Raw genomic sequence first — 71,486 nt, 5'->3', positions numbered from 1 at the left:
TGCCTTCCCCAGAAACCATAATTTCTGCCCATGAAATCTGTTCTCTTTATATTAATAAAAAATATAAACATTTAAGAGAGTGCATAAAGGGAGTTAGACATAACCATGACTAGCTACAAGACCAAGCAGAAGCTGGTAAATGTCTTATTTAAGCATACTGTAAATCTCTGTACTTTACAAATTTAGTACAATGAACATATATCAATTTTATGTTTTAGAAGGCCCGGGTTTCAAACAGTTAAAATATCTTTGTTTTTCAGACCACCAATTCTTTTTTTATTATTATTAATTACGTTGCATTATGTGACACAGTTTCATAGGCTCTGGGATTCCCCCATCTCCTCCCCGTGCCCTCCCCCCATGGTGGATTCCTCCACCTAGTTGCAGTATTCCAGTTCAAATTCAGTCAAGATTCTTTCGTTGCAAGCATATACCAAGCCTAGAGCCCAGCATCTTATTGTCCAGATAATTTCAACAGTTTCTTGGGGAGACCTTCTCTGGTCTGAAGGTAGAGCTGGCAGAATATCATCCCATTCAACTGGAAGCCCCAGCACAACATCAACAACAATTTACAACACTATGGAATTAATTGACATGGTATTGAGTAATCAATACGTTATAACAGTGCAAGTTCTTAACCACATCTTGTGACTACTTCATCGACCCTTCAATTTTTGTTTGTACACAGAACTGGATGCTATACACCTTAAAGTGGCTATAGGGTACTATTCAGCTGTCTCGTGTCTATTTTCATTTTAGTATTTAGCAGTTTATTGTGTTGATGCATAATTTTGCTGTACTTGGTAGATTTTAGGATAGTCTAAACTGGCTTATAAATCTAACAAGGCCTTTGTCAACAGTTCAGGTGCAGAACAGTTTTAGGAGCAGTGTGCAGAGAAATCTTCCATACCCTAGTGAGGATTAACTAATCTTTGTGTCCTATCTAGTAAGGTATATGTGGATCCACTCTAATCGTTTCCTGTTTGGTTCTAAGCTTTCCTTGAATTTCTTTGACTATCTATTCTATTTTTGGGGGGGGGGGTGCTCTGCAGCGATCCTGATGGTCATTGCAAGAGAGGGTGGGGATCCAAAGCTGGAGCTATGCAAGGACCAGAAGAAGCTCCTTTCCCTAGTCCCGAAGGCAGACCACCAATTCTTAATGCAAGAGTAATAGCACCATAGTAGGTATAGTGGTGCTTTCTTTTTTGAAGGGCAGCACCATTTCTTCAAGGATAATGTCACAGCTGCTCTTACTGGCCTTCAACCAGATGAAAGCTTTAAAACTGTTCAGCCATGCTGACAGATTTCTCATCATATTCATAGCTCCTCACGTGCCCTGTGTGACCAGAGCCCAAGTCTGCATGTCTCCTGGGCAGGATTCCTTGCCATGGATTGAAATCAGTTGCCTGTGCCAAAAGATGAAAGTCTGTTAGTGGAGGAATGACGTACCCATTGCTCCCTAGGGATCCTTCCCACTGGTTGAACACTATTAAAATAAAACTTTAGCCTGGGTTGAAAACCAGGCTCGTGGTGAAGGTAATTTGAAGCTCCAGGGCTGGAAGACAACTGGGCTGGCTTGCCAGTCGCGGGCAGAAATTATGGTTTCTGAGGAAGGCACTGCTCTGCTCGTGTCTGCAGTTGTTCAGCCTCCAGGGCTGTGGTGAGGTTTTTGATCTCTGGGTACAGCCAATCACACCAACTGCTCTGATGATTGAAGTGGAAGTTCAACAGCCAATCAGCATATGTTAGAGCCGTTTGGGGAATGGACATAGCCATGAGCAGGCTACACAAAACCTACTGCCTTGAGGTGTCTTGCAACAGTTATGCTTCCCTAATAGAACAAGTTTTTCTCATTGCATGGATCTGAGAGCATCTCCTGGGTTCACTCTTTTGCAATACTGAGTGTCAACAGGGAAGTTGAGCAGGGAGGGCACACTGGGCTACACCTCACTCCAGGGAAAAGCATCTAAGATGGAGTAATACAGAGAGCCTGCGTATCTGTCGGCCCCAGGTAAGAGATGCTCCTCAGATTCCTGGATAAATGTGCTTCCACAGTGAGCCAGTCACACATCTGCATGTTACCACAACATGTACTTGTGACATAGTTTCCCAAGAACGGTGCAAGTTGAACTTCTATGCCCTTCCTGATACAGAAAATAATGACTGAGTTACTCCTTCATGCTTCAAGATATCTCAGATGCCTGCATATATACATGATTCACAAATATTCTTTTCTAATAACATACTCCATTATTATCATCTTTTATATAATACAGTATTAGAACAGAAATCCCAAAATGTTGATGACATCACAAGAGAAGTTTGTGTGACGCATCAGAACCCAGGGCAGGCACGGAATCTCCTAGAAGACTTTTTAATGTGACTCAAGTGTCAGGGGCTCCTTTCATCTTAAAGTGCCTGCATCTTCAACAATTTGGCCTCAACAGTTGCCACCGTGAGAACGAGAGTACATAGTGATAAGACCACACCAGAGGATGTGTGGCTACATCTATAAGCCACAACTTCTGCCACATCCTATTATCCAGAACCCAATCACATGGTCCCATCTTAACTGCAAGGGAGCAAGGGAATCAATGGCTTTATTAATATTTCTGTTTGTTTCCATCTTATTTAAAAAGCAAGAGAGAGACAGATAGAGACTGAAAAAGTTTCCCATCCTCTGGTTCACTCCCCAAATGCCCACAACAACCATGGCTGGGTTCACCTGAACCTGAGAACCTTGAACTAGGGGCCAGCCAGCGCAGTGGCTTATCAAGCTATTCCTCCACCCTGTGGCACTGGCATCCCATATAAGTCCCAGTTTGTGTGTCAACTGTTCCACTTCCCATCCAGCTCTCCGCTGATGGCCTGAGAAAGCAGTGGAAAATGACCCAAGACCTTGGGATTATGCATCCATGTAGAAGACGCAGAGGAGGCTTCTGGCTCTCAATTTTGGATCTGACTGTGGTGACCATTTGAGGAATGACCCAGCAGATGAAAGCTTTCTCTGTATCTCTCTCTGCTTTTTCTCTAAAATCTGCCTTTCAAATGACAATAAATACTTAAAATAAATAAATGCATCTTTTAAAAAGTAAAAAGCATCCTTTGCTGCTTTCCCAAGCACATCAGCAGGGAGCTGGATCAGAAGGGATGCAGCTGAAACATGAACTGGCACCCATGTGGAATGCTAGCGCCAAAGTTAGAGGTTTAACCAACTATACCATGATGCCAGCTCCTACCTCATTTTCTGAACTTGTGTTCTGCATTTGATACCAAGCAGGCTGCCTTGCCATCTCATCCTGTATTATGTGACATCCACCAAAATCATTCCATTGCTCACAACACAGCTATGAGTTGTCCCAGACAGGTTTGATTACCCTTGTAGTATAGGCCATGTCCTTGAGACTCAGGATAATCACATGACTTGTCCGAAGTCACACACCAGCAAGTGACAGCACCTCTGTTGCTCTCAGAGCTACCATCCCTCCACCACATCACACTTCCCAGACGTTCATACAGAATACACAGATCTCCATGTACAAACAGATCTTTACCTCTCTCTAAATCAACCTGATTGACATTTCAAGCCCCCATTCTCTGTTAGAAGATGCCAACAATGACCCACCACATTCTTTAAGGATGTGTCAAAGCTTGGAGTGGGATGAGTAGAGTACCTGTGAAGGGAGTTAGGTAGTGCCTATGTATTGGAATATCCAGCTGTGCCTTCAATCAGCTCTTTGAGGGAGTCCCAACCAACATGGCCACCACAGCGCCTTCCCATCTTCCTTTCCTGGCCCTGATGCATTGGTTGGGTCTTGTTCCTGTTCCAAGCCCATTGCATCCAGCAGCTTCCTGATCTGGTAGGATCATTTCAGAGTCTGGAGGATTCTATAGGCCTCCAACACATAGAATTTTCCTCCCTAGGCTTGCTACCTCCCTGAAAAATGTAGTGTGGTTTGTCCTCTCATCTTTCACCAATCTCTCTACACCACCTCAGCAAAGGGAAGTTTCTAAACTTGCCCTCTCTCCTCACAGCTTTTTCTTCAAATTTCTTACCTATATTGGAAATCCTCTCTGGTCTTCTGAAAGTTTGTGTAACTGTGAACATGGCTCACAGAAGTTGCGTTGTTCTTGTTTTGCTTTTCACCCTGTCATGTAATTTTCTCCCCTTAAGGTAGTACGGTATGATGAGGGTCTGTGACTGGGGATGGAAACATGGACACGAGTTAGGGGATGCCATGGGGGAACAAAAGTGTTCCTTAACCACATGTGGGTCATATCTAACTTCACCAGGTCTTTGGGAAGTGAGCATCTGTGCCATTTTTCTGAAACTAACAGTGAAGGGAAGAGGCATGGAGAGGGGTTCTTAGGCTTGGGAACCAACCTAAGACTCCTGTTTCACGAGTATGTACTAGTCCCCTACCTCATCCACCTAATTCCCTTCCAATGTACCTTTGACGACTTGACCCCACAAACTTGGTGCCCAGACTTTCAATTAAGAGGGGAAATGGTGGAGTGGCATTTGGCTTGGAGATGATGATATTAGTTAGAATTCTGGCATCTATATGTGATTGTGTGAATTCAAGTCCCAGCTCTCCTCCCAGTTTGAGGTTCCTGCTAATGGAGTCCCTGGGAGGCATCAGGTGTTAATGGTTCAAGCTGCTAAATTCCTGCTACATAGGAAGCCTACATTGTGCTTCCAGCTCCTAGCTGCAATCTCCATCCCTGGCCGTTACAGGCTTTTGGGGAACGAGTCAGTGGATTCTCTCACTCTTGCTCTCCCTCTTTCCCTCCCTTTCTCTTTCTCCCTCAAAAAGAGAAAAATATATATTAAAAAACAAAGTTGGTAATCTAGTCTTCTCAGACGTCTGGGTATGAAGCCTTGACCATAGTTGATGTATTGACCTTCTCAGTAAAGGAAAGATGATTTTTTTGTTTTGTTTTGTTTTGCTATTTACAGTGTTGACCACTCCCTGCCTCAGTTACAAGAACACACACTACAGTAAATCTGTATACATGTGAACTGATGAAGGGAAAAAGAGACAGGAAGACGGCCAAGGCACAAAGGGCACATGCTGCTGGCCGCCTAACAGTAAAGGATCTGGGGTTGGTGTTATGGTGTACCAGGGAAAGCAGAAAGCAGCTGCCAGCTATGCCAGCGTCTGTATGAACTCCATTTCTGATCCAGCTGCCTGCTGATGTGTCGGGGGAAAGCAGTGCAATATGTCCCAAGTGCTTGGACCCCTGCCACCCAAATGAGAGACCTGGATGAAGCGCCTAGCTTCAGCCTGGCCTAGCCCTGTCCGTTATGACCCTGTGGGCAATGAATCAGCAGGTGAAAAATATCTCTCTCCTCTGCTTTCTCTCTCTGTAACTCTGACTTTCAAATAAATAAATAAGTCTTTTTTAAAAATTTTAAAAGAATGGAGTTCAGACCAAACAACATCTAAGAGACTGAGTTAAACTCAAAAAAAAAATCTGACTTTACAAAACACACTGATTTGTACCTTATGAAGTTGGTTTTTAAGTCATTTGCAGAGCACCCTAGCCTTTCAAAAGATGTTTGTTTTAAAGAGTACAGTTGGCCTTTGGTGAAAAACTGAAGTTTCGGTAATGCATAGTAACCATTGTAGCATAATTAGTGGTCACGAAATACCAGGTGCTCAACCGAGCCTTTTCTACCCATTTAAGACAGAGCCAAGCCAAGCAAAAAATGCCCTGCCTAGTCATACACTGGAGTTCAAAAGCCCAGCCTTTGTCACCAGGAAGTAATTAAATCAAAGAGCAAAAACCATTATTAGGCATAACCAAGCATTCCGTTGTAAACACCTTTTGTTAATACATGTTGAGAGTTAAACTGTCTCACATTTGAAAGAGCCCTTGAGAGAGTGTTCCAGCCAAGTCAGGACCAAGGTTGTTGTCTTTTTCACATTTCTGACATCATATCTGTGGGATCCTCACAGTGAAGGGCTAGCCTTGGAGTCAGATGGTTTCCCAGCTATCATTTGACTTAAAAATCACAGTACACCCAATTCTTTCACAAACAGATTGCTTTAGCCTCAAAGGAATGAACCTGAAAAGTCAAGTCCCTTAAGTGATTTCTTGGAATCCTTGAGCTATAAAAAGCCTAGGTAGGTCAATAAATTTTATGTAATTATGATGATAATACTGTTTTATATTTCCTCTCTCTCTCTCTCTTTTTTTTTTTTTTTCTGGTTTGTTTCCTGTTAGTTATTGAGAGAATTCCAATGTAACTTTTTGTACTCTGATCATAATGCTGTCTCAGTTGTTTCTCTAGGCATCACCATGCCTGTGTACATGTATGTGTATATGTAATTAAACTGAAATAGAAGGGTAAAGCTGGAGCCTGGTGTTCTTAGAGCAAAACCCTATTGGAAAAGTGATTTGCTGAGCTTTGGAACGGATTGTCTTCCCTGGGAGGGAAAACAAACTTTCCATTCTCAAAATGACCTAAAAAGAAATCTGTGGTAAGAGCCTATTTTTTCCCACCCTGAAGTTCCACACTTGAGCTAAGGGATATATATATAGGCAGGAAGCAGATAGGAATAGTTGAGCTGAAACCCTTTTCTCACAATTTCTGACCTCTGGCCTTGCATTATAACTTCTTCGCTTACATGTCAATTCAGCACACTCGCTTTGCCATGATGCACCTGATTCTCCTAAACCAGGAAGGAGAAAATGCCATGATGGTCACATGGAAAGTAAACGGTACACAGAGGTACCAGTGAAATTCCCAGAAAGCCTCACACACACACTAAACTCTGCCCAAATCTACCCTGTCTCTATATTCAATTAGGACACCCCCACACACAGTCCCCATAGAAAGGACTGTACCACATGGCAACGACCTCTTTGCCTTTTGGTTTCCTGCCTTTATAGGTTCTTCTTTGTCTATCTCCCATGCTCTCTCCTCCCATCAAAATACTAACCCTGCCCAGCCTTGCTCAGGCAACTGTGTGGCCCACTCACAGCAAGTGTCTCTCCATGTGGGGTCGCCCACACAGCAAATGTATATTCACTCTCTTACTCTAACATTGAATGGATTCTCCTCTCATCTACGCACCTTACTTGTAACTCTGCTTTGTATTTGGATATCTCTGGTGCTAAGAACTTGGAGTAAAATTTGAGATGGATTGCCTATAATTTTGAGTTGTTCCAATACCATGTCTCGGGAGGAATCTGGGCCCCCTCAGTTCAGCTGATGGATTCTAAGACACCCCCTCCCCCAGTGCTTCTTCAGTAGTAATAATAGTGGCAACAAAATTGCTGGTGTCCCTGAGTGCAACTCTGACCACCCTGCGATTTCTCTTAGTAAGAGCCTCCTTGTGCTTGGTGTATTGCACAAGTCTTGTATTGACAAGACTAAGGAAAAGGAAGTAGATAAGGTTGCACTATGTGAGAGAGAGTCTTTGCTAATCAGAAGAAGCCAACCATCAAGGTTAGCATTGTGGCACAGTGGGAGTGTCAGTTCAAGTCCCAGCTGTTCTGCTTCTGCTCCAGCTCCCTAGAAATGTGCCTGAAAAAGCAGTAGATGATAGAGCCAACCACGTGGGAGATCTAAATGCATTTCAAGGCTCCTGATTTCAGCCTGGCCCAGCCTCTGCCTTTATGGCTATTAGGGGAGTGAACCAGCAAGTGGAAGATCTTTTATATATATATATATATATATATATATATATATATATTTTTTTTTTTTTTTGAAAGGCAGAGTTACAGAGAAGGAAGTGCATAGTGACAGAGATTGTCCATCTGCTGGTTCATTTCCCAAATGACTGCAATGGGAATTGGACCAATCCAAAGCCAGGTGCCTAGAGCTTCTTCCGGTTCTCATGTGGGTGGGTGCAGAGGTTCAAAGACTGTTTTTCCAGAGCATTAGCATTAGCAGGGAGCTAGATTGGAAACGGAGCAACCAGGATTTGAACTGGCACCCATATGGGTATGCAGGTGCCTCAGGCAGAGGCTTAATCCACTATGCCATAGCGTCAACCCCAATATATGACTCTTACAATAAAAGGGTCAGATATCAACAGCAAATTTTCTCAAAAATCAGAGTTTGAAATCAGCTCCCCAGAATTTCTATAGTTTAGGTGGCATACTTGAACAACAAACGAATCCATTTGAAAAAAAAAAAAAAACAGTGCTATCAGCAGACTGTTTTGTTTCTTTGTGTATTTGGTTTCACCTGCTGCGCATATTCAGGTCATAGCGAACATTGGCTCAAGTCAGATGAGACTGCCCAGGCTGTAGCCACTTGCTGGTGTTCAACTGACATCGGCCCATTCCTCCACCTCTTGCAGGCTGATTGTCTTAAAATCTATCTGCCTAAAAGGATCTTCCTGTAAGAGTGGCACAGAGACATATAGCCCATCTCCCCAGCCGAATTTTTTAGCATTAGAGCCACTCAACCTTAGCTGTGTGCCTTTTTCCCAGAGCCATTGTGGAAAGTCATCTGTGAACTGTATAATCATCTTCCACTAACATGTTGATGATTAATGAATCAGATTATATGAACTTGGGTCTTGGATCAAGTGAATTTTGTCTGAGAGCTGGGCTGTGGAGGCGTAAGGTCAGGAGCATGAGGGTGAGTCACAGACTCTTAGATGTGGTGGTAACATTAGAAGTTGGATTGCCCTGGCCAAGCATTTTACAAAGTAGGAAACTGTTTTTCAAATGCCAGAACCTAGGTGTCATGAATTTAGGGTGATCAACCACTCCTCTGTGCCTGGGCCTGAGGGATTTCCTGGCAAACGGGACTTTTCAAAGCAAGAAAGTCCCAAACCATATGACTTGATGACTCTCCTAGATTGGAAGCCCAAATCTCTTTGCTTCTCCGGACAAGCCAGGCTTGAGTAACTCCTTGCAGTAAGGGCCCAAGACTGCTCGATAATGCTCAAACAGGAAAGGCAGAGGGCTGGCATCTGGTGCAATCCTTAAACAGGATGGCTCTGGAAGTCAAGTTGCCGTCTACTACGCTGGCATTCCATATGGGTACTGGTTCAAGTCTTGGCTGGGTAACTTCCAATCTAGTTCTCTGTTCACGGAGGATGGCCCAAGTACCTGGGTCCCTGCCACAACTGGGGAGACTCAGAATGAGTGTCTGTCTCCTGGGTCCTGGCCCCTGGCTTTGGCCTGGTCCAACCCAGTTGTTGTGACCAACTGGGGCAGATTCAGCAGATGGAAGATTTCTCTCTCTCCTTCTCTGTAACTCTGCATTTCAAATAAATCTGAAACAAACCAAATAGATGCCACATGGAACACCTGCATCCCATGTCAGAGTATCTGGCTTCTAGTTCCAACCCTGCTTCCAATTCAGCTTCCTGTGGATGTGCATCCTGGAAGGTAACTGACAATGGTTTAAGTTCTTGGATTCCTACCACCCATATGGGAGACTCAAATTGGGTTCTAGGACTCCCGGCTTCAGCTTGGATAAACCATAGTATTGGGGGCATGTGAGGAGTGTACCAGCAGATAGGAGCTCTCACTGTTGATCTCTGTCTTTTATCTCTTTACTTTTCAAATAAAAAATAAATAAGAAACAGATTTTTTTTAATGCCAGGTAAGGAAATAAACTCAAGCACAATTTGGACAGCCTCTAGGCATGTTCTTGGATGTCACGCAGGAGCAGCTGTATCCTGCGTCATCACTGACTAAACCCGCAGCTTCTTGGGCTACAGCGTTTGAGAAAGCTGGTCACACTGCATCAGTCTTAGAAAGTAAGGCTGCGATCTGCTGTGGTCTCCTCCCAGGGAGAGAGCTGCGTGGTGGCAGTCATCGTGTGGCTGACACAGCCTGTGACACGAGTGCCTTTGCTGCGGCTCCGGTGCGCGCAGCTGCGTTGAGGTCAGGAATGCAGAAGTACTTGACCACTGAGATGGATCAGCAGGAGACCAGTGTTGCCCTCACTTCCTTTTTCAGAAGTTTTATCCTTCAGAGGTTTTATCCTGCAATAAGTGGTTATCCTTGGCTAACTTTGGACTTTTTCCCCTTAAATGTCAAGTAGCTAATTTTAAACATTGTCTTGGGTTTACTTCTCCCCCTAGACGATTTCACTCCTGGGCTTTGGTTGGTTGATAGTTGTTCCACCAGCTTCCTACTCGCCTCTGTTGGGATCCAGTCTCGAATTCCCACAGGGGTTGGTAGGGACCCAAGTACTCTATCTGGGGGTGGGTGGGTTTTGAATAAAGGAGGAGGGAAAAGGAGAGGTAAGAATGAAATGATACAAATATCCCAGCCAGACAAAATGATCAGATTTTAAGTTCTCTTCAATATTCTTCTTAGCTAGCCAAGATGAGTCTGCCCAGAGGCATGGGAAAGCCAAACACTGAAGCCACCACCATTTACAGTTTATTGTGAGGCGGCCAAGAGATGAGGAGAAGTGCTCAAATCAGACTCCCCGACTGGAGAGCTGGGGAAAGTTGAATGGATTAGATCGAAGACAGCTGGTATGTGGAAATGCTGGCCAGGCAAGTTCTGATTAGAGTGGCTTAAAATCAGGCCAGCAGAGTATGACCTGCTCTCCCCACCCCGCCTCCAAAAAAAAAGCAGGAACTTAGAAAATTACATGACTTACACCCACAGTTAAGGCACAAGACAGGGGAAATTGAGGAAAAGAAAGAGCAAATAAGAAATTTGAGTTTCGAGCTTTGGGGGCAGGGCAACTCAGCAGCATTATCTTTCTGCATGGACTGCCTTCAGCTACCCCCGTTCCCCCCACACAAACATCTGCTAGAGTCTAAGTTTTTCATGATCCACCACCCTTGTTTCTCGATCCCCACTGAAACAGTCCCAGATTTATCAATCTGGTAAGCTAATCCCTGCCTGTGAGGGCTAAAGTCATGGGCAAAAGCCTCGGAAGAGAATCTCAGTGGTGACCTTGGTAGTTACTACCCTTCCTAGGCTATCGTAATGCTTCAGGAGCACAGTTCTGGTGGTAGGATTGTGAAATCAGGAGTGTGGGTAGTGGCAGAAAGCAGTGTGGAGGGTTATTTGGGGAAGAGCTCTGTGATGAGGATTGCCAAATTTAGTAAAGAAATATACAGAGGGGCCTGGCACATGGCTCAATTGGCTAATCCTCCTCCTTTAAGCGCCGGGATCCTATATGGGTGCCAGTTCATGCCCCGGCTTCTCCTACCCATCCAGCTCCCTGCTTGTGGCCTGTGAAAGCAGTAGAGGACGGCCCAAAGCCTTGAGACCCTGCACTCACAAGGGAGACCCATAAGAAGCTCCTGTCTCCTGGCTTCTGATGCGTTCATCTCTGGCCATTGCAGTCACTTGAGGAGTAAACCAGTGGATGGAAGATTTTTCTTGCTATTTCTCCTCTCTTAAAATCTACCTTTCCAGGGCCCGGCGGCGTGGCCTAGCGGCTAAAGTCCTCGCCTTGAACGCCCCGGGATCCCATATGGGTGCCGGTTCTAATCCCGGCAGCTCCACTTCCCATCCAGCTCCCTGCTTGTGGCCTGGGAAAGCAGTTGAGGATGGCCCAATGCTTTGGGACCCTGCACCCACGTGGGAGACCTGGAGGAGGTTCCTGGTTCCCAGCTTCGGATTGGCGCACACCGGCCCGTTGCGGCTTACTTGGGGAGTGAATCATCGGATGGAAGATCTTCCTCTCTGTCTCTCCTCCTCTCTGTATATCTGACTGTAATAAAATGAATAAATCTTTTAAAAAAAAATCCACCTTTCCAATAAAAATAAACAAATCTTAAGAAAGAAAGAAAAATACAGAATTGCTTGGCCTTCATACCACTTAAACTAAAAATTAGTCCTTATCCAAAATCAAACTGAACTGCCCATCCTGTGTTTTCTCTGGCAACTCTATCTTTGGCCCATGACGTCTTTTGCATACAGAGTCTGCGCAGAAGAGGGGCAGGATTGCTGTGGCGTTTGGAACAGTCTCTAAATGTTGGCAGAAAGGAACCAGCCTGTCAGAGAGGGTACCATGTGGTACAGTCAGCTAAAACCGCTGCCCGCCAAGCTGGGCCTGCAGATGGAAGGACATTCAAAGGCAGGCCTGGACAGAACACTGCTGGAGACTGGCCAAGGTGCCACTGGAACAGGCGTGTCCTGCTGGATTGTCCCCAGGAGATAAGTGTCTGCTTCCGGTGGTGACAGTTGACCTATCAGAACTTTATTTTTAGGTCTGAAGGAGTGGCAAGGCTTTAAAAACCAAGGCAGTGCATGTGGAGGAAAGGATGGCCCAGAGCGTGATGCTGAACTTGAGTTTATGACCAGAAAATAAAACTCAGGGGTCTGTTCCGGGGAGGTGTAGCACAGGTTGATAGCTTTTCTTGTCAAAGTACCTCAGACTGGAACCCCACATTTATCTTTCCCATTTTTTTTCCGGGTTTATTGTTGTTTTAACAAGCAAAAGCAGTGCAGCTGACCTCAAGAGCACAGCTTGTTGCCACCCATAATAACCTTACGGTTTTCAGCTGATGAAGAGATAAGCTGTTTTGCCATTTGTTGTTGACTTCTGCTCTGGATGGTGCTTTTCACTTTTCCAGAACCCCTCTCTGTCCTTCTTCTTTCTCTGCTCCAAATTCTAGGGAGCTGAGCATCCGGGACTCCCTCCCCTCCGACTCCCACCCTTCCGCGTTCTGGCTAGGACCAGCCAATGGCAGAGGAGCAGGAGAGGAGGGAAGGCAGAAGAAGAGTCCTATTATCATTGCTATTTACTAAAATGTCCAATGTTTCAACAGCTAATGAAAAGCACTCACTAAAACAGCAACAGATAAATTCTTCTTTAACTTGAAAAGAAAAAAATAAATATCCAAGCGGCATTCTGCATACTGGAGAAATGCTAGAATCAGCCCGCGAAACTTACGAACCAGACAAGAATACTCACTATCACTGTCATTATTGTAAATTTTGCTGAAGTTACTAGCAATCGCAATTAGATCTGATACAAACTTGAAGTATGAAACCAGGAAAGGAACAAAAGCACTTTAGTGATTTACAGAGAATATGACTGTATGCTTTCAAACACAACAGACTCAACTGAAAAACTACTGTAAACTATATGACAATTCAGTTTAAAAATGTAAAATTAACGTATAGAAGCAATCAATTTTATATATGCATGTAAAAACCTATTCAAATTTACAAGGGTAAAAGCCCTTACTAAAATTAGCAGCAGCAACAAAACAAAAAAAGAAAAACTCTAGGAATAGATTTCATAAGAAATGCCCAAGCCCTATAATGTAGAAATCGTTAAAACAAACCCAAAGTACCCAAGATAGCTTTGATTAAGTAAAAAGATATACCTGGGCAGGAAAGTTTGAAACTGTTAAAATACCACATCTGGGCCTGGCATGGTGGCTCAAAGGCTAAATCCTCACCTTGCAAGTACCGGGATCCCATATGGTCACTGGTTCTTGTGCTAACTGCTCCACTTCCCATCCAGCTCCCTGCTTGTGGCCTGGGAAAGCATCCAAGGATGGCCCAAGGCTTTGGGACCCTGCACCCATGTGGGAGACCCAGAAGAAGCTCCTGGCTTTGGATCAGTTCAGCTGAAGCTGATGCGGCCACTTGGGTAGTGAACCAGCAGATGGAAGATCTTTCTCTCTTCCAATAAAAATAAATTTTTAAAAAATGCATATATAAAACACAACTAGAAGCAAGAATTTAAAAATGAAGCTTGACAGAAGTTTTCAAGGACTATGGATATATTTATTCATATTTTCAAAATGTAAGAGTCAATAATTATGAAATGAAATGTGATTTGATGAAATACCAGGGAAAATTTTGCTAGATCCAGAAATCTTTTAAGCACACACATATCCTTGACTCAGCAATTCCTACTTGACACATAAAGTGGCTGTTAATTAACTTGATTTAACCAGTCCATAATGTATACAGATAGCATATCTCACTATTCTCCACAAATATACAGTTATTATTAGCCAATTAAAAATGAACATTTAGACACTGCATTTTGGATAATAAGTGAAGCTGCCATCTGCATTTGCCAGCATCCTATAAGGGCACCTGTGTGTGTCCTGGCTGCTTCACTTACAGTCTAGCTTCCTGCTAATGGCCTGGAAGGACAGCAGAAGATGCCCCAAGTCCTTGGGCCCTGCTGCTCATGTGGGAGACCTGGAAGAAGATTCTGGCTCCTGGCTTTGGCCTGGCCCTGCTCTGTCATTGCAGCCATCTAGGAAGATCTCTCTCTCTCCCTGTAACTCCAAGTTTCACATAAATTGATAAATAAATAAATACTCTTTTACAAATAAAAAATGTAAAAGTGACCTAGGTATGGATTATTCATTATTTAAAGTTGCAGGATTAGAAATAACCTGTTCTTGATGTGAAACTAATTTAAATAAATGATAATTTACTCATTAATAAAATATTTCAGTCAGTATAAAAGAGATGAGATTATGGGAATAATCTATATTGATTATGGGAAGAAAAAAAAACATGATTTGTTTCTTTTTTAATTTGAGAGACAAAGAGACAGGTGTGGAAACAAAACTCCCATCACTGGCTCATTTCCTAAATGCCTGAAGTGGCTGGAATCAAGCTGAGAATTCTATCCAGATCCATATAGAATGCTTGAGCCAACACTGGCTTCCTCCCATGTCTACACTGCAGAAGCTAACATTAGGCAGGAGCCGGAATTGAACCCAGGCACTATAATGTGAGACGCAGATGTCTTTAACAGTATCTGAACATTAAGACAGACATCTGCCCCCAAGATATTTCTAATAAAAACCACTAGGTATAGAATAGTACACAGCGCTGGCTGCCTTTCATGTGATAAGGAAGACAGAATAGATACAATAATTTGTTTGTATTACATAGACAATTCTGAAATGACTCCAAGGCCCGAAGGGTAGAAAAGGGAGGTTTACTGTATGGAAAATAGGGTGGGAAAAGAGACTTCACCTTTTTTTTTTTTTCTAAGTGTTTGAATCATGAGTATGTATTACTTATCCAAATTCAAAGAGCGTATATTGGAAAGTCAACCAATACAAAACCAGTAAGGTCCCAACAGCACTGAACACCTTTTAACGTCCCCACTCTGAGAGGCAGCTGCTATGACAGACTTCCAGGAATCTTCTTATTCTCCTAGTAAAGTCAAAACTTTATCTGCATGCACTGGGTGATGACACATCACACATGAACCTTCAGTCAAGGATGTCACTGTGAAGTGGTTTCAACAAGTGCTTGAAATTTGATACACTGTTTCATCACTGCAGAGTCCTCAAAGGCGAGCAACCCGCCAGCATTGGACGTGCTAAAAGAAAATGAGTCATGGGAGGAAAACATAACCAGGAGCTTCAAAAATTAATGCAAAATTAAAAAAAAAAAAACGCAACACTTTTCAGAAAAGTAAGCATCTGAGTTAAAGTTACCGAATCTTTACATCTCCTTCAAAAACATATGAGAACTAGGTATATGTAATCTGTGTTACAATACCAGCAAACTGTTCAAGTACTTATTTAAGCTTCTCTGTACAGAAAAAAACATTAAGGACATAAAAGCCATGCTTACCTACTTATTGCGTGTGTACAATGGAATTATAAATAAAGTGTAGTGCACAGAAACAAATGAACAAAATTAGATTACTTCATGTAAGGGTATTAGTGCAGAAAAATATATAAATATGTTTGTGGCATGTTGTAAAAAATACAAACCCTTTATTTCATTAAATGATTTTTTTTTCTGGTGATTGTCAAGAACCAAAGAGCAAAGGAGGCTTTTTTTGTCTTTATTTTTGATTTTTTGACCTTTGGAATGAGTCAGAAACAAAGAGCGATTTATTTCATGGTCATTTGGTCAAGTTTTGCAGAAGGTCAACTGCACTCTCACACTAGAACTTACTGCATGCTCCTCAGTCACCCAGTATAGGAAAGAAGATAAGAGGACAGACAGATGGTTTGGTGGCTTGATTTGTCTGATTTTTGCCACATTACCTTGATGCAAATTTGACAAATCCAATGCTGTGAAAAAATTCCTAAGTTTTCTAGTGTCTGACTTGTTACATTTTAAAACATCATCCTTTTAAAAATCACACTGAGTTCTTTTGGCTATGATAATCTCTAATGTTTGCCCAAAAGAATCTGAATACCAGTTGTCAAAATCACAGCTTTATTTTATTTGAAGAAGGGGTAGACATTGTGTCTTTTTCTGTTTCTTGGAGAAAAGTAGTATGACCAGCGAACTTTTTCACAAAAGTGAATCGTAGCAGTTTTCATTTTGAAAAACAATGTTTTAAAATGAATCCAATTTAATCATACTTCTTTATACCAGTATCAGAGAACTTGTGTTTGTCCATCTCTTGGCTGGTTTTAGTAAGCTCCCCTCTTCCTCAACATTTAAAAGGTAACCATCATTCTAGAAACACTTCTAGTGCACTTCAGTTGCTCACAAAGTTCAGCTACATAGTTTATGCAGTTGAAGCATTTTGTGTCCAGCTAAAAACCAAGTGAATAATTGTTAGCCGTTCAGTTCCAGACATGGCAAATCTCCAGTGGCAGTGGACTTACATATCGCCACAGGCAAGGTCAACAGGAAGCTCCATCAGCAACTTGCTGGTGACCTGTCCACCATCATGTCTCACTTAGAAGCTACTCTCTGTTTATTTACCATGCAATAAAAATTCCTTGTTTTCTATTCTGCTATCTTTGGCTGAATATGCCACTGGTTTGTCTTTCTGCTGCACATACCATTGTTTTAATTTATTTACAATATATGCTGTGCCATATTGATTTTGGTTTTGTTTGGTTGGTTGAATAAATGTGTGACTCGAACATCTGAGGAGTTAACCAGTGGATGGAGGATCTTTTTCTCTGTCTTTCTATAAATCTGACTTTCCAATAAAATAAGTCTTCTTTTTCTGGCACTATTATTTATTCGTTAGCCTAGGTAACTGAAAGTGTCATTTGCATGTTACTATACAGATAACATATATTTTGCCCATTCTTTATTATCTTAGTGGATTTCTCTGTATATGTACCATAACCAATGTATTACCTATGAGAAATACATGAGATAATGTATTTGCAGTCATTGTAATGTATTTCTTTAAAGTAATTTTTTAAAGATTTCTTTTTTATTGGGAAGGCAAATATGTAGGAAAGGAAAGACAGAGAGGAAGGGCTTCCCAATGATCTTCACTCCCCAAGTGGCCACAACGGCCGGAGCTGAGCTGACCTAAAGCCAGGAACTTCTCCCGGGTCTCCCACATGGGTGCAGGGTCCCAAGGCTTTGGGCCATCCTTGGATGCTTTCCCAGACCACAAGCAGGGAGCTGGATGGGAAGTGGAGCAACCAGGAGGATACAAACGTGTGCTTACATGGGATCCTGGTGCATTCAGGGTGAGGATTTAGCCACTAGGCTATCACACTGAGCCGAGTAATGTATTTTTCTGTCTTGTTGTATATGAATGTTATGTAACATTCAAAAGCAGGGGCTTTTTTTTGTTTATTTTGTTTTGTTTTTGTCTTGATTGAGAAAGGGATACAAAACACAAAATTCACAATTTTCATAACTGAAAATTGCCAATTGATTTCAAAATCCACAATTTTGATAACTGGAAATTACCAGTTGATTTGTAATACTTTATTATATTGGTTGTCTTGGCTTTTGGCTTTAAGTTACCTAATGAATGAATACAGCAGATATTTAGGAGTTTTAATTGGGATTTTACATAACTTGCAATTTAATTGTCTGCTGCTTTGCTATTTCTGTTAGCCCCTAGCATCATTTTCATCAGTATTGTAATACCCCAAGCATCTTCTCCCCTGCCATCCATGTGGGAGGCAGGGGTAGACTTATTGCCTCCTGGGTTAGGCCTGGCTCAGAGCTGTCGCAGTCATTTGGACAGTAAACCAACAGATGTAAAATTTCTCTTTTTATCTGTCTTTTCTTCCCACCCCAGCAACCCCCACTCCTTCCCAAAAGAAAAAATCAAACAAAACAAAAATACACAAGGTAGGAAGTATGTTCCTTATCCCTAAATCTAGTACTCAGAGAAAAGTCAAGGCTAGCAGGCTGTCTGCTGGTATACCCTGAGGGCTTTTTATCTTTGAGGATCATGTAGGAGACTTAAAAAAAAAAAAAAAAAAAAAACACTTATTAGGCAAGGAAGGCCCTATTATCTAGGTCCGCTCAGTCATGCGGTTGTGACACTGCCTAATCCACTTAGACAAAAGATAAGCAGCTGAGACAAACGTCCTCCTTCTGGAGGTGCACAGCGGTTCACTGGGTTTACAGAGCACATGCAATTCCATGAGTTCAGTTCCACAAGACAAGGGAAAGATTACAAATTAGGTAACAATTTTTTTAAAAAAAAGATTTATTTTATTTATTTTAAAGTTAAAATACACACAGAAAGGAAAAATAGGGAGGTCTTCCATCTGCTGGTTAACTCCCCAAATGGCCACAGTGGCCAGGGCTGGGCCAGAACAAAGCAAGGAGCTAGGAACTTCATCTGGATCTGGCAAGTGGGTGCAGGTGCTCAAGGAATTGAGGCATCTTCTGTTGATTTCCCCGGGCACACTGGCAGGGAGCTGAATAGGAAATGGATAATCTAGAGAACAAATCAATACCTTTATGAGATGCTGGCACTGCAGATAGTGGCTTAATCCCTTGTGCCACAGTGCTGGCCCCTTAGGCAGCTATTTAAAAGTGAATGGTAGGGCCCGGTGCGATAGTGTAGTGGTTAAAGTTTTTGTCTTGCACATGCCAGGATCCCATATGGTCGCCAGTTCTAATCTCAGCTGCCCTGCTTCCCATCCAGCTCCCTGCTTGTGGCCTGGGAATGCAGTCAAAGACGGCCCAAAGCTTTGGGACCCTGTACCCGCGTGGGAGAACCGGAAGAGTTCCTGGCTCCTGGCTTCAGATTGGCTCAGTTCCAGCCGTTCCAGTCACTTGGGGAGTGAACCATCGGACAGAAAATCTTCCTCTCTGTCTCACCTCCTCTGTATATCCACCTTTCCAATAAAAATAAATAAATCTTAAAAAAAAAAAACCAGTTATCTGTCACCGCTGTTACTCTTGGTAGCCTTAGCTCTTTAAAAAAAAAGTGAATGGTAAAAACCAAGAGATCTAATAATTAAGTAATATCTAGATTTTAAATTATAACACTAACATTTCAGCAAACAGGACTGACACTGTGACATAGCAGGCTGCACCTCCGCCTATGGCACCAGCATTTCATGTGGCCACCGACTTCACTTCCCATCCAGCCCCCTGGTGGCCTGAGAAGGCGGCAGAGCAGAGCCTGGGTCCTTGGGCCCCTACCCCTATGTGAGATACCCGAAGGAAGCTCCTGGCCCCTATCTTCTGACCAGCCCAGCTCCGGCCACTGAGGCCGCCTGGGCACTGAACCAGCAGGTGACTGTTCTGTATCTTCTGTGTCTCTTAGATCACTTGCTTTCAAATAAAAATTAAATCATAATAATAGAGCACTTCAGGAAATGAAATGCTTATATGATCTGTAGACTTTTGACAATAGTTTAATAGATTCAGCCAGGAAAGACTCCTAAGCTGTGAACACAGAGTTTGTAAAACATGCTAAAATGTGTGCCTTATTTTCCACTACTATTATTAAAAAATATTTCCCAAATGGAACCTAAAATCTCACTAGTGGAATACACAAACCTCAAAACGTGTGTCCTTCTGTCTCAGAAAATTCTTTGATGGGTAGAAAATGAATCTCATAAATATTTATTAATAAAAATTGCACACAAAGGAAAATATATGGCCTCTCCATTTTAACATAAACACCTACCTCTCTTGCCAAACCAGCAAATAAATAGTGTTTATATAGCTCATTCTCTTTCCCATCTTCTTATAAAAGTAGTATGTTGATATTGGAAGAAATCTTAGTAATCAACAAGTTTACTCACTCACTCAGTCACCAGCTGCTTATTCAGTGTCTCCCGTGCATATTAGGGAAAGCAGAAAGCGCCAGGGCTAAGACGCTGGGGAGCATGCTGTTGTAGCTCTCAAGGAGCTCAAGTGTAAGCCAACTCCTTTAGCTTTTTAATTCCTGCAGAATCTCTAGGTCTCTGAAGTTCACACAATACATTTTTTTCTTTCTTCTGCCCAAGACCATGAGTTCATAGGGAAAAAAAAAAAAAGAAGCTGAATATTTCATATTGATAGATTATCAGCAATCTGGTGCTATATCACTCTTTTTCACAGGGTGGAGTTTTGGTTTGGGGTGATCATTTCAAAGGATCTGACTGCTTTCCATCTTCACCAGTAACTTAAAACACAACACCAGGGGCTCAGCAGCGTGGCCTAGTGGCTAAAGTCCTCGCCTTGATCCCATATGGCTGCTGGTTCTAATCCCGGTGGCTCCACTTCCTCTCTATCTCTCCTCCTCTCAGTATATCTGACTTTGTAATAAAAATAAAATAAATCTTAAAAAAAAAAAAAAAAACACCAGTAAGCTAAAGAACAGCTCTCGTTTTACAGATCTGGAAACTGTTTTCCATGAGATTGAACAAATTTGCCAATCACACAGTAACTGAACCCAGATCTACCTGTGTCTTGTGCTAATATTCTCTATGCCAAAGCACTCAGTACTGTTATAGTACTCAGCAGGATTTGTGGAAAATACAGGTTAGATAAATTGTCACTTGTATTAATACTTTAAAATATGTGATTGTGGTGTCTGCGCTATGGCTCAACCAGCTAATGTTCCACCTTCAAGCACAAGCATTCCATATAGGCACTGGTTCAGGTCCCAGCTACTCCATTTCCCATCCAGCTCCCTGCCTGTGGCCTGGGAAAGCAGCAGAAGATGGCCCAAGTCCCTGGGATCCTGCACCCATGTGGGCGTTCCTGAAGCAGCACCTGGTTCCTGGGCTTGGAATGGCTCAGCTCTGGTCATACAGCACTCATTTGAGGAGCAAACCAGGAAAATGCTTCTCTCGCTCTCTTTCCTTTTTTCAGTAAATCTGTCTTTCCAATGAATTAGTTTTTTTTAAGAACATAATTGTTATTTGTGATGACATATGGATTTTTTTTAACTTGAAAGGCAAGAGACAGAAAGAAACTTAGGGAGAGAGATTTTCCAGAGGGTGGCCCACTCCTCAGAAGCTCCCCACAGGCAAGGCTGGACCTTGCTGAGGTTCAAAGCTCAGGTCTCAGATGGCAAGGACCCCACTGCGTGAACCGCCACCTGCTGCCTATGAGGTTATCCATTAGCAGGAAACAAGAACAGGAAGTGATGCTGGGCTTGATTCCAGGCACTCCAATATAGAATTCAAATGTCCCAAGCAAAGTCGTAACCCCTTGCCAAAAATTCTTCCCATGACTGTTGTTTGGTAAAAATGCAAGTTGCGGGCCCGGCGGCGTGGCCTAGCGGCTAAAGTCCTCGCCTTGAACGCCCCGGGATCCCATATAGGCATCGGTTCTAATCCCGGCAGCTCCACTTCCCATCCAGCTCCCTGCTTGTGGCCTGGGAAAGCAGTCAAGGACGGCCCAAGGCTTTGGGACCCTGCACCCGCGTGGGAGACCCGGAAGAGGTTCCTGGTTCCCGGCTTCGGATCGGCAAGCACCGGCCCATTGCAGCTCACTTGGGGAGTGAATCATCTGATGGAGGATCTTCCTCTCTGTCTCTCCTCCTCTCTGTATATCTGCCTTTCCAATAGTAATAAAATCTTTGAGAGAAAAAAAAAATGCAAGTTGCTTCAAAGAGAATTCCTTAGAAAAACAGCACCTTATAACTCTAGACACACAAACCTCATATATATATATTTCTGAATCTCATATATAGATATAGATACAGATATATGAAAACTGATATCACACTGGGTGACAATTGGTTTTCACAACTACAATGCTTTAAATTAAAATTATCAATGTACAAGTGAAGTTATTGTTTTCTTCCATTATGTTTCTTTTTAAGATTTATTTTATCGAAAAGATTGATTTTACACAAAGTAGGGGAGACAGAAAGATCTTCCATCTGCTGGTTCATTCCCCAAGTGGTCACAACGACCACAACTAAGCCCATCTGAAGCCAGGAGCCAGAGGCTTCTTCTGGGTCTCTAACATGGATGCAGTGGTCCAAGAACTTGAACCATCCTCTGCTGCTTTACCAGATCATAAGCAGGAAACTGGATTGCTAGTGGTGCAGCTATATCTCACTTCTTTTTGTGAAATAAGTTGAAGTTTAAGTATTTACTTTCTGCTTCTTTGAAAAGCAGAGAAAGAGGCACAGAAACAAAAAGATCATAGAATTAGTCCAAAAAACCTAATCTTAAACATGCAGACAGTTAAACTTTCGTTTGCAATGCCATCGTCTTGTAACAGTGCTGGTTCAAGTCCCAGCTGCTTCATTTCCAATCTAGCTCCCTGCTAAAGTGCCTGAGAAAGCAGCGGAACATGACCCAAGTCTTGGGCCCCTCTTACCTCCCCCCCCCCCGGGGAATATCAGAGTGGAGTCCCTGACTCCTGGCCTCAGCCTGATCAGGATCTGGCAGTTGTGGCATTCAGGGCATGAATCAGTGTCTGAAGCTCTCTTTTCTGTTGCTCTGCCTTTCAATTGAGAGAAAAAGAGAAAGAATGAGAAAGAATGAGGAAGGAAGGAAGGAAGGAAGGAAGGAAGGAAGGAAGGAAGGAAGGAAGGAAGGAAGGAAGGAAGAGAGGGAGGGAGGGAGGAAGAGAGGGAGGGAGGGAGGAAGGAAGAAAGGACTCCTGAGACACTTCCAATATAGTCCCTCCTCAGGCACAGGTGGTTCCCCTTACTGCACTCAGAACTGCTTGACACACACACACACACACACACACACACACACACACACACACACACACACACACACACACACACAGAGTTGCCATTTGAAGATTAAAAAGAAAACAAAAGGGCCCGGCACAATGGCCCAGTGGCTAAATCCTCACCTTGCATCTGCCGAGATCCCATATGGGCACCGGTTCGTGTTCCGGCTTCTCCACTTCCCATCCAGCTCCCTGCTAGCGGCCTGGGAAAGCAGCGGAGGACGGAGGACGGCCCAGAGTCTTGGGAGTTCCGGAAGCACCTACTGGCTCCGGCTCTGGATTGGCTCCGGCTCTGGATTGGCTCCGGCTCTGGATTGGCTCCGGCTCTGGATTGGCGCAGCGGTGGCTGGGGGGGCGGGGGGGTAGAGCAGCAGACAATGATCTTTGTCCGTCTCTGCTTTCTGGAAATCTGCCTTTCCAACAAAATAAACAAATCTTTAAAAACAAAACAAAAGCAGTGAAATAGACATACTTGGAAATCTTAAACTGAATTCCAACATGAAAATCATGGCATGGTTTATTCAGCTTTATTATATCTCAAGAGCATAATATTATGCTTCACCTTTCAAATTATATCATATCCTTAAATGAGATTCATGGCAAACTATATTGTAAATCATGATGCTAACAGTGTTTAATCATTTGCAAAGCAATGGGAAGTATGTTGGGACCTAGCTTGGCCCAGTGAAAAGAGCAAAGGTTTAGAACAAGCTAGCCCTAGGATTTCACATAAGCTCTTACCTGGAATCTTGGCCAAGTTCTTTTTTTTAAGATTTATTTATTTTTATTACAGTCAGATATACAGAGAGGAGGAGAGACAGAGAGGAAGATCTTCCGTCCGATGATTCACTCCCCAAGTGAGCCCCAATGGCCGTTGCTGCGCCAGCCGTCCTCAACTGCTTTCCCAGGTCACAAGCAGGGAGCTGGATGGGAAGTGGAGCTGCCGGGATTAGAATCTGCGCCCGCATGGGATCCCAGCACGTTCAAGGTGAGGACTTATGCCGCTAGGCCACGCTGCCGGGCCCTTGGCCAAGTTCTTGAATCAGTGAGCTATGTGACCTTAGCCAAGTTGGTGAATTAGATTGAATTCAGCCCTATCACCTGTTATTGAGGTTATTGGGAGGATTAGTAATGTCATGTAGAAGGTATTGGGAGGCAGAATTTTGTAATAGTCAGTATTCAATAAACTCAAGTTTTAAATGGGACATTTTGTATAGTATACACAACGTTTTTATTTATTAAATTGATTATAAGGAGATCAAGTGTTATTATCTGACCTTCCAACAGGAGCAGACATTAGGAAAGAAGCATTTCCTGCTGTTGATGCAGAACTTATTTCCCCAGAAGGCTAGATTGCATAAACTTTAGCCAAAAAATCTATCTATATCTATAGATATGGATATATACTTCCATAATTTTCCTTTACAGAGAAGTAAATGGAGTTTTTTTTTTTTTTTAAAAAACAAACCCTCATCTTACCCATGTCTATTGTCACAAAACACTGATTTATCTATTGGTGTTTAGAGTCTTTAAAGAAAAGTAACAAAACTACAGCAACTTTGTCAAGGTAAATGAGAGATGATTTTAACTAATTTGATCTAAATAGTTTATGACAAGTAAAATTTCAAAAGAAGAATGATCAAGGAGGAAAAAGCAAGAGGTAATAGTCTTTTTTTAAAGATTTATTTATTTTTATTGCAAAGTCAGATATATAGAGAGAGGTGAAGAGACAGAGAGGAAGATCTTCCCTCCGATGCTCCCCAAGTGAACACAATAGAACCTGCACCCATATGGGATCCCAGCGTGTTCAAGGCAAGGACTTCAACTGCTAGGCCACGGCACCGGGCCCAAAAGGTAATAGTCTTGGCTTCTCGGTACAATTTTAGAACCATGAGTGAATCAAACTGTGTGTGGTGCTGTCGCTTGCACATGTTTGTCCCTCTTGCATTTGAAGCTTGGTCTCCTGTGTGGTGCCAGGCCAAGTGGTGGGCCCTTTAAGAGGCAGGGCTTAGAGGAAGGTGCTTAGTTCCTTGGAAGCCCTATGTTAGGAAGACTACACTGGGCCCTGGAGTAGAGTTGTTCCAGATACCGGAGCCGGATATCTGCGTGGCTGCCCGGCCTCCTGTGTGACTGTATGACTTCTTTCTCCCACGGGTGCTTACACCACTTTGGTGCCCTTTGCGCTGAGGTGATGCAGTCCTGGAGCCGCCACTATGCTGTTTGGACTTACAGCTTGCGAAACTGAGCTCAACAAACATGTCTTTACAAATAACCACGTCTCAGAAAATTTCCAGGTACCAGTTGAAAGTAAAAAATTAGAATTCTGTAGGGACTCAAAATTAAGAGACATATTTTATGTTTTCTAGAATGTTAATGACATTTCACCTACTTAATATTTTCTTAACACAAGTTTTTAACATAATGAGGCACATGACGGGGATGTATCACTTCTAAGTCAGAGTATAGAAAATATTACATATGGGGCAGGTGCAGTGGCTCAACAGGTTAATCCTTTGTCTACAGGCACCAGCATTCCATATGGGATGGCACAAGATCTTTGGGCCCTGTACTCAGACAGCAAATTGCAAACTAGGAGCTCCTGGCTTCTAGTTTTGGATCAGCTCAGCTCCAGTCATGACGGCCACTTGGGGTGTGAACCAGCCGATGAAAGATGTTTCTCTCTGTGTCTCTTTGTACATCTGCCTTTCAAATAAAAATGAATAACCCTTTAAGAAAAAGGAGGGGGGATGAGACAGGGAGAATGAGGATTGAAATGGAGGCATAGGGACACAGCAGTTAAGCCACAGCTTGTGGTACCCATGTCACACAGCAAACATGTGCCAAGGTCAGCTACTCCACTTCCAACCCGGTTCCCTGTTCACACGCTTGGGAAAGCAGTAGATGACCCAAGCATCTGGACGGCTGCCACCCACAAGGCTGAATTCACAGAAGTTCTGGGCTCCTACCCCAGACCTGGCCACTGCGGTCATTTGGCAAGTGAAGTAGTGGATGGAGGATGTCTTGCTCTCCTACTGTTTGTCACTCTGCCTTTCAAATAAATAAATACATCTTTCTAAAACAAACAAAAAAATTGAGACACAACGGGTAAGCTTTGGGTCTAGTGATTAAGATACTAGTTAAGTAACCCATGTCCCAGGCCCAGCATGGTGGCCTAGCGACTAAGGTCCTCACCTTGCACGTGCTGGAGATCCCATGTGGGGGCACCGATTCATGTCCTGGCATCCCCACTTCCCATCCAGTTCCCTGCTTTTGGCCTGGGAAAGCATGGGAGACCTGGAAGAAGCTCCTGGCTCCTGGCTTCGCGGATTGGCTCGGCTCCAGCCATTGTGGCTGCTTGAGGAGTGAACCATTGGACAGAAGATCTTCCCCTCTCTCTCTCCTCATCTCTGTATCTGCCTTTCCAATAAAAATGAATAACTCATAAAGAAAAAAAAAACAGAAAAGAAGAAGAAACCCATGTCCCAGGAGCACAGCAGTGGTACAGCATGCTAATCTTTTGCCTGTGGAGCCAGCATCCCCTTTGGACACCAGTTTAAGTCCTGGCTGCTCCACTTACAATCCAGCTCTCTGCTTATGGCCTGGGAAAGCAGCAAAGGATGACCTAAAGACGTGGAACCCTGCACCCATGTGGGAGAGCCGAAAGAGGCTCTGGCTCCTGGCTTCACCCATCTCTGGCCATGGTAACCATTTGGGGAATGAGCCAGCAGATGGAGTAGTCTTTTTCTGTCTCTAACTTTGGCTTTCAATAAATAAATATTAAAAAAAAAAAAAAGGATGGGGGGAACTTGGCGCAGTGGCCTAGAAGCTAAAGTCCTTACCTTGCACACACCAGGATCCCATATGGGCACCGTTTCTAATCTTGGCAGCCCCGCTTCCCATCCAGCTCCCTGCTTGTGGCCTGGGAAGGCAGTTGAGGATGGCCCAAAGTCTTAGGACCCTGCACCCATGTGGGAGACCCAGAAGAGCTCCTGGTTCCTGGCTTCAGATCAGCTCAGCACTGTGTGTTGCAGTCACATGTGGAGTGAATCAGCGGATGGAAGATCTCTCCTTCGCAATTAAAAAAAGTAGGGGGCCCAAAGCAATAGCCTAGTAGTTATTCATCCCCTTGCACATGCTGGGATCCGATATAGGCACCAATTCATGTCTCAGCTATTCACTTCCCATCTAGCTCTCTGTTTGGGAAAGCAGTGGAGGACAGACCAAAGCCTTGGGAACCTGCACTTGTGTGGGGATCTGGAAAAACTCCTGGCTCCTGGCTTCAGATTTGCACAGTTCTGGTCACTGTGACCATTTGGGAGGTGAACCAGTGGATAGATCTCTCCTTCTGTCTGTAAATCTGCCTTTCCAATAAAATCAATCAATATATCTAAAAAAAAAAAAAAATCCAATACTTAGTACCAACCCAGCACTGCCTCCTGACTGCAGCTGAGTGATAGCTCAGGTGATTAGAATAAACTGTGGCCAAAGCAAGCGATTTAGAATGATGATTGTTTATTATCTCAACTATGGTGATATTTTTGTGGGTGTGTTTATACATGTACTTGTGAAATTGTTAAAATTGGATGCTTTAAACATTTGTCATGTATTGTTTGAAAATTGCACCTCAATAAAGCTGGTTTTTAAAATTGTGTCAATTTCACAAAAAAAAAAAATGGAAAGAAAAAACCCTGGCCGTGTAATGGAGGCTGAATGTGAATAGATCTGCTGGCCTCTTTCACAGCGTTGTCTACTTCCAGGCTGTGTGCAGTGTGATGCTTTTTACTGGACTGAAAAGACCTTGAGGGTAGAATCAATACTTAATTCAGCCATGTTTCCCCACAAATCTTTCCAGTGTGTATTCATGTTTTCAACTCAGATCCCCACACTCATGGCCCAGTGTGATGGCTCAATTGGTTAATCCTCCCTTTGCAAATGCTGGGATCTCATATGAGCGCTTATTCATATCCCAGCTCCTCAACTTCTCATTCAGCTCCCTGCTTGTGCCCTGAGTAAGCAGTCGAGGATGGCCCAAAGTCTTGGGTTTCTGCACCTGTGTGACAGACCGAGAAAAAGCTCCTGGCTCCTGGCTTTGGATCAACTCAGCTCCAGCCATTGTGACCACTTGGGGAGTGGACCAGTAGATGGAAGATCTTTCTCTCTGCCTCTTCTCTCTGTAAATTTGCCTTTCTAATATAGTGAAATAAATAAATACCCCCAACCCAGTGTTCACTGGTGGCTTTTTTTTTTTTTTAAAGATTTATTCATTTTATTATAGCCAGATATACAGAGAGGAGGAGAGACAGAGAGGAAGATCTTCCGTCTGATGATTCACTCCCCAAGTGAGCCACAACGGGCCGGTGCGCGCCGATCCGATGCCGGGAACCTGGAACCTCTTCCAGGTCTCCCACGCGGGTGCAGTGTCCCAATGCATTGGGCCGTCCTCGACTGCTTTCCCAGGCCACAAGCAGGGAGCTGGATGGGAAGTGGAGCTGCCGGGATTAGAACCGGCGCCCATATGGGATCCTGGGGCTTTCAAGGCGAGGACCTTAGCCGCTAGGCCACGCCGCCGGGCCCCACTGGTGGCTTTTTAAATGAACAATAAAATGTTGGCACACTTTCTATCAAAACATTCTAGAAGACATTTTAATCCAGTTCTCTAATTAATCCTCCATGAGACAAAGCGTATCGTTACGCTTAAGAACCTTAAGGTCAGTGACTTGTTCAGTTATTTACTAACTGTTACATAAAATTGTCTAGCCTCTCCGGGCCCCAGTTTTCTCATTTCTTTTTTCCTTAAGATTTATTTACTTTTATTGGGAAGGCAGATATACAGAGAGAAGGAGAAACAGAGAGGAAGATCGCCTGTCGATTTACTACCCAAGAAGCCACAATGGCCAGAGCTGCACTGATCCAAAGCCAGGAGGCCAAGAGCTTCTTCCAGGTCTCCCACATGGTGTAGGGTCCCAAGGCTTTGAGTAGTCCTTGACTGCTTTCCCAGGCATTAGGCCACAGCTGGATGGGAAGCAGGGCCACTGGGATTAGAACTGGAGCCCATATGGGATCCTGATGCATGCAAGGTGAGGACTTTAGCCTCTAGGTTATCGCGCCAGGCCCAATGGATCTGCCTTTTCAAGAAAAATAAATAAAAATCTTTTTAAAAATCTAATTTGGCAACAAAAGGAACTGAATGGCTTGGAAGAAACGCAAGAGTTCCTTCCTTACCCTACACCCTCCCCACCCCACCTTTTTGTTTGTTTAGGGAAGTAGACATGCAAAAATAAGAAAGGCAAAATCATCAGTCTCCAAATAATCAGATTTATAATTATTAACATTTTAGAGTATATATGTTCAATCTTTTAAATAAATATTTATGTATAAAGATAGCGTCATTCAAAAGGACACTTTAACTTCTATATTCCCAACCCCCCGTTCCTCACTGCTTTGCTGTTCCCAGAGGACACTGTTACTATTATGAGCAGGAAACCACGTCAGTTAAAACTGGCATTGGAGCTAGACAGCTCTTTGTACCAGCAGTTTGCATAAAGAGGTGTGCAAACCAAGGGATCAAGGTTATGGGTGTGTCTGCATCAATTATTTGAACATTGCAGTGCCTGAGTTTAGTTTATCCAGTGGGCAGGCAGCTCCCCAAGTTCAAATTCCCTCCATAGATATTCAGTAACTATCTTCTATAGCGGATATAAATAGGGTCATGTCAGGGTCAGGACCTGTGTATGCATTTCTACCTCTGTCTGCAATTAAGATGAAATGTCTGTGTGCCTTAGGTGTATTTTGATAAGGAGACTGTCTCAGCACCATCCAAGGGGAGGAAGCGGATGTGTGGTGAGCTGAAGTCATTCGCTTTTTACTTGGCCGTAAGTATATTCTACAGGAGAGAAAACTTCCTCATTCCCAGAGAAGTTAACTCTCTGCATTAGACCACACAGAGCCAGCCCTGTATGGCTTCCCTGACGTACCTTGCTTTTCAACATATACTGTTATTGTTATCTATCACCATGAAACAAACCACCCTGAAACCAAGCAGCTGAAAATAAACTGCAGTCTTCCACAGTTCTTTGGGTTGACAAAGCTCAGATCTTTTGCACGTCTTATTTGAGTCCCTTAGACGAAGTTCCTGAAAGCTCCTGGTTTTGGGGTTCCTGGGCCCTGGTTAGAGGCGCACCTAGATGGCCTTATCATTCCCATGTCTGGTGACCTGGTTCACACAGCCCCTCTCTCTGGACTCAGAGTTTCATCCTCCTTGGCTGCTTTCTAAAGTCTCTCTTTCTATCAAGAGTAGTCCAGGGCCCTGCGCAGTGGCCTAGCAGCTAAAGTCCTCGCCTTCAACGCACTGGGATCCCATATGGGTGCCTGTTCTAATCCTGGCAGCCCTGCATCCCATCCAGCTCCCTGCTTGAGGTCTGGAAAAGCAGTCGAGGATGGCCCAAAGCCTTGGGACCCTGCAACTGTGTGGGAGACCTGGAAGAGCTCCTGGCTCCTGGCTTCGGATCAGCACAGTACCGACCGTTGGGGAGTGACTCATCGGAGGGAAGATCTTCCTCTCTGTCTCTCCTCCTCTCTGTATTATCTGACTTTGCAATAAAAAAAAAAATAAATCTTAAAAAAAAAACAGTAGTCAAAATCTCTTACGATGGTCCACTCCAAGGGTATAACATGGACAGCTGTCCAGCACGTTTTCTGCCTTTGACTAAGACCTGGCAGGGTGCCACTTTAAAAACTCCTTCTTTATGCTAAACTAAAGCATAGGGTCAGCCTTGATCGGATGTGCAGTGACTACACAAACACCTTAGTATACACAGAGGTCAACTCTATGGGGTGACATCTTTAGTAACTTGCTACCCAATAGACTGGACAAGATAGGATTTCAAATGTAATAAAAAAACACATTCTGGCCCCAACACCAAGGAAAATCAAGGGGCAAGTGAGAGTAGGAGGAAGAAGCCGCAGGTGGTGGAGGTTTTGAAAGTGTTGATACTTTTCTCAGGTCTCTGAGGAGGCAGAGCAGATGAATCAGTGCATCCCCATTGCTAGCTGTGTGCATTCAGACAGCCTCATCCGGAGGCTTCTGCACTGGGAACTCTGGACAAGGTGCTCCAAGCCTGACACAGCTCAAGCCAGGACAGGGGGTTGTCTTTAGCAAAGAATTCAGACAATAGTGAAAATGTGCACAAGTCAATAGAATGTGAAAACAATAGAGGTGGGAAAAAGTAAAAATAGCTTGGGGGCCAGCAGAGTGGAGTAGTAGGTTAAGACTCGGATTGGAATGCTAGCATCCCACATGGGCACCAATTCAAGTCCCAGTTGCTCCACTTCCCATCAAACCCCCTATTAATGGGCCTGGGAAAGCAGTGGGGAATAGCTCATGGCTTTGGGCTCCTCCACCCATATAGGAGATCCTGAGGAAGCTCCTGGCTTCGGCAGGCCCAGCTCTAGCCATTACAGCCACTTGAGGAGTGAAACCGGTGGATGGAAGACCTGCCTGTCCTTCTTGCTGTAAATCTGCCTTTTTTAAGAAGAGCAGCTTGGACAGCCTGGTAGTCACTAGGCTCCCGTAGTTCCTGGACAGGCGAGCAAATCTTGCCTCCTACTCCTGTGGGGCTACTTTTAAAAATTTTAGTTGTGGGCCCGGCGGCGTGGCCTAGCAGTTTAAGTCCTTGCCTTGAACGCACCGGGATCCCATATGGACACCGGTTCTAATCCCGGCAGCTCCACTTCCCATCCAGCTCCCTGCTTGTGGCCTGGGAAAGCAGAAGAGGACGGCCCAATGCATTGGGACCCTGCACCCGCGTGGGAGACCCAGAAGAGGTTCCAGGTTCAGCGCAGCAACGGCCCGTTGTGCCTCACTTGGGGAGTGAAACATCAGATGGAAGATCTTTCTCTCTGTCTCTCCTCCTCTCTGTATATCTGACTTTGTAATAAAATCAATAAGAGAGGACTGGCCTCTGTATCATCAGAAAGGGACCAAGGAAGTTGGCCAGTGACACCTTTCTGGCCTTTTGTCCCAAGGCCAGGTACCATGGAAACCAGGAATTTTCTTTGTTTATGGAGAAACATCTTTGAGGGGAACCTTTAAAAGATGCTTTCTCCACCATTGATTCGGGTCTTCTTTTTCACTTTTCCTCCTGCCACTATGGCAGAGGATCTCAAGGCCCCCTCCCATCACTAGGATGGGAGTCTACTTTCTCAACTTTTTCTAATAAATCTTACTTTAAAACTAAACTGTCCGCATGGAAAATTCTTCTTTCCTGCGAGACAAGAATTGAGGTTGCTGCCGTATTCGGGGTGAAAAACCCTACAACAGTCTAATTCCTCAAATGGCTGCAACAGCCAGAGCTGCTTCCCACTGCTTTCCGAAGCACTTCAGCACGGAGCTGGGTAAGTACTGACCTCACTGGTCAGCAGTGCTACAATCCCCACCTCCAACTTCTTAACAGTAGCTTAGCAGTATTTGTCCTTCCACAACACAATCTGCAAGTTTAGAGGGCAGGGTCAGGCCAGCCCTTCCAGGAAAACACTGAATTTCAGTGGTTCCAAAAACCTGAGAGCTTCTTGACGTCCTTGGGCTGAGACTGAGGTTCCCTGGACTGACTGAGCCATCGTTCAATGTCACACAGCTTCTCCCTAATGTTTATTTTCCTTTAACATGGCCAGACTCTTATCATCACTGCTCTCCTCCCTTTGAAAATATGTAACCTACAGGTGCCTGAAATAATATACTCCCAGTAAATTGCAGTTTTGCAAAAGCAGTCGTCATTTCACTTTGTCTAGAGCCAATGAAAATTTTGTTGCTTAACGAGGAAATGTCAAATATGTTATAAACTCCTTGAGGCTAGTGTAGCCATATCATAAACGACCTTGGCATCTCCTAAGCCTGGGTAGGAGACTGTCTGCTTCCCTGCTGTGACCGTTTTTAATAAGTAACTAGAATTGTTACCAATACACTCCTGTCTCTTTGAGGCAGAAATGTCCTTTCGCCACACTGCCTATGTATCTTTCATGGCAGATTCATTGTACATAATTTCACTCAAGCTTGAGTTCAACCTGCAGATCATTTTGCAGGCTTGTTACACAATTTCATTCAAGTTGAAGAAGTCTGCTTCCTTTACAACTCATTAATTTTGGTTTCACTCTTGTCAAGGAATATTTGAACACAATGATTTACATGTAAGTTCTGGATTATTACATGAAAAGAAAAGAAAAAGTAAGTTCTTTGCAGTTTGGAGGTGTTTTGATCTGCCCCTCCCACATGCCAGGTTTCTCCTGGTTTTGACTAATTCCAAGAAGTCAAAAAGTGAGTCGTCTTAGAGGGTTGGGGAAACATTGCTAATGCCTAAGAAAGCGCGCGCGTGACCAAAAAAAAAAAAAAAAAAAACACAACAACAACAACAACAAAAACTACCCTCCTAAATCTTTTATGAAAGAATTCACAATATTCGTGTTTTCAAATTCTTGAGATTTTCTGTGACGAGTGATTAATTTTAAAATGTCTTAAAGTAGAAAACGTGTCCATTGGGAATCGAAAACATTTAAAATCACAAACAGAAAGATAAAAATCAGTCGCGACCCTACGGCTTCTCTGGGCAGATGTTTGCATCAAATGGGCTCTTACTGTACCCAGCATTGTATAGCTTGGTGGCGTCTCCCTTTAACATTGCAGGCACGTCTAGGGAAAAAAAAAAAAAAAAACCAATAGATTACAGCACATCGTGGCATCCCACCGCGGACCGGCGATGCAGTCCGGACGATCCTAACCCCTCTGCCGTCTGCCCTTGGAGAGGAAGTCGAGGGCGTTCAGGGTCATTGCGAGCACGAGTTCCCGGCGTGGTCCACACCTCCCCTGGCAGGGCGTCGGGCCCCAGCCCCGGAGGGGCCCCAGGGCCAGAGGGCAACCGGCGCTGCGCCCAGGCCCAGCCAAGCCTTGCTCAGTTCCCGCCCCACGGGCTGGCGCCACTCGCAGGCGGCGCGGTGCGATAAAGCGGAGCAAGGTCCTGCTGCGCCGATGCCCGCGCCTCCACCGCAGTGTTTGTTTCCAACTGTTTAAACTATCTTAAGGCCCCTTTGGCAAACAAGTCTTAATCCCTCCGGGGAGAGCGCGGTCCCTCCCACCCGCGGTCGGCCGGGCGGGCTAAAGCCGGGGGTCCAGGGTCTCCCCTTCTGCATCCCGCCCGCCGGGACCTCAGCCGGCCGCCGCCCGGACCCGCTGCTGGCCTCTTGCGTCAGCCACGGCGGGGGTGGGGAGTTTTGGGCAGCGCAACCCACGCGGCCGGCCCCAGAAGGAAGGGCCCCGGCTCTCGCCCCGCCCTCGGGGAGGAGGAGGAGGCGGGAGGCGGAGCGGCCCGAGCCCTGCCGGGGACTCGGGTCGTGTCGCTGAGCAGCAAGTGCCCGGGATCCCGGAGGAGCCTCCGCCAGCGCCGCGAGTGCCGCCCTGTCCGCGCCGCGCCTCTGCAGCCGGGACAGGGTCGCCGTCGGGAAGCCTCAGTACCGGGTTCCCCTGACTCAGCATGATGGACTTGGAGCTGCCGCCGTCGGGACTACAGTCCCAGCAGGTGCTGCCCGGGGCCGCGGGACCCCCTGGGATGAATGCCGGGACTGGGACTGGGGCTGGGGCGCCCAAGGCAGCGCGGCCAGGGAGGGACAGCTGGCCCCAGGACTGCAGCCGCTGCGTTTGCGCCGAGTCTGGGCAAGAAGGGACTGACCGCGAGGGGCGTGGGGTCCGGACCCACATTGTGCCCGCGGCCCTCGAAGGCGACTAGTTTGGGGAGACACTCGGGTGTTGGCGCCCGCTCGGGATCGCAGAACGGGTCCCTCTGCGCCCTGATCCGCTCCCCTCCCACGGAGATGGGACGCGGGGGACACCGGGAGGCTCCCCGAGTCTGTATGGTTCCAGAGGCGACTCGGCAGCCTGGCCAGAAGGGGTGGACGCTGGCGGTCCGAGCCGGCGCGGACCGGCCCTTCCGGGGCCGTGCGGCTCCCCCGCCTCGGAGCCGGCAAAAATGTGCCTAGTCACGGGGCCGCTCTCGGGGGAGCTGAGGTCTCCTCCGGGCTGGATCCGGGAGCCCCTCCTGGCCGCCTGCCTTCGACCCCGGGGGCCCCCGGAGCTCCGCGGGCGCGGGTGGCGGCGGGGCGCGTCCATCCCTCTGCGCCGTCCGTGCATGCTTCTTCGCGAAGTAATCAATCGGGCAGTCCATCGGCTCACTCTTTGGCAGTCGCGAGCCGCAAGCCCAGCCCTCCTGGGGGAGGAGGAAGTCACGAAATACCCTGGGCACCCTCCTGCCTCGACGTGCGAGGGCTCAGAGAGCCGACCTGCGCTCTGCCCCGGGGAGCAGCTGGTGCTGGGGACTCGAGCTTGGCCCCTAGCAACGCGGCAGGAAGTGCGGGAGGGGGAGTCGGGGTCTGCGGCTGAGAGTGGGCCGCGCCCCGGCTGCGGGTTCCGGGCGCGGTTGGTCGCGGCGGCTCGCGCCGCGTGGTGGCCTCGGCTGTCACGGCGGCCCTCAGTTGGCCCTTTCCTGCTCCGTAGCGTGCAAACCCCGCGCGCCCCGGCCAAGGGACAAGTTGGAGCTGTTGATCCTGTTGCGCAATTGTTATTTTCCCCCGGGCGGCTTTGTCTTTGGAATAAGCGTTTCAGAATTGCAATTCCGAAATGTTTAAGGCAGGATTTTCTGTTCTGTGCTCTCAAGGGTAAGAGTGGCGGGCGTAGATTAGGATTTCTGCTCCTCTTAGGCTGTTAAAGTTTTTTTTTTTTTTTTTTTAACTTGAGCTATTATTTCTGCCTCGGGTGCTTTATCTGGTTTTCTTTTTCTGTTTGAGAATTAGCTGCATTTTCTTAGCGTGTTCTCCCCTCTTGTAAGTGCAGGGGGTGGCACACTTATGTTTCATAATACTTTATTAGCGAGTTTTGTAAATTGTTCTAAAACTGAAAAAAGTTTCTGTTCATACATTGTAGGAGCTTTTCAAGGAGCCGACATTTATGTTTTCATCTTTTTTTGTTTGGTTGGTTATTAGGTTTTTTTAAAAAAAACTATTCCTGGCAGTATGCTAATTGATAGGTGCAGTAAATATGTTTCTGTACTAATGAACGCCCAGTTTTAGACCGATCTCCAAGATCTAATGTAAGGGTTTGAGTGACTGATAGTGTATCGTACTTAAAAGCTGCTTGTTTTGAAATTTGCCCCAGTAATGACTGAGGTCGTCATCTCCTGGTTCCTTCTAGAATGAAGCAGCAGTTTATCCTTTCTGACTTCCTTCTTTTAAACTGTAATTTATACTGAAGCTAGTTTGACCAAAGAATATAGGATGCAAATAAACTTTGGTCTCTGTCTCGGCTGTACAGTATTGCTTTCCACACAAAAGTGCGTAAAATGTGGCTGCTGTTCTTTCTCAAATACGAATTTCTCACTGCTGATGCGAATTTCTCACTGCTGTGCCACCAAAACTAGGTGCCATTTCACTGTTGTCATCAGACATCAGTTTGTGTCTGTAAAGGTGGTGAGAAAAACAAATGGAGCGAAGTTTACCATCTATTTCATGCCTGCAACTATGAGTTGTATAAAATCATCATTTGTAGTCTCCCCCGCCAAAAATTGGAAGGATCCAAAAGTTTCTTTGACCTTTTCCCACAGAAAGTTAGGCCAGCTTTGGCCTGGAGGATATGTCAGTGAGCAGGGCAGGGGGGAGAGCCAGACTCTATCTTCTCTCCCTGAAAGCAGCATCCATTAGTTTCCTCAAGGGTGTCTTGGAGAGATAAAGGAACTTTCGTAGATGAGGGATACAGTCGATCTTCAGCATTAAGATTATGTTTCAGAGACGAAGAAAAATAGAACAGGCCTCTGGTCTCCTGAAGGAGTGTCAAGCAGAGAACAGGTTGATTTTAGATCCGTGAGACATTTCTTGAGAGGTTGTGGAAGCAGCATCTAGGAGGATGGATGCATGGCTCAGGGCAGCCTTTCCGCATTGAAAGTTATTTAGGCCAGCGGATGTGTGGCCAAGCAGTGAGATGCCTCCGCTCAGGATGCCTGCTTGCGCCTCACAGGGCCTGGGTTGTCAGGCTCAGCACCTGCTAATACACACCCTGGGATACAGCAGGTGATGGTTGGAGCAGACACCCAGAGTGGCCTAGATTGAGTTCCCACCTCTAGGCTTTGGTGTCCTGACCAAATCCATTTAAACGGGGTTTTGCATAAATAAATGTCCTCTCATTTTGCCTTGAACCTGAGTTAATTGCGAGTAAGCAGGTGGAATTTGCATGAAGATGGTAATAGTTGAGTTATTGAGCGCTTCCCTGCATGTGGGGATAATGGGCTAATTGCTTCACGTTTGTATTTTCACAGTAACCCCAGGCAAAATATTACCATCTCCAGCTTCCATGTTAGGAAAAAGATCCCCGCTGAGTGACCAGTCAAACCTAAGTAATACTTACTTACACCAGCTCGGTTGGTTAAACCTCAACACCTTTTTTTTTTTTTTTTTTTTAAGATTTATTTAATTTTTATTGGAAAGTTAGATATACAAAAAGATCTTCCGTCCGATGAATCACTCCTCAAGTGAGCACAAAGACTGGTGCTATGCCAGTCCGAAACCAAGAGCCAGGAACTTCTTTCCTGGTCTCCCACACACCCGTGCAGGGTCCCAAGACTTTGGGCCGTCCTCGACTGCTTTCTGAGGCCACAAGCAGAGAGCTGGATGGGAAGTGGAGCTGCCGGGATTAGAACCGGCGCCCATATGGGATCCCGGGGCATTCAAGGCGAGGACTCTAGCCGCTAGGCCATGCCACCGGGCCCTAAACCTCAACACCTTTTAAAAAGAGGGTAAATTGGGGTCAGGGACTGTAGGCAGGAAAATGCATTTCCCATGTTCCAAGAGGGAAGACGTAGACCTGGTGGAATTAATGTACAGAGCTGGGAAATAACACAGTAGTTGAAATCCAGGGATTTCAGTAGTCACAGAGCTGCAGCCTCTTGTTTCTAGGAGCACAGTTAAGTCTGTTAGCTTCTGGGGCTCCTTTGCCTTGGTTTGCGCTACTAGTTGGCACAGTTTCCTGTTCCACTGGCTCTTTTTATCTTGAAGCAGGCGTCCAAGTGGGTGGCAGGCCTGGTAGTTAGAATGCCCACATCCTACACTGCAAATCCCCAGGCTGATCCCTCGCTCCAGCTTCCCGGCTCCAGCTTTCTGCTAATGAGGACCCTGGGAGGCAGCAGGTGGTGGCTCTGGTGATTGGGTTCCTCGCATAAGCTCCATTGTTTTGTCCCTGACTCAGCCCTGGCTGCTGAGGGCTGGTTGGCTGGTGAACCTATGGATGGGAGATCTCTGCGTCTCTGCCTTGCAAACAAGAGAAAATAAAAAAACCAAAAAGTGGTAATAGTAAAATAATACAAAAGCACGGTTGGTAGTGAACGTGGTGAAGAACATTGCCAGGGTTAAAAGCACTTGAAGGAAAGTGGAGAGAATGGAGTGGGTGGGTGCTATCTGAAGATGGGCAGCTAGCAGAAACCTGTCAGCTCAAATTCCACACTAATCCCCTGTTTGGGCACTTGTGAATGGAGGCCAGCAGAAGGGCTCAAGTCTGTCTCATTGAAGCTTACCTGTGGCTTTGGGAATAGTATCTTTCAAACTCACAGAGCACCTTATTTCTAAGTCCTGGTTGTTGAACAAATGTTTTTGTCCTATTTGTCTGAATTAAGTATGCTGCAGGAGTTTTCAGAATCTGATAGGTAATTTGTCTAGGTTTATGTAAACCCCAGGGTTTAAGTACATGGCACGGACACTTCTGAAAGGTCATAAGTCCATTGAGTACCAGGGTATAGGAGATTAAGTTTACGGCCTAATAATGATTAACCTGTTTGTCCTTGTCTATGGCAATAAGACTGAATATTTATCTTACATTTTCTATAAGATGGAGAATAGAGCTTTCATCCTGATAATCTGATTTCCAGGAGTTATCAAGATTTTATTGCCACTTGCTTTTAAATAAGTGCCAACACATATTTGTTCAGCCGGCTTCAGGGTTGGCATTGTAGTATAATGGGCTAAGCTTTCACCTGTGAGGCCGGTATCCCACGTGGGCACTGGTTCAAGTCCCAACTGCTTCACTTCTGATTCCGACTAATGCACTTGGGAAAGCAGTGGAGGGTGGCTCAAGTGCTTGAGTGGAGTTCCTGGTTGCTAAGTTCAGCCTGATGTAACCCCAGCTATTAGATCCACTGGGGGGTGAAACCAGTAGACCAACGATCTCTCTGCCCTCCTTTATCCCCCCACCCTTGGTTTCCCTGCCTTTCAAATATATAATAAATCTTTAAAGCGGGGGCGGGGGGTGAGGTGGAAGTGTTTCAAGATGCTGGCTAAGGCTTCTTTAGTCGATAATGATATGTTTCCTGGAAGCCAAAGGGAAATATATGTTCAAATATGTAATTATTACATTCCCAGGTTGTGGTGGAGAAATATGAGTGGAATTCTTCCACTAATCCTTTCTAGTTGAAACACTGCCTGTTGAAAGTTGAAGTTTTCTTGCTCTAGCCCCTGCCATAATAAACACTTCCCGACTGTCAGTGAGAAGAATTTTAAGAACTCTAAGCGTGGGAAGCACTTGTAACCATTTTCACAGAATCTGCACTGTAATACCTGGGTGTCACACAGCCTTCTGATTGAGAGACATTGTGGATGTGAGTATGTGAGTTTCTTTGACCCAAACTGTGGCATCAAGATCGCTCCAGGATGTAGGTGGGATTTGGAACACCAAGTCCACCTTTCCAGGGCCCTGATGGATATTGATTCTTGATACTCATTACTGTATCAACAACCTGTATTTCTTGGCTGTGCCAAGTCCTCCTTTCTTCTTCATAAGCTTGGCAGTTGAGATTTTGGGGCATATGGTAGCAGTAGCATGCATGCCAATAGCATCAAAACTATTGCTTCCTTACATTGGAGAGGAAAAAATGGGAAAGAAACCGGGCGCATTATATCTCTTTGGCTTTACTGCCTCCGTCCGAGTGTATAGCTATTGTCTTCTGTATTGCTTCAGCGACTCCCTTTAACAGCCATTAAAACAGCCTCCCTCCTCACCAAGGGCTGCTAGAAGAACCTGCCAGCCAGCTCCAGTCGCCCTGTCCATTGCCCGTTTGACAGGGTGCTGTACTAGTCTTCAACATTAGGAAATTCTGTGAACATCTCCCTCCCGTGGCTTTATGTTCAAGAATGCAGTATCTTCTTATTTTGCTCATTCTTAGGAGTTTTGTGTTGAGTGATGTACATGTTAAGTATCTAAAGTACCTCAAAGTACCTTTCCTGCCAAAATTGTGGCTTATGGTCAGAGTGGGTTAGTACGCCCCTGGTTAGTGTGAGAGAAATGACACGAACTTGGGAGTAGTGTTGACTGGATAGATTTAGGGGGCCATCCACTAAGAGCTAGGGGATTTTGCCTGACAGTCTTCTGCTGTAGCACAAGGTCATGATGTTGTACCTGGATGCAGAATCCAACCTGCTGCCAGCCTAAAGAATTAGGCTAGAGGGAAAAGAAGATCGTCCTTTTTGGCCTGCCAAGAGGTTGGCTGTGATGTTGGGGTTCCTGAGCAACAACCGAGCACCTGTGCTTTTAATTGGTTTGTTTTGCAGTCCTGGAGCCAGGGAGCCTTCTATCGTTAGAAAGTAGTGAAGAACCATGAATTTTTTTCACCGAACAACAACAACAAAAAACCCAACAAACAAACAAACTTTTTTTAAACCATCAAAATCCTGGAAATAAAGCCACCAAAAATAAAAACTATCATAAAAAAGCCCAAGTTTTTGTTCCTGGTAATTTTCAGTGAAACATGTTGAAATGTGTGTTGAAGGTTGGAATTTGGTGTGTCATGAGTAAGATATTCCTTGAGACACCCACATCCCAGAGTGGAGTGCTTGGGTTCAGGTCTCAGCTCAGCTTCCGATTCTGGCTTCCTACTAATCTGCACTCTGAGAGGCAGCTGAGAGTGGCTCAAGTATTGGGGTCCCTGCCACCCATGTGGGAGACCACACAGTGGAGTTCCTGGCTCCTGGCCTCAGCCTGACCCAGCCCTAGCTATTGTGACTGTTTGAGAAGTGAACCAGCAGATGAAAGAACTCTCTCTTTTTAGATATATAACTAGACATAGATACAGATGTGGATATAGATGTGGATATAACCATATCTTTCAAATAAATTATTAAGTTTAAAAAAGATATGTTGATATACCAACAACCAAGGATGACCAGGACTGGTGCAGCCCGAGCTGATGATGTCCTCCTACTGTCCATGTGGTGATGCTTTCCTGCTGTTCCCACACTGAGGCCAGGACCCAGAACCAGGTTTATTCTTAATGGTTCAGAGACACAGCTTTAAACTAAACTGGCAACTTCGTCATGAGGCTGCATATTTGGGGGAGTTTTTGGAACAGTGATTTCTAAGGTGTGACCCTTGGGCAGGAAAATGGGGCCAGGATGGGGGAAAGGCATATTAGGAAAAAGTGGGAGGGACTTTGCATCTCTCCCTATTGAACCTGATCAATTACTACCTCTCCTCTCCAGAGAGATGTGGGTGGCGGTGACTCTGCTGGTGAGAGACTGTTGTCTCCTTCCATCTTTTTCCCGCAGGATTCTGGGACTCTGGGAGAATGTGGCTCTTCTGTCCCTCATGTTTGCTGGGTTCCCTGATAATCCAAAGTTCATTTGTGGTGTAACACTTTAGTGATTGTGTGTGTGTGTGTGTGTGTGCGCGCACATGTGTGCGTGCGCAAAGAAAGATATGAGTGGGAGCTAAGAGGTGCCAGTGTCGTGGGACAGAGGGTTAAGCTGCTCAGTGCTGGCATCCTGTGTTGGATCACCTGCTCCAGGCCTGGCTGCTGTGCTTCTGATCTGTCTCCGTGCTAATGCCACCTGCAAAAGCAGCAGAGAATGCCCTAAATGTTGTGCCCCTGCTACATGTGTAAGAGACCTGGATGGAGTTCCAGGTTCCCAGCTTCAGCCCGGCTCAGCCCTGGCCATAGTACCCATTTAGAGGAGCAAACCAGCAGATGGAAAGATCTCTCTCTCTCTCCCTCCCTCTCAAACACACACGGATTTCCAAATAAGCACATCTTGTGGCAGGAGGGAGGAGAGGGAGGAGAAGAAGGAGAGTTGAAACCAACTTTCATTGCAGTCCTTCATTTTAGCCCACTCGCTCTGCTGTGTGGTCAGGAGCAGCCTGTGGTGCCACAGGATGACTGAATGTAGTTAGTCATTCCTGGCTATGCACAGGGCACTGGTTTCCAGAAATCCTGGCAGACACTGGAATGTGAGAATGCTCCTTAAGTGACAGAAGATGGTGGGTATTTGCCCATGACCTAATGTCAGGATTGATTGAACATACAGCAAGAAGATGCTTAACGGAGAAATGATTTTATTAAACTACACCGCAGCCATCATCCATGCTTTTAGGATGACACACCTTGTCTAAGAACATAGAGACTTTCATATCCCAAAAGGCCAGGGTGTCAAAGCTCTTGTTACAAAGGCCAGGGTAGGCAAGCTTTTGTTCATCACTGTCTGGAAGGAAACTAACAGTTTCTAGGGTTAGTTTTTTTATGTTAATTAAAGCAAAAGGGAAGAGCACCATAGCCAGCCTGAACAAAGGGAGAGCAGAAGAGAAAGCCTTGGGGTTAGGGGGGCCTTCCATAATTTACAACCATCTGGAGACTTTTAGGAGAGATAGCATTGGGACTTGGTTGCTCCCAGATAAACCATCACACCAGGTGTTCCTGGCTTGTGATAAGCCTCTAGTCCACTGACCCTCAGCCCCTTCAACCTAGGCACATCTGCTCAGATGCTCACACCATTTCTAGGTTTCTTATAGTACCTGATATAATGTGAATGTCCGGTAAATGGTTTCTAAACCATACCGTTAGAAAATAATGATGGGGAAAAGGTCTACTTGTTTAGTACACATGAGACTTTTTTCAAGTTTTCACCTTGTGGTTGGCTGGATACAAGAAGAAAACTTGGGAGTGTGGAGGGCTGGCTGACTGTACGGGCGGAACTGACAGTTTCCTGGGGAAGAAATAGGGGGTAGGTATGGGAAGTAGCATTTATCAAAATTTGCCAGCACTGTCCTCGCCCCTAATATGTTCACCTACTTGATCTTGTCTGTGAATTCTATGGAGTCACCATATTATGAAAAAAAGGTTAAGCCTTTATCCAGTGCTACAGGCTAGCAGGTGGCAGAGTGGGGAATTTCTTTTTTAAAAAATTTTTTGAAAGGCAGAGAGAGATGGCTGGGATGACTGAAGCTGTGCAGGCTGAAGCTAGGCGCCTGGAGCTTCGTCAGGGTCTTGCACATGGGTGGCAGGGGCCCAGGCACATGGGCTGTCTAAGGCTGGGGGAAGTGGAGCAGTGTTGTCCACATGGGATGGCGGTGGCACAGGCAGCAGCGTTGTGTGCTCTGCCACAGTGCCAGCTCCAGAGCAGGGCTTGTGAATTTCCATAATCCACCTCCCACCCCATTGCCTGCGTGACACCTTCACTCTTTCTTTTCTTGTCTAATGACTGTGGGTGCTGTTAGATGCTGTGGAGTGAGGGACACCTGTATGAAGATGCTCAGGCCGCATTCACAAAGGGGGTGCTGTGAACATTAGGATTTCTGTTCCAAGCAGCTGGTCCCATGTCACAGGGTGATTATCACCACTGTAACAATCAAATGCCCCCATCCCTAACCCTGTGCAGTCCAAATACAGCTGGTGTAACCACCGTGCTGCCTTGACTGCAGGAGCTGATTTGTAGATGAGATTTATCTGCTTGTTCTCAAAAAAAAAAAAATTTTTTTTCCTGAATATTGGCTAGCTTATTTCCAGTCGGGAAGCCCATCATTCCCTCCTACTCGTAGACAGCAGCCTGGATACACCTTTTATTTATTTATTCATCTTAAAAATGTATTTAATTTTATTTGAAAGGCAGACCAGAGTTGCAGAGAGATGGAAAGAGAGAAAGATCTTCCATCCACTGGTTCACTCCTCAGTTGGCTGTGATTTGCTGGAGCTGAGCTAATCTGAAGCCAGGAGCTTCCTCCAGGTCTCCCATGTGGATGCAGGGTTCCAAGGTCCTGTGCCATCCTCCACTGCTTTCCCAGGTCACAAGCAGGGAGCTAGATGGGAAGTGGAGCCGTCAGGATATGAGCCGGTGCCCCTAGGGGATCCCAGCACTAGCAAAGTGAGGATTTGACCATTGAGCAATTGCGCCCGGCCCTACACCTTTCATTCTTAAGGAAAGGAGGATTGGAAGAAGAGATCAGAGAGAGGCATGTTACATGATGTGGTAATGCTTGCCACCGATAGCTACCGTTTCTCAAGCCAACAGCTGCGAGGCGTGGGTCCTAGGAAGATAAACATACCTGTGGTTTTAATTGTGAAGGAGACAATGTGGGAGTCATATGGCTTTTCTCGCAGCTGGCCACCTTTTGAAGGAAACAGGAAGAGAAGCAACTGTATGTTGGTAGCTTAGTGCTGTGGGAAAAATGTCTAGGATTTGAGAGCGCAATCGGCTCATCTGCTTGTCATGTTTCTGACCTCAGCCTGAGGGAAATAGTGTCTTCTAAGGAAAATACACCAAGAGGTTACATCGCTTGCTTGGATTATTATCAAGATTGCAAAATTCTTTAGTAGATACTTCAAGATAGTCTCACATCAGTTCTTAAGAAAAATGAATTTCTTGACTCAAACGAATGTGTAGTAACAGTTCTGAAGACGTAATATTTTATTTCTAGTAGAGTGCTCCAGAAGTAATTTTCAAGTATTGCTTCTAGAAAATCAGCTAACTAGTTTTTCTCTCTGGCAGTTGGGTCATTCATGATGTTAGGCATGACGTCTGTGCTGCTACTTGTGTAGTTTACCTTCTTTAACCCCTTGTAGTTGAGGTATATGAGGAAAATACTGAGTTCTGGGCCTAAAAAATGTACATAATAATCATGATGGTGATGCACATGTAGTCATTTGACAGATATTGGGGAAAATCCCAGGTATGGGGTTGTTCTATTGTTCTAGAACACTGGAGCAAATGTCCTTCAATGACATCTGTTTTTGAAATTGCCTCTTTTACATAGTCAATCGTTTCGGTAGTTTGTGTACCTGGATTACAAGGAGTGTTTTCTATCATAATTAGTGTAAGTTTTCTTATCTTTTATCTCCTTTACCTGGAGTGTGAGTTCTTCTAGGGTGTGTTTTGTATTTTAGCACATTTTTGTAGCTCTCAGGTCCAGCGCCATGCCTGGTGCTTAATTAAGAATTGTTCAAGGGCTTGGCATGGTAACCTAGCTGCTTAAGTCTTCACTTTGCATGCGCCGGGATCCCATATGGGCACTGGTTCATACCCCAGCTGCCCTGCTTTCCATCCAGCTCCCTGCTTGTGGCTTGAGAAAGCAGTCAAGGATGGCCCAAAGCCTTGGGATCCTGCACCCACATTGGGAGACCCAGAAGAAGCTCCTAGCTCCTGGCTTCGGATCGGCTCAGCTCTGGCCGTTTGTGGCCACTTGGGAAGTGAATCATCAGGCGGAAGATCTTCCTCTCTGTCTCTCCTCTCTGTATATCTGACTTTAAATAAAAATAAACAAAACTATTGAAAAATAAAAAAGAGTTGTTCAAGAAATGTGAGACTGGGTCCCTCAAGTGCCTTCTAGGATCCTGAAATGAATGCAGTCTGTGATACATGAAAGAGCCTGGCAGTGCACCTGGGAAAATGTCACTTCCAATTGAGGTACTCAGAGAGGACATCCTGGAGGAAGTGGCTTTGCTGGGTTTTTTGTTTTGTTTTGGTTTGGTTTTTGGTTTTTTTGGGAGGGGGGTGTTAAGTGATTCGTTTTGTCTGAAAGGGAGAGTGAGCCCAGAAAGTGCTGCCGTCCCTGGATTACTTTCCAGATGCCTGCAACAGTGAGGGCACAGACTGGACCAGGCTGAAGCCAGGAACCTGGAACTCTATACAGGTCCCGCACATGGTGGCTGAGAGCCAACCACTTGGCCCATCACCAGCTGTCTTTCAGGGTACACCTTAGCAGGAAGCTTGAACTGGGAGTGGAGCCAAGACTCAAACTGTCTCAAACAGTGTCTTAACGTCTGGGTCAGATACCTGAGGAGACATTTTAACCAGAAGTCTTTTAAGTGTAGGTTTTATTTGGCTTAGGTTTCAGTTGGAAGCCCCATGAATGGTGCTGGCAGAGAACTGAAAAGATTACTACCTTTGGGAGGTGGCTTCAAGTTTGTACAAGGCCGTCTGGGGCCACGTGGAAGGTTTTGGGAAGAGCAAGGCACCCAAGCTGAGTGAGGACGGGAAGTCTTGGAGAATGGGGAGATGGGCAGATTGGAGGTGGGGCTGGTGCCATGGTGTCAGTGTGAGCGCTTGTAGTTGTTGCTGGACCATCAGCATGAGTTCAGAGGAACTGTCGCTGGAACTAATGGTTAGCCATTGAAGAAGCGTGTCTTGAGGGCGGGGAGCAGATGGTTCTCCTTGGAGACCCTCACACTGCTCCTGTGTCCTGACAGCACTTTCTGGAGGGATCCTGGGTTTCCCCCACGTGGCCCAGGGAGAGCTACTTTCTTTTTGCTCCTTCTCTTAATAGTTTAGTGTCTTTTAGTCACCGGCAGCAGTCTTGCCCTTGACTCGCCGCCACCATGATGAGCAGTGTTCACCCGGACAGGTGGGCATTTGGCTTTGGGCTTAAGATGCCCTGGTACCTGTGTTCAGTCCCTACCCCTACTCCTGACTGCAGCTTCCTGCTAATGCAGATGCTGGTCGCACAGTGCATTGATTGGGTGGCTGTCACTCATGAGGGCAAGCTGGGCTGGATGCCCTGTCATACCTGGTGAGGTACAGTGCACTCTCCCTTGGTCTAGGTGAAGAATGGGCCTGGAGCAGTTATGTTTACTGGCCCTATAGTGGGACAAACTTCCATTTAATCTCTTGATTGTGGATCATAGAGTTGTCTTATTGTCCTTAGAATTCAGTAAAAAACTGGGTTCAGCATCCAGCACCCAGTACGCATTCAATAAACGATAGCCATGTTTGCCAGCATCATTCTAATCTTTTCCAAAATTAACTTTTATTTATTTTCTGTTTTTATTTGGAAGAGAAAAAGAGAGGCAGATACACTTTCCATCCTCTGGTTTGCTTCCTAAATGTTTACAAGACCCAGGGGTGGGCCTAGCTGAAGCCAGGAGCCCAGAACCTGATCCAGGTCTCACTCATGGGTAAGCAGGGACTCGAGCAATGGAGCCATCACCCAGGGTTCTGCATCAGCAGGAAACTGGAGTTGGGAACAGAACTGGGACTCAAACCCAGGTACTCTGCTTTGGGATGAGGCCATTGCATGTGATTTCTCAGCCTTTGTGCAAACACCCACCCCTGTATTCCTGCCTTGTGAGAGATGCTTGGCTGTGTGAAAATCTGAAATTTCCCTCCTTGAATTCCAACCACGGGACCGCGTAAACATTCCTGCCAGAGTTTAGCTCTTGGCTGTCAACATATCCTGCTCCCACAATCTTCCCTGCACGTGTTCTGGCCTGACTTGAAGGCCTGGTTGGTATGGGCATTGAAGCCCGTAAGAGTAAGCCAACCCACGCTGAGGCTCCCCGCACGCCTATGTTCCTCTGCTGCGTGCCCTGTGCCCTGCAGGGTTGGTAAAGCCTCACACAGAACTCCTTCCCAGACCCACTGCTCCAGCCAGATGTTCTTCCCCTGGTGTATTCTGGGAGCAGGAGTCTGTGGGGACTAGAAGGGCAGTGTGGAAGGCTAACAGCAAGCACAAACGGAGCCGATTCTGGCAGCTTGGTCACCTCTGCCCTCGCTGGTCCCCACCCTTCTTAAAGCCTTAACAATATTTCTTTGCAATGACTACCCCTAAATAACTTTGGCCTTAAAGAAGGAGTAATGAAGAGAAGGGTGATGGGAGAAGATGACACAGCTGAGAATGGTTGACATTGACTGCGCTTTGTTGTTGCTATGCAAACATCTGCCACAGAAACGGGTTATGACCTCACCCTCTATTTTTTACGCGGTGGTTGGACTCGGAGGCTTAAGCAGCGGATTGCGTCTCACAGCTGCTTGGTGTCTGCAACAAGGGTCCACATTATTAATAGTGCTGGTTCCTTGGTCAGGGCTTGTCCTTTCTTTTTTGTTTGTATGGGGTATTCACAGATTTTTTGTTGTTGTTGTTGTTATATAAAAAGCAAATCAACAGGCACTGGGATGGCCGGCTGTTGTGGCCACTTGGGGATGAACCAGTGGAAGAAAGATCTTTCTTTCTCTCCTTCTCTCTGTGTATCTACTTTTCAAATGAAAATGGATAAATTTTTTTTAAAAAAGAGTCCAAATTACTAGTTGGCAGTTGGCAAAAAGAATAGGTACAGAATATTTTCTTTTTATTAAAATATTTATTTATTTTTACTGGAAAGCAGATGTATAGACAGAAGGAGAGACAGAGAGGAATAGCTTCCGTCTGTTAATTCACTCCCCAAGCGGCCACAGAGGCCAGAGCTGAGCCGATCCGAAGCCAGGAGCTAAGAGCTTCTTCTGGGTCTCCCACACAGGTGCTGGGTCCGAAGGCTTTGGTTCCCATCCACAACTGCTTTCTCAGGCCACAAGCAGGGAGCTGAATGGAAAGCGGGGCAGCTGGGACATGAACCGGTGCCCATATGGGATCCTGGCATGTGCAGGCAGGAACTTTAGTGACTAGGCCACTGCACTGGGCCGTGTGTGTGTGTGTGTGTGTGTGTGTGTGTGTGTGTTTCCCAGTGTATGTAACTGGAAACAGCAGTTGAGATATACTTAGCAAATTTAGTGTTGATTCATACTTTTATTTGAAACAGATAGAATTCTGGCAGCACCAAATGACCTCTATTTCTCGCCATCCTTCAGATGACTTTTGCAATAGTGGTACTTGTGTGATGGCGCCTGGACCATTACCCTGCTCACTAACGTCAGGATGCGCACTTAGTCATCTTGAATCCTCTTGGTTCAGGCTCATGAGAAGCTCTTTCAAAGTCCTTGAGGTGGCTTTTCTGAAATAATAATCACTATTGCATCAAACAACCTCGTGTAATTTGAAGGTTTCATTTTTCTGGGGTATCCAGTTTTTCCTTAGGAAGGAGCTTGGAAACCAGCTGGAAGGAATTCGCCTCTAAGCAGTGTGGAGGGTTCTTCCTTTGGGCTCCTGCAGTAATGTATTGTCCCACCATCTCATTGGCCACCAGTGTCACTTTAGAGCACTTGAAGTGTGGCTGGCGCAGGGAGGGAACTGAACAAGCATGCACCCTCACTGTCTTGGGAGGACTACATTTCATGTTATTGTGTTGGGTAAGATTTGTTATTCTGTATGTCGAATCTGTTCATCGCTTCTAGTACTTGACTAATTTTTTTTTTTTTTTGGTATTTTGGTTATGTGTTAAGATAATGTTCAAATTATTGGATGAAATAAAGACATCAAAATTGTTTTATCTACTAAAAAAAAGTAAAATCACATTGGTGGCATGCATTGTGTTTCTATCAAACAGTGCTGCTTTAGTTGCATATACAAGTCCTGAAGTAGGCTCTTCAAAAACGGCCAATGTTAATCGTCAGATTCATGTTGAGGACCTCCTAGAATCCGCCGTCAGAGAAGGCAGTCACTGGGCTCAGCTTGCCCACCCTTCAGCGGATGAAGAAGCCAGGCGAAGGTTGCTATAGCATGGTGTGACCTAATCACAGGTGGGGCCTGGAAGCGGCTGCTGTTTATAGCCTGTGCCTTTGGACTCTGGATTTACTTGGCGCTGGAAATGTAGCGGACATCAGAGCTGTAAAGGACGAAACTTCTACAGCTCCAGACGGGAGAAAACACCTTCTTAAAAAGAAACTTGTCCTGGGTCTGTCAGTGCACAGAATGATCACGGGGGTGGTAGAGCTTCATCCCCGTGAGCAGTATAGCCAGCGGGGCACAGTAGTAAGGGGCAAATTCACCCACCCTACAGGAGCATTTATTTTGGACAACTCCATACAGCTGGCTTGCCTTTTTAAACCCAGCAAGTTCTTTCTCAGACAGAGATCTTTGGCTCGGCCTACAGATTTTGACAGGAAAAACCGGGGCCTTCGTGTCTCATTGTGTATTTGAGGTTGTCTGAGAGCTCTTCAAAGTTTAGGACTGTTTCATGGTATTGTTTTCTTAGGAATAAAAAATTATCTAAAGAAGCTGTCAACAACCATAGTCAATACACTTAACCCAAACCAGAATTTTTTTTTAAAGATTTATTTATTTTATTACAAAGTCAGATATACAAAGAGGAGGAGAGACAGAGAGGAAGATCTTCCATCCGATGATTCACTCCCCAAGTGAGGCACAACGGGCCGATGTGCGCCGATCCGAAGCCGGGAACCCGGCACCTCTTCCGGGTCTCCCACGCGGGTGCAGTGTCTCAATGCATTGGGCCGTCCTCGACTGCTTTCCCAGGCCACAGGCAGGGAGCTGGATGGGAAGTGGAGCTGCCGGGATTAGAACCGGCGCCCATATGGGATCCCAGGGCATTCAAGGCAAGGACTTTAGCCACTAGGCCACGCCGCCGGACACCAAACCAGAATTTGACTGACTTTTTGAGGAAGGGGCAGGGGAACCGTTACAGTTCCCCTGCTGGCACTGTGGCTCACTGATATGCCCCTCAGATCTGAAGGGGCAATGCCAGGATTGCAGCTGGTAAGCTGCCCAACCTTTGATACTTAACCTTGTTCTGGGTTTCCTCATCTCACCTTCATACGGAGCAGCAGCGTGGGAATGAATGACACATGATGATGCAAGTTGAAGTGCTGCGTGTCCTTAAAGCACTGCAGGTGTAAGGGACTGACTGCTCCAACAGCTTAATCCAGGAGGTGTCAGACTTGGAGCACTTGGCCTTGAATCCATTGCTTTGGGCTTTCTCATGGGTCCACACACTAATTTCCTCTCTCTTTTTTTTTAAGATGTATTTATTTCTTATTGGAAAGTCAGATTTACTGAGAGAAGGGGAGACAGAAAGATCTTCCATTTGCTAGTTCACTCCCCAAGTCGCTGCAATGGCCAGAGCTGAGCTGATCTGAAGCCAGGAGCCAGGAGCTTCTTCTAGGTCTCCCACATGAGTGCAAGGTCCTAAGGCTTTGGGCCATCCTCTACTGCCTTCTGAGTCCACAAGCAGGAAGCTAGAAGGGAAGTGAGGCTTGCAGGACACAAACTGGCACCCATATGGGATCCCGGCACATACAAGGTGAGGACTTTAGCCATTAGGCTACCGCACTGCCCCCCACATGCTAATTTCAAGCTGCTTTTGCACTTGGCTATGTAACTGTGGAAATGATCCGCCTGCAGGGGTTTAGAAGCCAGACTCTTATGCCTTTTGTATTAAGCAAAGGTAGAATCCTAGAAAGTTATGTAGTTACCCAGAAATTGTGGGTGGGAAAAGGAAGGTTTTCATGACAATGTGGGTCAGACATTAGCTGGAAGTTTTATTGTTGTTGTTGTTTTTTCCTTTCTTTTCTTCAATTGGTGGCCATCTGGGGTGTGAAGCAGTGGATGGAGTTCTGTTTTTCCCTGTCTATATGTAACTGTCAAATAAGTAAATCTTGGAGTGGGGTGGGAGGGAGTTTATCGTGTCCATTAGGCTGAGGTGGTCAATTTTGCCTGTCGTACTGAAGTGTCCCACCTGTGGGGACTCTGTGTGACCTCAGTCTTATCTGTGAGTTGATGGCCTCTATGTTTCTTTCCCTGAAAATGTGCTGCCATCCCCCAAAGGCACAGGCCAATGGCTTTTTTGGAAAATGGCTGAGCATAGATTCCTGGTTAAAGAAATGCTCTGTGGGCTGGCACCATGACTCAACAGGCTGATCCTCTACTTTCAAACACCAGAATACCATATGGGTGCTGGTTCATGTCCCGGGCAGCTCCACTTCCCATCCAACTCCCTGCTTGTGGCCTCGGAAAGCAGTAGAGGATGGCCCAAGGCTTTGGGACCCTGCACTCATGTGGGAGAATCAGAAGAGGTTCCTAGCTTTGGGTGCACCCAGCTCCGGACATTGCAGCCATTTGGGGAGTGAACCAACAGGTGGAAGATCTTCCTCTCTGTCCATCTCTCTCTGAATATTTTGCCTTTCTGATAGAAGTAAATAAATCTTGAAAGAAAGAAAGAAAATGCTCTGTGTTGGCTGACCTTTTCAGGAAGTGATATTTTATTTATTTATTTTTTAAAGATTTATCTATTTTTATTGCAAAGTCAGATATACAAAGAAGAGCAGAGACAGAGAAAGATCTTTCGTCTGATGATTCACTTCCCAAGTGACTGCAACAGCCAGTGCTGCGCCGATCCAAAGCCAGGAACCCGGAACTTCTTCCAGGTCTCCCACACAGGTGCAGGGTCTCAAGGCTTTGGGCCATCCTTGACTGTTTTCCCAGGCCACAAGCAGGGAGCTGGATGGGAAGTGGAGCTGCCAGGATTAGAACCGGCGCCCATACAGGATCCTGGCGTGTTGAAGAGGAGGACTTTAGCCACTAGGCCACTGCGCCAGGCCTTATTTATTTATTTACTTATTTATGCCCCAATTTTATCTCTCAAAGATAGGAGGGGACTGCTTGTGAAATGGTGGCAACCCAACACTTGGATCTGCTTGCCTGCTGCAGGGCAAGTCTGTCACTGACATCCAGGTGGTGGAAGAAAAAAAGTTTATTTGCAAAGAGCATCTCAAGGAGCCCTAAAAGTATTGCTGGGCCCCCAGGCTCCTCGCGGAGTTAAGAAAAAGATGAGAGAGCTTATAGTTTGAAGTTATGGTTGAAAGTGTGAGTTCAGCTCGCTTGCTGGTCTCTGGTTGATCCACTGTACTCATCTTAATCCTCTCATTGGCCAGTGATACTTTATTTTTGGGGGGAATTTTGATAATAGCCTGTAACTTCAGCCTGGGATCTATGTGCAGGTGGCAGTTAGCTTTTGCCCAGGGGCTGGGCTCTCGAAAACACGTTCAAGGTAAGAAGACGTAACTTCAGGGGAGTATATGTAGAGAACGCAAATGATCCTGGGAGCCTTATGATCCGGGACTTTGTATGAAGGCTTTACCACTCAGTTTAAGGAGCTTGTTTTAGTTAGAAGTTGACTTGCACTCATGGGAGCAAGGTCAGGAAGCCTGAAGCTAAGCAAAGGAGCCTGAGCTAGCGGAGGACTACAGCCTGATAGTATCTGGTACCTGCATCAGAGGCACAGCACAGGTATCAGCTGTCCTGTGGAAACACTTAACATGCATTTGGGAAGCACCACCAAATGCCAGTATCTGGATGGTGTGGAGGGAGGAGGACACTGGGAGGTTGGTTGCCTTGGGAAGACACGTGTGAGATTACTATTGCAGCTTTTACATTTGTATCCTGTTACTTGGGTTATCTATTGACAGGAAGACATTGTCATGCCCTAAAGAAGTTTACAGTCTAGTCAAATCACTGTAACAGAACCTCGATAGACACTTATATGACCTTAACATGGGGTAATATTGGCTTTATGGGAAGATTGATTTCCCTGCTAACCTTTCCTTATGCAATTGACTTGGCCTAATTTGCCTCTTAAGTCATCTGGATTAGTCAGGCCCAGAGGGCACAGTTATAAGTCTTAGCTTTGGGCCACGGAGACAGTGTGAGGCTAAGACAGTACCTACTTTTTCTACTGTGGTGTGAATACCACGGGGCACATGGGAAAACACCTCCTAGACTCCGAATGACAGGATCCAGGCCGGTGCTGCTCCCTGTGCAGAGCTGGATCCCCCAAACCTCCCTGTGCTTATCCAGGAAAGAAATTCACAATACCTGGGCCTCCTCCCTAATTGTTCCTGGGGTGAGGCACCAAGGAGACTGCTAGCCTTGAACAATCCTGTGAACCACAAATTGTGCAAACACCAGTTGTGATGGAAGCCGTTGTGTACCTGCAAGGCCAGCAGGCTAGAGCAAAGGATGCTAGTGGGAAAAACATCAAAGGAATGAACAACACACACACACAACATGGACGAGTTGAAATTAGAGAAAGAGACCTTTGCTAGTTTTAGAATCATTTGATCTCTGATCTTGTGCAAGTTATGCTCTTAGACCTGTCTGCCTATTTGCAAAAAGAGAGGGGCTGTCTGGGTGATTCCTGTGACCCATTCCAGTCGCAGCATTCCGTGACAGTGTGACATTAAAAGTCATTCCCAGCCCGGTTGAGTCACACTGACCCAAAAGTGCAGATGTGAGGAGGAAGTCCCTTTGTGTGTGTCAATGAGAACTTTCTTTTGTGCTGAAGATTCTGGGCCAAGGAGGTGAGACATATGGCCACCAGCAAGACGGGAGGTCAGGAACACCCAGCAACAGTGGGGAGCCATTGTTGTGTTCTTGCCACCTACGTAATGTGGAAAACCAGGCTTAATTCTGACTTATTGAGTAGGATGCTCATACTGTCACTCACAGCTGGTGTATTTCATGGCAGTTGCTACCTACCTCTTGACGCTTAATTTTTTAAAAACACGTTATTTATTTGAGAGCAAGCTGGATAGACAGAGAGGTCTTCTCTTTTTGTTCACTCCTCAAATGGCAGCAGTGACCTTGGGTGGGCTCTGTCAAGAAAAAGTCAGGAGCCTAGAACTCCATCCTACTGTCCCACATGGGTACCACAGGCCTGGTTTCTTAGGCCTTCCCAGGTGCATTAGGAGGGAAGGGGTCAAAAGTGGAGTAGCAGGGACTTAAAATGGCATTGGTGTGACAGCCGGAAGTATCCCGTGTGGGTTTAGTGGCACTCCTGTGATACCTGGGCTCTTACTCTTCTATGCGTCTCATCACAACTCCGAAAACCAGAGATGATTTCTTGTTCGTGCTTGTGTTCCTGGCCCCTGAGAGGTGGTCTGTGCGTGTGTTAGATGGGGAAGTGGGTAGTCAGTCTATGCAAGTTGGGTTAGTGTATGTACACTAACGTTGTTGATCTTGACTACCACCATTGTGGGCAGATGAAGTTTTAGCCATTAGTTTATTGTTTTAAGGATTAATTCACACTTAAAAGTCCACATTAGAAAGAAGAACTATACAGGGGTCAGTGTGATGTGATTCCTTGGGTTAAATAGCTGCTTTCATGCCAGTTTCCCATGCCAGAGTGCAGGTTCCAGTCTCAGCTGCCCTGCGGCTTGTGCAGCTCCCTGCTAACGTGCCAGGGAAAGCAGTGGACGATGACTTAAAATTTTGGGCCCCTGCTACTCATGAGTGAGATTCTGGGTGGAATTTCTGGCTGTTGGCCTCATCCTACCCCTGCTCTGATTATGACCGTTTGGGGAGTACATCAGCAGATGGAAACTTGATCTCTCTCTCCCTTACTTTCCTCTCTTTCGAATGAACAAGTAAAAATTTTAAAAGACTTGGAAAGGCAAATTTGCAGAGAAGGAGAGACAAAAAGAAAGAACTTCCTTCCACTGGTTCATTCCCCAAGTGGATGCAATGGTTAGAGCTAAGCCAATCTGAAGTCAAGAGCCAGGAGCTTCTTCTGGGTCTCCGATGTGGATGTAAGGTCCCAAGGCTTTGGGCCATTCTCTGATGCTTTCTCAAGCCACAAGCAGGGAGCTGGATGGGAAGTGGAGCTGCCAGACATGAACTGGTACCCATATGGGATCCTGTTGCTTGCAAGGGGAGGATTAGCCAATTGAGCCTTTGTGCCAGGCCCATGAATAAGTAAATAAAAAAAAAAAAAAATCAAAGGGCCAGGCATGGTGGCCTAGCACCTAAAGTCCTCTTCTTGAATGCGCCAGTATCCCACAAGGGCAATGGTTTGTGTTCCGGCAACCCGCTTCCCATCCAGCTCCCTGCTTGTGCCCTGGGAAAGCAATCAAGGATGGCCCAAAGCCTTGGGACCCCGTACCTGTGTGGGAGACCTGGAAGAGCTCTTGGCTCCTGGCTTCGGATCAGCGCAGCTCTGCTCATTGTGGTCACTTGGGAGTGAATGATCAGACAAATGGAAGATCTTCCTCTCTGTCTCTCCTCTCTGCATATCTGACTTTCTAATGAAAATAAATAAATCTATAAAAGAAAAAAAAACAGGTATTTTGGAATTCATTTTAACAGGATTTGAAACTTTAAAAAGCTGAGTGTCAGATGCCCGGCGGCGTGGCCTAGCGGCTAAAGTCCTCGCCTTGAAAGCCCCAGGATCCCATATGGGCGCCAGTTCTAATCCCGGCAGCTCCACTTCCCATCCAGCTCCCTGCTTGTGGCCTGGGAAAGCAGTCAAGGACGGCCCAATGCATTGGGACACTGCACCCGCGTGGGAGACCTGGAAGAGGTTCCTGGTCCTGGCATCGGATCGGCGCATACCGGCCTGTTACGGCTCACTTGGGGAGTGAAACATCGGACGGAAGATCTTCCTCTCTGTCTCTCCTCCTCTCTGTATATCCGGCTTTCCAATAAAAATAATAAAATCTTTAACAAAAAAAAAAAAAGCTGAGTGTTTTATGTAGTTCCTATGTAAGACTTGCCTACATGATATAATTAATGTATCTAAAATTCACCAGCATTTTCACTGGCTTACCAGTAACACAAAGCATTAGCTGCTCAGCGTCCAAGCCTCGGGGCTGGCCACTTCAGATTCTTAGTATTTTTAGCCTAACTTAGGGCAAAAAAAAATTCAAGAAGAACTGTGAAGATGAAACTCATTTCTCTTTTACAAATGTCTGTCACCAGACGGTGGGGGCAGGGGTGGTGTTAATGAATAACTTAGGAAGCTTAGCAGCAGCAGAGCCCAGTAGTTTGAGCGTGACCCTGGTGGTGACCTCTTGTAGGATGAGGTACTCAGAGGCAGACAGCCAGGAGGGTGTCTGCTGGGTGGCCCAGTTCCAGCTGCGTGATTGATTTCCACTCGGGTTAGGTAGAGTAACTTAGGAAGGTGGATCCAGTGTTCCTGACGGTTCTGTTGGTTGTGTGTGTGTGTTCCTGAAGGAGTATTGTAGCAGCAATGAGAAATTAATGCACAAGAAGCTACAGGAGTGAGTCTTCCAGTAAGCGCGGCACCGCAGGCCTTCCTTGTGGCACAGCAGTAATGACCTGTGGAGAGGAGCCTAGCAGCAGCATTATACACAAACACACACACCCTAGGGAGCAAGTCTGCAGGGATCCTGCTGTGACGCTGCTTGGGGAGAAGTCAGAGCCATCCTCCTTTTGCACAGGCAGGATTGGCTCATGGTTTGGAAAGGTACTGTCCTTTCTGCCGTCCTCGTCGGCCAGTCTTCCAGTGTGCCGCCTGAGAAGACAGCCCAGGTTCTTCCTGCCTTCACTTTTCAGTTTTGCTTTATCTTTGCATCATCCCTTGCAGTGTACACACAGGGGTGCAGGGGTGAGAGTTCCCGTATGCTGGTGGGATCGCGTTTCCCAGAGTGAGTCACTGCTGAGAAACTTTGTTTACGAACAGGAAGCAGTCCATGAAAATGTCTGTACATAATGAGCTGCCAGGCTGTGAGGAAGCTGGGCCACTTTCTAGTTGAAAGCTAAAAGGGCAGGGAAACAGTTCCAGAGCCCCAGGGTGTGGTAAATTGGTGTTTTAAGTTGGAGATTTTACTCAAACAGTTTGTCTTGATCCGGTATGTATTTGGGGATTTTATGCTGTTAAGTATCTCCAGTTGTTGAAGATTAGAAAAATAATCCTTAGCAAGATTTTTGCTGGAAGAACGCTCAGATTGATGGCCACCATTCCTAACTATGAAGTGTCTCTGCTGATCTGTACAGCTGTCGGCAGGTGCATTTGGCGTTTCACAGAAAGAAGCCTATCATTGTGTGTACTTGGTCCCGACAGCCATGTGAGCCTTTATCTCCTCGGCTGTGTGCTCTTCCGTGGCTTCACTCCCCTACTGCAGTTCTTGGAGCGTCACAGTCAGCCCAGTGAAAGTACTTGAGTGTGGGCAACTGCACATGGCGAACCGTCATCTGCCTGCCTGGATTCCTCCCTGAGAAACAATGGCCGCTGCACACTTCTCTGTCTTGTAATGCCGTGTGGGAGAGAAGCCGTAGAGAAGTAAATAGTCGGCTAAATATTTATAAAATATAATAGTCATCCACAAGATGTATTTTAAAAACACATCTGCTTGGTGTCATTTTACTTTATTTAGTGAGGATTATGGCCGCAAAGCAAAGCCTTATAAATCAAACAGAGCTTTCTTACTGTTTTATGAATCCTTTAAAACTCAAGTATATCCTCAGTTGTTTTTTCTATCCTCCCATAGCTCTTAATTTGGTTTATATTCATCCAGATGGCAGGATATGATTCATGATGCATCCAGTTTTATGTAAGTTTGTTGAAAAAAAAATTAAGCCAGATTAGCTTGTTGGTAAGTAATATATAACCACCTGGACATAATACCAAGAATGAAATCTGTGAAAGAAAAACGTAACCAGATGTAACTTAGACTATGAATGCTACTAACTAATATTTGGATAAAGGAAATTTCTCAGGGGAATAGACTACAATTAAAAAAACATGGAAATACATGATTATAAGAATAATTTGGGCTGGGCGTTTGGGGTAGCAGTGAAGATGCTGTTTGGGGGGTGATTAGCATTGTAGTGTAGCATGTTAAGCTACCACCTGCGATGCCGGCATCCCATGAGAGCCCGATAGTGGCACCAACTGCTGCATTTCCATCCTAGCTCCCTGCTAATGTGCCTGGAAAAATAACAGAAGATACCTGGGCCATTGCCACTCACATGGGAGATCCAGATAGAATGGCTCTTGACTTCAGACCTTTTGGTGAGTGAACAAGCACATGGAAGATTTCTCTCCCTCTCATATCTCATGAGATACGGTATCTTTCAAATAAGTAGTTTTTACAATGCTGCTTGGAATCCCTATATACCAGACGAGAGTGCCTCGGTTCAAGTCCCAGCTCCACTCCTAACTCCAGTGTCTTGTTCATGGGCACCACTGGAGGAAGCGCAAATGGTTGAGTCCTGGCCATCTATGAGGGAGAGCCGGACTGAAGAGTGACCCAGCAGGTGGAGACTCTGTTTATTTCAAAAAACACATTTGAATGAAAAAGGGGAACACTCCATGCTATCTTAAACCTTATACAACTAGTAGCATAGATCAGTTTTCACTTTTTTTTTTTTTACTAACATTAATACGAAGGGTCTTCGGAAAGTGAATAGGAAATTCCCATTATCTTTCATTTCCTGAATATTGATTGAAAGGCAGAGTGTCGGTGACACATAAAGAGAGATCTTCCATCTGCTGCTTCATTCCCCAAACGCCTGCACTGGCTTGGGCTAGGCCACGTTGAGGCCAGGAACCAGGAACTCCATCAGGGTCTCCTGTGTGGGTGACAGGGATCCAAATATCCAGACCATTTCCCACCACTATCCCAAGTACATTAGCCTTAAAACTGGTAACTCAGATATGGGACATAGGCATCCCAGGTGGAGACTTAACCCACTGTGCTGAAACCCCTCCCTTCACATCAGCTTCTTCTTCCTTTTTTTTTTTTTTTTTTTTTTTAAGGTTTATTTTTCCGTCAAAGGCAAATTTTGCATAGAGAAAGCAAGGCAGAGAAAGATCCTCTATCCCTGGTTTACACCCCAAATGGCCAATCCAAAACCAGGACAGGAGCCTCCTCCAGGTCTCCCACGTGGCTACAAGTTCCCAGGTTGGGTTCCTTTACTGCTTTCCCAGGCCATAAATGGGGAGCTGGATGGGAGTGGAGCAGCTGGGATAGTAAGCAGTGCCCAGTGGAGGATTAGCCTGTTAAGCCACTGAGCTGGCTCTCACAATAGCTCCTAAAATTCTATTTTTCCATTAACCTTTTATGTCACCCTCCTGTATGCAACTTTGTAACAGTCAAGAAGGAAATCCATCTTCATTATCCAGTCATTCTCAGGGAAAATAGAGGAGAAGTAGAAAGGGGAGGGCTAGGAGGTAAAAACCTTCTTTAGAGTTGAGTGAGATACCAACCATTTCAGTTTGCACTTCAGAGTCTAAAGTTTACCTAAGAGCTTTAACATAGGGCAGCTATTATGTTATCTTTTTCTTCTCAAATTTTTTGGCTCATCTGAGCTTGGTAAATGCTCGCTTGCTCAAGGTTTTAAAATTGGCTTGCAAGGGCCCGGTGGCTAAAGTCCTTGCCTTGAACACCCCGGGATCCCATATGGACACCGGTTCTAATCCCGGCAGCTCCACTTCCCATCCAGCTCCCTGCCTGTGGCCTGGGAAAGCAGTCAAGGACAGCCCAAAGCTTTGGGACCCTGCACCCGTGTGGGAGACCCGGAAGAGGTTCCTGATTCCCGGCATCGGATCGGCGCGCACCGGCCCGTTGCGGCTCACTTGGGGAGTGAATCATCGGACGGAAGATCTTCCTCTCTGTCTCTGCTCCTCTCTGTATATCTGACTGTAATAAAATAAATAAATCTTAAAAAAAAATTGGCTTGCAAAAGACGTGTTTAGTACGGATCCTGTGTTCAAGGCCATTCTTTTTCATCCTGATACAAATATGCTTGTTTTTAAGCGGTGTGAGTTAATCGTCCAACTTTAGATTTCCCATAAAGCGGGTAACAGATTACCCAGATGGCAAATGACACAGCCATTTTAAACATGAATATTTCCATTCACTAAGCCAGATGGTGATTTAATATGAATTGTCCAGCGTTTATGTTTCTTATTGTGTGTCTTTGTCAAGCAAAGTGAGCAGCATAATCTGGAACACACTCAGGAATCACTGAAGGACAAAAACAACAACAAAAGTCAGATGCTAAGTGGCGGACAGCATGCATTTGTTCCACGCGCCACGTGAGGCTTACCACCAGTGTTTGTACTGACCTTGGGAAACCAGCCGGAAGGAAAAGCCTGTTAGATTCATGCTATAGCAGCCCTCCCGCCTACCTTCCTCTCTTCCCACTCTCCTTATCTGCCCGCCTGCTCTGTGGCCTTGCTCCTGGGGAGACTTGCCCTCGTGGGGCAGCTGCACCCCTTCCCAGCCTTGGTTTTCCGCCGAGGAGCAGTTTTAGTTTCTGCCTCAGGCACTTCCCCTCCCCTCTGTCCGGTGTTCTCATTTGTTCTGGGCTCCACCCAAACTCTTATTTCCTCTTAGATGTTGTGGGACTTTTGCAGAGAGATGGGTCATTTGAGGAATAAGTCATGTGCCCAGTCACAGGGGTCCCTACAGGAAATAACCGCAGCCTGTTAGGTTAGCCAAGGCCAAGACCAAGCCCGTGGGCCTTGCCAGTGGCGTCCAGGGTTAGCAAGCCAATGCTGTTCTTTTCAACAGAAACTTCTGGAGGTTTAACCCAGTATCAAACCTCTGCAGATTTTTACTTGTGAGGCATATGTTAAGATCTGAGTGACAATCTAACATGTTAAGGTCATGACAGGAAACCCGCTGTGGCTGCACCCTACAGTTTATCAGGAGCCCGTTCATTGCATCCAGGTTTCTCATGTGAATGGCTCGTGTCCTGGCTGTGGCAGGCATCTAAGGAGTGAAGTAGGAGGTGGTAAATCTGAGTCTCTCCTTCTGTCACTCTTTGAAATAAATAAATAAAGGTATTTTTAAAAAAAAAAATCAGACGGGAAATGATTTTTATTTGAAAGGCAGATTACAGAGAGAGGGAGAGACAAAGATTTTCCATCTGCTGGTTCACTCCCCAATTGGCCACAGTGCCCAGAGCTAAGCTGATTTGAAGCCAGGAGCCAGGAGCTTACTCAGGATCTCCCATGTGGGTACAGGGGCCTAAGGACCTGAGCCATCCTGCACTGCAAGGCAGAGGGTTAGCCTGTTGAACCACCATGCTGGCCCCAAAAGTGAAAACTTTTAAGATTTATTTTTATTGGAAAGTCAGGTTTACAGAGGTAGATCTTCCATCCACTGGCTCACTCCCCAAGTGGCCATAATGACTGGAGCTGAGACCATCCGAACCCAGGAGCTTCTTCTGGGTCTCCCACGGGGTTGGGGGGAGGGCACAGGGTCCCAAGGTCTTCAGCCATCCTCCGCTGCTTCCCCAGATCACAAGCAAGGAGCTGGAAGGGAAGTAGAGCATCAAGGATACGACCCAGTGCCCATATGGGATCCCAGTGCATGCAAGGCAAGTACTTTAGCACTGGACTATTGTGCCGGGCCCCGAAATGGAAAATTCTAAGATGGAAATAATTCATTTTCAGTGGGGAGCCCCTGCATCTGGCTATAAATGACTGAGTGCTATGTAGTTGCTACTTTGTTGCTCCTGGTCAAGAAACCAATCCAGATGACACGCTTAATCCAACCATCAGTATAAACTGGGCACTTAATACCACCAAGCTGTAAAGATAAAGACTATAGTCTACAGCTTTTGGTTTTGTTTTGTGTAGACTAGGGGCTAAGCAAGCAGGGACCCCTAAGGAAAGCTGCTTGGATGTGTATTTCTGCTCAGGCACTTTCTGGCAGTTCTTCCAAATCTCAGTATTATCTGTGAAATATGGGTGTTCTGTCTGTATATGGTTTTGTTGAGCATGTGTCTGTACATGTACTGCCTGTCACATAGGAAGCCGCTGGTGGGTGTTGGTTGATACACCAGCTAGTTAGAGAGAGCTGCAGGGAGCATTGCCACTTGATCTTCCCTGTAGGCGTTATAGCCATAGCTTGTTCAGGGCTGAAATGAGAGTGAACCCATGAGCAGACTTTCACAGCAGGTAACAGTCCAACACAAATTAATCAGGGGTAGTCACCAGTGCCTTCCATCTAGCTGTGCTGCCCCCTCAGCAACACTTGCTACTCGTGTGTTGGGCAAAAATAGCCCGACTTCTCACTGCAGCAGCAACCATGTTATTTTTGTCCTTGGGAGGCTGAAGTACTAGAGCTCTTGACCTCCACTGGGCAGTCTGGCACTGCCAGCCATCAGCCAAACCTAATTACAGAGTTTGATATCTGTGCACATGGAATCCACTGGCCTAACGGCCCCAGGTCCTATATAGTTTTAACATTCTTTTCTAGTCTCAATTTCATTTTTTTTCAGATTTATTTATTTGAAAGAGTTAGAATGGGGAGAGACAAAATCTTCCATCTGCTGGTTTACTCCCCAGGTGGCCACAATGCTTTTGGCTGGACCAGGCCGAAGGCAGGAGCCTAGAGCTTCATCATGAATGGTAGGGGCCTGGATGCTTCGGCCATCTGGTCCAGGGAGCAGGATTGGAAAGTGGGACAGCTGGGACTCGAATTGGCACCCATGTGGGATGTGGCAGCTTTACCTGTTATGCCACAATGATGGCCCTTCATTTTATTTTCAGTATAGGTTACTAAAGAGACATGAATTTTGTACCTATTTCTGATTAAGAAAACTGCTTTTTGACACATTAATTAGGAAAATCTGGATATAGTTTCTAGATCCAGCTTGCTGATATCAATTCTTTCCCTGTGTCTTTTACTAAAGTATAGTTCCCTCTTTGAAAGGCTCTTCCCATGTCATAAAACTTGGTGTCATCAGTTCTTTCCCAAAGTGATTTTTTTTGAGAGGTTACTTAGAATTTCTCAAGGTGCCCTGGCGGGTATTTAGTACTTCTTTGCCAGTATTTTGGTAGCCCTTCTCTACCATCTTATTCATGCCTCAGGAACAAAAACTAAAACCCAAAGGAAATTTTAAGTAAGTGAGCCATAGAGCAAGGCGTAACAAGAAATGATGGGGAGAAGATAATCCAGTGTGGGATAGACCCCTGAGTGGTGATGGTTTACACACACATACACTCTTGTAAACCTTAAAGAAAACTACACGTGTTCAGTCATGTTTTCTAAACCCTACTTTTCATAAGCCAGTGACTTGGAATGCATGCTTTAGTTTCTATATTCTGTTGAGCAAGTATGAAATTCTTTTCAAACATGTTAATGTCCAGCATTTGTAACTACCCTTTAGTGATTTCTGCCATCTCCCGAACATTAACGGACCAAGTGGTGATTATAATGGATAATTGTACGTCTATAGAGTTTTTTTTAATGGGCAGATTCATTCAGTGGAATTCATAGTGCTCTTCTGGAACATTGGATCTGTGCCCTCATTCAGATTGCCTTTATAATCTCCCCCTCCGTCAACAACATCATAATGTAGATTGTGATGTGAGCCATCTTGACCATGATCTGTCTCCCATTTTTTGTTTCAAACATAGGACATGGATTTGATTGACATTCTTTGGAGGCAAGATATAGATCTTGGGGTAAGTCGAGATGTGTTTGACGTCAGTCAGCGGCAGAAGGAGTATGAGCTGGAAAAACAGAAACAACTTGAAAAGGAAAGACAAGAACAACTCCAAAAGGAGCAAGAGAAAGCCTTTTTCGCTCAGTTACAACTAGATGAAGAGACTGGTGAAATCCTCCCAATTCAGCCAGCCCAACACATCCAGTCAGAAATCAGTGGATCTGCCAACTACTCCCAGGTAGAGTATTCAGGTCTTGAGAAAGATCATGGCAGGGTTTAAGGAAACACTGACCAGGGAATTAAAGTATTTTTGCATTCTGGTTTTGCCTCTTAATATCATCATGTCCCTGTCAGCTTCCTGATGAGTTCTATAGCTGATAAGCTTTCCTTGCAGTGATTACAAGGAGAGCTTTGGAAATGATAGAAACATCCTGTTAGGAGGACCAAACAGCAGCAACAGAACTAGGGGCAGCAGCAGGGATTAATTACAGCACTGTGGCTGCTCGAAAATCCTACATTAATGGACTTGATCAAAATGACTGTGTGGAGTAGGTGCCGTTATCCCCATTCCGTCTATAGAAGAGCAGTGAAGCTCAACAAGGCTAATTTGCCCAGACCACTCAAGAAATTCGGGTAGCTATGATTTGATGCCAGGTAAGCTGGTTCAAGTCTGTGCACCAAAATGATTTCTTAAGAGTTACTTAACCAGATCATAAACATTACGTGAACATTGGACATGAACCTTAGTCAGTCTTGAGCTTTGCAATGGAACACTTAAATGATTTCTTCCTTCCTTTTGATTCAGGTTGCCCACATTCCCAAACCAGATGCTCTGTACTTTGATGACTGCATGCAGCTTTTGGCAGAGACATTCGCGTTTGTAGATGACAATGAGGTATGAAACACCTGAGTAATAGCACAACTCCGTAACTACATTGAGCATAAACTGGAGATACCCCTTTATTGTGTTTAAAACAATTTTTTAAATTAGGAAACTTATCAAAGAAACCCTAGCAGATGGGTTATCTTTAACAAAAAGACCCAAAACCTTTACTTCTGCATAGCCAGTAACATCAGACAACACAATGGAAGCAATTCACTTCACTATAGGTATCTAGAAATGTGTTGGATAGCCAAGTGAAGAGCAAGCTGGGAATAAACCAAGACTTCACATTTTCTGAAACTACTGTGTTTTGAGGCACTGTGCTAAATACTATCCTAACACTCTGCTTGCCCATTTAGATCTTTACCTTTGAATGCATGATAAAAAAAAGATAGTGCCTTGCAGCCTACTCATCTATTATCGATTGACAATTCCTTGTCCATTTTAGGTTTCTTCAGCTACATTTCAGTCACTTGTTCCTGATACTCACAGCCACGTTGAGAGCCCAGTCTTCACTGCACCTAACCAGGCTCAATCTGCTGAAACATCTTATGCTCAGGTAGCCAGTGCTGATTTAAACAATATGGAACAGAACGTTGAGCAAATTTGGGAGGAACTATTATCCATTCCAGAATTACAGGTAACTAAAATCTATTGTGATACTGGACATGTTGTTTTATCTTCAGCACCTTTAAATTAGTCATTCTGATTATTAATTATTTACATACCACCTACTTAAAGGATTAGAGAGTGCTTTTAAATTACTCATGAGCAAGCCAGCCTTGTGGCTTAACAGGTGCAACAACGGTATCTCACATGGGCACCAGTTCATGTCCTGGCTGCTGTATTTCTGATCCAGCTCTCTGTTGGTGGGCTGGGATAGTAGTGGAGGATAATGAAGGAGATATGGATGGAGTTACAAGTTCTTGGCTTCGGCCTTGCCCAGCCCTGGCCATTGTATCTATCTGTGGAGATAGCAGATGGAATATATCTGTCTCTTTCAAATAAATGAGTAAAAAAGTAAATTTTTTTTTTCATGAGAGATACCCACATTCACTTAAGATGTACTTTTATTAAATAGACTGGTTATCTTGAGGACAAAACATTATAAATCAAATCTGATCCAGAAACTCTGAAAACTATATCTTATAGTATCCCTGTCTAGTGGAAATGGGAATTATGTCTGAATCACAGAATACCTTGGAGAGAATGGGGACAGAGTTTCCCTTCATCAACCAACAGCTATGGATTATCAGCTATTAAAAGTAATTAACTTTGATTTATGTCATACAAATTTCTTTCCCATTCAGTGCCTTAACATTGAGAATGACAAGTTGGTTGAGACTACCGCAGTTTCAAGCCCAGACGTCAAAATGACAGAAATTGACCATAATTATCATTTCTACCCATCGGTTCCCTCACTGGAAAAAGAAGATAACTGTAGTTCACATTTTCTTAATGCTTTTGAAGATTCCTTCAGCAGCATCCTCTCCACAGATGACCCCAACCAGCTGCGAGGGAACTCCTTAAATTCAGATGCCACATTAAGCACAGATTTTGGTGATGAATTTTATGCTGCTTTCATAGCTGACTCCAGCAGCAGCACCAGCGTGTCCACCTCTGCTACCATCAGTCAGTCACTCTCTGAACTTCTAAGTGGGCCCATTGATGTTTCTGACCTGTCAGTTTGTAAAGCTTTTAACCAGAACCCCCCTAAAAGCGCAGTAGAATTCAATGATTCGGACTCTGGCATTTCACTAAATACAAGTCCCAGCATGGCATCACCAGAACACTCGGTGGAATCTTCCTTCTATGAAGACACACCACTTGGCTTCAGTGATTCTGAAATGGAAGAACTGGACGGTACCCATGGACATGTCAAACAGAATGGGTCTAAAACACAGCCAGTGCATTCTCCTGGGGATACAGTGCAGCCCCTGTCACCATCTGGGGGCCACAGTGCACCAGTGCATGATGCCCAGTGTGAAAACATGCCAAAGAAAGAAATGGCTGCAAGTCCTGGTCACAGAAAAACCCCATTCACGAAAGACAAACATTCAAGCCGCTTAGAGGCCCATCTTACGAGAGATGAACTGAGGGCAAAAGCTCTCCATATTCCATTCCCTGTAGAGAAAATCATTAACCTCCCTGTTGATGACTTCAATGAAATGATGTCCAAGGAACAATTCAATGAAGCACAACTTGCATTAATCCGAGATATACGCAGGAGAGGTAAGAATAAAGTAGCTGCTCAGAATTGCAGGAAAAGGAAACTGGAAAATATAGTAGAACTGAAGCAAGATTTAGACCACTTAAAGGATGAAAAAGAAAAATTGCTCAAAGAAAAAGGAGAAAACGACAAAAGCCTCCATCTCCTGAAGAAACAGCTCAGCACCTTGTATCTCGAAGTTTTCAGCATGTTACGAGATGAAGATGGGAAGCCCTACTCACCTAGTGAATACTCCTTGCAGCAGACAAGAGATGGCAATGTATTCCTTGTTCCCAAAACTAAGAAGCCAGATGTTAAAAACTAGATTTGGTATTATTTGGCCTTTTCTGAGTTAGTGTTTCTTTTTTGTACTGTTATGCTAAAAGCTCCTACTATGATGTGAAATGCAGAAAATACTTTATAAGTAATTCTATGCAAAATTATAGCCAAAACTATTATAGAAAATGAGACTTTCTAAAGCATTAAAATATCAATGTTGAATCAATAGTTTAACTGTAATTTTTTAGAACACCATTCTGGGTTAGTTTCTGTGTAAGTGTAAATACTACAAAACTTATTTATACTGTTATCTCATTTGTTACTTCATAAATTTATATGATGATGACATCTGGCTTAGCAAATTTCTGCAAAACTAACCACTGTGTACTTTTTTTTATAAATACTGTATGAACAAAAAATGGCATTTTTATATGAAATTATTCAACTGTGGCAAAAAAATTTAGAGGTGGTACTAATAAAAGAATATTATGTCTGTTAAAGTATTTCTTTGGATTTATTCACACAATATTTTCCATAAGACCACTCAGATGTTTCAGTTCAGAACATTTTTTTTAATATTTTTTAAAAAACACTTAATACTAAACTTCTGATACCAAGATTATAGAAAAACAATCAGGTACATCTCAAGCAAGGAAATATTTTACACATTTATCAATGCATAGATGTATGCATTGAACAAGGACAAAACCAATATTCCATCCTCACATTTACATTGTGAAAGATAGTAGCAATACAACATTGGTACAATGATTGGGAAAACATGGAAAAACCACATTAACTCAAAATAAGATTGTTAGTCAGCAAAGCTGTATGGAACATTTAAAGGAGTGGCAAGCAAGCAGTTGTGATAGATAAGAACACTAAAGAAAGGACACAGCAAGTCCAAACGCTAAAGTCTATTTGGGAAAACACGTGGGCACTGTGGCTGAAGATAAGCGGCTGGGAATGGCAGAAGTTCTCCCTGCCTAGGGCCCCACCGGCTAGTAAAGAAAAGCAATGTGGTGCTGTGTGGGCATCTGGCACAGCAGGTAACATGATCCCTGACAGACTTGCAGTGTCTGTATTCAAATCCAAGCTAGGCTGGTTTTTTTGGTTTTTGTTTTTAATGTGTCTTATTGGAAAGGCTGGTTCACTTCCCAAGCAGTCATGTGCTAGATTGAGCAGATCCAGCGAGGAGCCAGGAGTTTTGGTTCATGCATATTTCAAAGGTAGAATTAAAAGGGCCTAACAGCACAGTAGCTTTGTGGCTAATGTCCTCACCTGGGGTCCCATATGGACATTTCACTTCCTGATTGCTTCATTTCCCATCCAGCTCCTGGCTTGTGGCTTGGGAGAGCAGTTAGAGAACGGCCTAAAGCCTTGGGACCCTGCACCTGCAGGGGAGACCCAGAAGAAGCTCCTGGCTTCGGATCAGCTCAGCTCTGGCTACTGTGATCACTTGGGGAGTGAAACAGTAGAAGGAAGATCTGTCCTCTGTAAAAGCCTTTCAAAAAAACAAACAAACAAACAAAAAAACCAAAAACTTTAAAAATGGCCTTATAGAAGTACTGCTAAGGAAAGACAATTAAAGACCTGAATATCGGGTCCAGCGGCGTGGCCTAGCGGCTAAAGTCCTCACCTTGAACACCCCGGGATCCCATATGGGCGCCAGTTCTGGTCCCGGCAGTTCCACTTCCCATCCAGCTCCCTGCTTGTGGCCTGGGAAGGCAGTTGAGGACGGCCCAATGCTTTGGGACACTGCACCCGTGTGGGAGACCCGGAAGAGGTTCCAGGTTCCTGGCTTCGGATGGGCACGCATCGGCCTGTTGCGGCTCACCTGGGGAGTGAATCATCAGACGGAAGATCTTCCTCTCTGTCTCTCCTCCTCTGTGTATATCTGGCTGTAATAAAATGAATAAATCTTAAAAAAAAAAAAAAGACCTGAATATCAAGCATTGAGATACGGGGGGGGGGGGGGGGGGGGCGCGTACAGTAGATAGTTGGAGATGGGAAAATGAGTACTTCCTCTGGAAATCGGACATACCATCCACGGCATTAATGCAATGTGACATGTAAATTATTGGTCCTGATAGTCCACTTGGAAATATAGAGGTCCACCAGCCCTAGAAGTAACTATTTGGGCTTACTGTCAGTTCCCACAAGCAGCAGCAGCTCTTTTAGTATCCTAGGATTGTTTCTGTATCTGCAAAAAGTGTATTAACCAGTTCACAGAAAAATGAACCAATCCACAGAAATACACCAGGTCTAGCTTATGCTAACAGTGTATGAGGATTCTTTAACCTCTTATTCTGTTTTGGTTACAAGTAAAACAAAGTCAAATCAGCTTGAAAGATTTTGGTTCAGATCACTGAAAGGAGTTGAAAATTAGTCGAATATTTTGTTGTTTGCATTAATTTCCAGGGGCCCACACTGTATCCCAATGGATTCAGCTGCTGCCAAGGATGCTGTTAACCCATTATCAGATGTCAGCTTCAGCCTAGCTGATACAATTGAAATTCAGTTCCCTGCTAATGCAGTTGGAAAGCAGCGTAATATAGCATAGATGGTTCAATGAGTTCTAACTTCTAGCTCGGGCCTGTTCCAGCCTCTGCTGTTGCCATTTGGAGAGCAGCTTGTCCCTCCCTAGCATTGGTGTCAAATAATCTTTGGTAGTGATTTAAGAATTCCCATGTTGGGCCCAGCGCAGTGACCTATTGGATGAAGTGGGATTCCATGTGGGTGCAGGTTTGTATCCTGGCTGCTACACTTGCCATCCAGCTCCGTTTGTGACCTGGGAAAGCAGTTGATGGCCCAAAGCTTTGTTACCTGTGTCTGCTTGGGAGACCTGGAGGCGGCACCTGGCTTTTCAGATCAGCTCTAGCCACTGGGAACGCTTGGGGAATGAACCAGTGGATGTTAAATCTGCCTCTCCCCCATCTGTAAATCTGACTTTTCAATAAACATAAATTTTGAAAAAATGAACCTAACATGGCAGCCTAGCAGCTAAAGTCCTTGCCTTGAACATGCCCCGGGATCCCATATGGGCACCGGTTCTAATCCCAGCAGCTCCATTTCCCATCCAGCTCCCTGCTTGTGGCCTGGGAAAGCAGTCAAGGATGCCCCTATGCTTTGGGACCTTGCACCTGCATGGGAGACCTGGAGCAAGTTCCTGGCTCCTGGCTTTGGATTGGCGTAGTACTGGCTGTTGCAGTCACTTGGGGAGTGAATCATCGGACAGAAGATCTAACACTGTGTCTCCTCTCTGTATATCTGACTTTGCAATAAAAATAAATATTCTTGAAAAATTAAAATTCCCTTTTCAAAACTCCAAATAAAATGTTCATCCTCAGGGAAAACCCCAAACAGAAATTGGTGGCAAGAATTTTAGTATCTGGGTCTGGTGCAGTAGCCCAGTGGCTACTGGGATCCCACATGGGTGCAGGTTCTAATCCTGGCAGCCCCACTTCCCATTCAGCTCCCTGCTTGTGGCCTGGGAAAGCAGTCGAGGAAGGCCCAAAACCTTGGGACCCTGCTCAGAAGCTCCTGGATTTTGGATCATCTCAGCTCTGGCCATCGCAGCCACTTGGGGAGTGAACCATCAGACGGAAGATATTCCTGTCTCTCCTAATAAAAATAAATTTTAGTATCAACCCTATCAAAAGCACAGCATTGAAGTTGGTTTTAACATTAGTTTGAAAGGCACTTAGTTTTACTCAAGTAACACTAATGGGCCAGGCTAAAGCCAGGTCTCCCATGGTGGGTGCAGAGGTCCATGTACTTCGGTCAGCTCCCAGTGCTTTTCTAGGATCATTGGCTAGAGCTGGATTTGAACCAGGCACCAACATGGAGTGCCTGCATTGCTGGTGGGGAGTTCTATCAGCTGCACAAAACAGAGCTGATGGTAGGAATCATTAACTGCATCACAGATTACGTTGAAAGCTCAGAGCTCTGAGCTAAAGGAAGCAGCTCAGACCTCACACCCTATTCCTGTGACTAGTACTCAGACCACGGACATCTCAAAGCTTCTTGTCACAGCTGTTTCAATTTTCATTGAATGGTACTACACTGGGAAGAAAACTACCATGTAATTCCAATTCTATATGGGAAAAAACCTTGTGAAACTGGTATTAACCAATCTTTTCTGTGAATTTAGAAATACTTCAGGATACTCTTAAAGTCAATATGCATCACTGCTAGTAATTATCATGACAACA

The 71,486-nt window shown here is 45.2% G+C and overlaps 1 protein-coding gene across 2 annotated transcripts; it reads left to right on the top strand.

Annotated features, from left to right (window-relative positions):
- Positions 1–34,139: 34,139 nt before the first annotated feature.
- On the top strand, positions 34,140–67,775 carry NFE2L2 (NFE2 like bZIP transcription factor 2). 2 transcript variants are annotated; one of them, XM_058664672.1, is made up of 6 exons: positions 34,184–34,325; positions 58,409–58,508; positions 63,873–64,139; positions 64,707–64,796; positions 65,233–65,424; positions 66,095–67,775. In XM_058664672.1, the coding sequence occupies exons 3-6, from the start codon at positions 63,876–63,878 to the stop codon at positions 67,316–67,318; spliced, it is 1,770 nt and encodes a 589-aa protein (XP_058520655.1). In that variant the 5' UTR covers positions 34,184–34,325; positions 58,409–58,508; positions 63,873–63,875; the 3' UTR covers positions 67,319–67,775. The 2 variants fall into 2 exon arrangements, with proteins under 2 accessions (XP_004577083.2, XP_058520655.1); XM_004577026.4 differs by lacking the exon at positions 58,409–58,508 and having other exon boundaries at positions 34,140–34,325.
- The last annotated feature ends 3,711 nt before the right edge of the window (positions 67,776–71,486 follow it).

Source organism: Ochotona princeps, chromosome 5 (assembly GCF_030435755.1).
Source record: "Ochotona princeps isolate mOchPri1 chromosome 5, mOchPri1.hap1, whole genome shotgun sequence".
Lineage (NCBI taxonomy): Eukaryota > Metazoa > Chordata > Mammalia > Lagomorpha > Ochotonidae > Ochotona > Ochotona princeps.
This window is presented reverse-complemented; position numbering and strand designations above follow the sequence as displayed.

What these genes read in the sequence shown, in the direction of transcription:
- NFE2L2 (XM_004577026.4), top strand. Translation starts at nt 34,281, where the DNA reads ATGATGGACTTGGAGCTGCCGCCGTCGGGACTACAGTCCCAGCAG. An exon ending in CGGGACTACAGTCCCAGCAG is followed by an intron (nt 34,326 to 63,872) that starts GTGCTGCCCGGG and finishes TTTCAAACATAG; the next exon opens with GACATGGATTTGATTGACAT. An exon ending in CGTTTGTAGATGACAATGAG is followed by an intron (nt 64,797 to 65,232) that starts GTATGAAACACC and finishes TGTCCATTTTAG; the next exon opens with GTTTCTTCAGCTACATTTCA.